General features: G+C 27.4%; 5 protein-coding genes across 14 annotated transcripts in view; 2 read left to right on the top strand and 3 right to left on the bottom strand.

The window, feature by feature from the left end:
- Positions 1–705: 705 nt before the first annotated feature.
- LOC137836575 (putative disease resistance RPP13-like protein 1) lies at positions 706–5,805 on the bottom strand. Its single transcript, XM_090301592.1, has 3 exons — positions 2,365–5,805; positions 1,708–2,114; positions 706–1,203 (listed from the first exon to the last, which is right to left on the bottom strand). Exon 1 carries the CDS (start codon positions 5,702–5,704, stop codon positions 2,432–2,434), a length of 3,273 nt encoding a protein of 1,090 aa, XP_090157718.1. The 5' UTR covers positions 5,705–5,805; the 3' UTR covers positions 706–1,203; positions 1,708–2,114; positions 2,365–2,431.
- A 1,304-nt stretch (positions 5,806–7,109) lies between these two features.
- LOC137836734 (ATPase E1-E2 type family protein / haloacid dehalogenase-like hydrolase family protein) lies at positions 7,110–15,791 on the bottom strand. 6 transcript variants are annotated; one of them, XR_016520508.1, is made up of 11 exons: positions 14,552–15,587; positions 12,447–13,807; positions 11,387–11,497; positions 11,020–11,296; positions 10,565–10,653; positions 10,372–10,480; positions 10,070–10,300; positions 9,817–9,942; positions 8,825–8,923; positions 8,155–8,207; positions 7,110–7,991 (listed from the first exon to the last, which is right to left on the bottom strand). XR_016520508.1 is itself a non-coding variant. In XM_090301583.1 (11 exons), exons 1-11 carry the CDS (start codon positions 14,945–14,947, stop codon positions 7,395–7,397), a joined length of 3,588 nt encoding a protein of 1,195 aa, XP_090157709.1. In that variant the 5' UTR covers positions 14,948–15,791; the 3' UTR covers positions 7,110–7,394. The 6 variants fall into 6 exon arrangements, 2 of the variants coding, with proteins under 2 accessions (XP_090157709.1, XP_090157710.1); XR_016520509.1 differs by having other exon boundaries at positions 8,155–8,346; positions 10,070–10,286; XM_090301583.1 differs by having other exon boundaries at positions 8,155–8,346; positions 14,552–15,791.
- A 19,892-nt stretch (positions 15,792–35,683) lies between these two features.
- Positions 35,684–48,091, top strand: LOC137836732 (Protein kinase superfamily protein). 5 transcript variants are annotated; one of them, XM_068645436.2, is made up of 22 exons: positions 35,713–36,125; positions 38,523–38,777; positions 39,080–39,684; positions 40,020–40,274; positions 40,545–40,669; positions 40,757–40,801; positions 40,927–41,008; positions 41,109–41,177; positions 41,270–41,440; positions 41,524–41,589; positions 41,802–41,870; positions 41,985–42,131; positions 42,243–42,316; positions 42,897–43,094; positions 43,469–43,560; positions 43,706–43,782; positions 44,291–44,413; positions 44,502–44,544; positions 44,624–44,670; positions 46,078–46,136; positions 46,219–46,270; positions 47,593–48,091. In XM_068645436.2, exons 3-22 carry the CDS (start codon positions 39,517–39,519, stop codon positions 47,635–47,637), a joined length of 2,007 nt encoding a protein of 668 aa, XP_068501537.2. In that variant the 5' UTR covers positions 35,713–36,125; positions 38,523–38,777; positions 39,080–39,516; the 3' UTR covers positions 47,638–48,091. The 5 variants fall into 5 exon arrangements, with proteins under 5 accessions (XP_068501536.2, XP_068501537.2, XP_090157896.1 ...); XM_090301770.1 differs by having other exon boundaries at positions 35,742–36,125; positions 38,523–38,574; XM_090301771.1 differs by having other exon boundaries at positions 35,742–36,125; positions 38,523–38,666.
- Positions 48,092–58,134: 10,043 nt separating this feature from the next.
- LOC137836731 (NAD(P)-binding Rossmann-fold superfamily protein) lies at positions 58,135–62,945 on the top strand. Its single transcript, XM_068645434.2, has 5 exons — positions 58,135–58,603; positions 61,193–61,359; positions 61,715–61,909; positions 62,072–62,225; positions 62,458–62,945. Exons 1-5 carry the CDS (start codon positions 58,354–58,356, stop codon positions 62,760–62,762), a joined length of 1,071 nt encoding a protein of 356 aa, XP_068501535.2. The 5' UTR covers positions 58,135–58,353; the 3' UTR covers positions 62,763–62,945.
- A 9,094-nt stretch (positions 62,946–72,039) lies between these two features.
- Positions 72,040–72,089, bottom strand: part of LOC137836730 (uncharacterized) — a 1,830-nt gene continuing 1,780 nt past the window's right edge. The window contains exon 2 of the mRNA XM_068645433.2: positions 72,040–72,089. This exon is cut by the window's right edge and continues 669 nt beyond it. The gene's annotated coding sequence lies outside the window, so the exon portion shown is untranslated.

The following is a 72,089-nucleotide window of genomic DNA, read 5'->3' as shown; positions in this document are numbered from 1 at the left end:
AAGTGTTCTCGTGGTAACTATGAGACATTGTTGTTACATAATTATATATTGATCTAAAATTATAAACAGAAGTATGGGAAATTATATTCAAAATGAGGTTTTGATTAAAATCATTTCATTATATTACATTGTTAGGAATATATTTTACCATATTGATAGTAGAGATATTCTGCAGAATTAGCCTCATCTCTTATTACCAAACACTCAGATATTGGATGTCAGCAATCTTTCCCCAGTCTTCAAACCTTTGTAGTGCATCTTTTTAAGATTTGGACAATCATAAATTCGTAGATAGGTGAGACTCAGATATTGCAGATAATCATTCACTCATGAATGATTCAAATTGCGGGCAATCATCAATTGTTTAAGTAATTGTTTGAGTTAATTAAGGTCACAAGACAGAAGTCATTTCTTTCTACTAAGCTTCTGCACTACATCTTCTCACCATGTTCTGATTTTTTTTTCCTTTTATAAGCATAGACTATTATCTTATCTTATTAATATTAATATGGTTTACATCATACACATTGTCATGTTTTTCATTATCATTGTTTATTCTTTGGTGTTCTTTCATGTATTATGTCATATGACAATTTTTTTCTTCTTCTAATACAAGAATCAGTATATCTTAAGGTCTTCAATGTGAGCACCTTTCACCATATTTCAGGAGTTGAAATGGATCTAGTTATACCCTATGGTAAGCATTGGAGGCTTCTATTTCTGGAGAATTATTCCTGGATCATGGGACTTCGAAAGAATATGATACAGAGGCACGATGCTTCCATGTTATCACAAGTACATATCTATGTAGAAAGCTATTGAAGACTCGGAAAATTACACGTATACCTTTTACAGTTCAATAATTACACAAGCTTTATATACCTAATCTACATGTCAGGTGACAGGCTACACCATCCTGCCTCTGCAAATTTTATAAATAAATGGAAATCTGAGCAGGAAAATGTAATGTCAGGACTCAGGAGTAAAAGCTATTTGCAATGCTCACTGCTTCAATGCCACTCTCAACACAGCATGAGCCCAAATACAACTTCAAGTTCTATGAAAGGAAGTTTAAAAGTATTTACATTTCACAACTCCCTCTGCTTCAATTTCCCTCTCTCAGGTAGGAATCACAATTTCAAACCCTTTTACTTGTTTTCTCCGAATTTCATCGTACAATGATAGAAACGGACTTTGAAAGACCTGTGGAAGAAATAGGGTTGAAACACATGCATAATTAGTAGACAGTCGTGGATACATAATACATTAGCATAAGAGATTTTGTACAGCTACATTTTTAGATCAAACAAATCTCCAATAAATTATAGTTTAATCATATTGCTTCAATCAGATTCTACAATCACATAGCTAGGATCAGCTACAATTTACTATGCTCAGTTACTAATGCATGTGATTACTTTAACAATTTTGTAACCAACAAATCCATAGTGACAATGCTATGACATTTTTACAAATTTGTTCAAAAGCAATAACAAGCAAAAAGGCAACTTCTAGAAAAATGTTTGATTTGGAAAAAAGAATTATATTATTCCCAATTAACAAATAATCAATTAAAACTCATCTGACCATCTCTAAAACATAGAGTTTCTTTTGTTTAGTAAATGCCGATTACAGAGTGAAACAGTTGCAACTTCAGAAAATTGTAATTGAAAAGGAACAGAGATATTGTGGAAAATTAATTAGCACCTGTAGAAGAGGCAGACAAACGGGAATTGCTCCACATATAATTTTGAACTTGCCTTCTGGATTCTGACAATGATGTTTGAGGAATGAACATTCTCATATTGTAAGAGAAGAGATGAATTTGGGTAGACCCTCGTCTGGTAAGCGTTGGACGTTGGAGCATTCAAGAAGTGTGAAAGAGGAGAGTTGGCTAAGACCCTTGTAGAGAATTAACATGGTGTGTGTGGCAGCAAAACTTCATTGGGAAAAGACTGCACATCAACCTTTTCAATACACAAGCTTTCAAGAGTGTGTTTACAACAAATATACTTAGATAAATGAAGATGATGCCGCCATAACTTCCAACTATATAATACTCTGTTCGGAATGGATGCCAAATGCCAGACCACCTTCACGATTTTCGTAATATTCTAAAAATAGGAAACACATTTGGTTGGAATTTAATTTCAACAGAACAATTGATATAATTTTGCACGAAAATAAGAATAAAATAAATTTAATTGATTCATGAAAAACATAGCTGAGCCATCCTCCTCTAATAAACATCATCGGTTTAAGTATAACATGTTCTTATTTGAAAAATGGCAATTATAGGATAACCGTTTGCAACAAAGAAAATTGTAATTGAAAATGTAGAAAAATATTGTGGAGAATTAGAACCTGTTGAAGTGGCAGACAAATTGAAACAGGTGCACGTCTAATTTTGAACTTGTGACTCATCTTATGATCAAATATGCCGGTCTTGGATGTGGGCAATCTTTTCCCAGTCTTCGCCATCTGGATTCTGACAACGCTCCTTCAGCAATGGACAAATACTGATTGACAGAAAAGAGATGGATTTGGGGAGACCCTCCACTGGTAAGCATTGAAGGTTGGGACAATCACGAAGTTCGAGAGAGGAGAGGTGGCAGAGACCCTTGTAGTGCATCTTTTTAAGATTTGAACAATTATACATATATAGAGAGGTGAGAGAGCGTGGCAGCAAAACTTCATCGGGAAAACACTCCACCTCCAACTTTTGAATAGCCAAGGTTTGAAGACATGTGTTGGAATCCAAGTTGTCTCTCAAGGAGGCGATAAGGTTTAAACATGAAAGAAACATATGTTTTATATTTAATGGCAAACCTCCATCTGGGAACAACTCAACTTCTGGACAATTAGTTATATGCACCGCGGTAAGTAGGTTTGTGAGATGATTATTAGCGTACTCCTGCGAAATTCTTCTTATGTTTTGGCACGTTATCAGTTCAAGAGATATGAGCATTGGAAAGAAATCTAGCCGAAAGATTGGAAGAGAGTTGCAGCCTCCATCAGTATGCAATGTGTCCATACTGTTTCCGCTAATTCTGAGCTCATCACTAACAACTACTTTCGTACCTTTCAATTTGGGACATTCATCCACACGAAGCATTTGAAGACGTGGAAAAGAAGTAGTTTTACACTCCCATTCTTCCCATTCCTTCATATTGGAGAATGTCAGACTCTTCAAGCATGCAAATGAAGAGTTGCTTCCATAAAATTCAGCACCAATGCTCACTATTCCATCAAGCCCGGTAAGTATGAGGGTTTTCAGAGATGACAAAAGTCCAAGGGGAGGCAAACATAGGCAGTATTTACAGCCCACCAACTGTAAGGACACCAGATTTGATAACGAATTATCGAATACCCAACTTGGGAATTCTGTACCATTGTAATTCATAATTAACAAATCCTCCAAGTGTTTGGAAGGTTCTAGATTCTGAAGTACTTCTTTTTCTTTCCTTGGATCATCCGGGATGTGGTCCCACTTCCATTTTAATTCTAGCTCCACAAGGTCTTTATCTTTCACATTTGCTTTTAATGCATCCAAAGGATTCAAAATATTCTGCAAGTCATTGATTGATAGCCTTTTCTGAATATTGAGTCCTCCCAATCCAGCCAGTTGCTTAGGAATTAGCTCACTATTTCTATCCACGAAAAAAGGAATTAGTACTTGCAGATTCTTCAATTCTCCAAAATGCATTGGCATCTTTGACACTCTTGTACCTTCAAATTCCAAGCAACGCAATTTGGTAAGTTTATGCAAATTTATGGGCAATTCCTTCAAATTGAAACATCTGTTCAACTTCAGTATTAGTAAGTTATAGAGCAAACATATTGAGTCAGGTAGCTTTTTTATCGCACTACACGATGAAAGATCTAATGAATGGAGATGTTTAAGATCACCTACAGAATCCGGGACCTCTTTAAGGAATGAACAACCACGGAAAGATAACATGCGTATAAACTTAATCTTGGAAAACAAATCATGTATGGAAATCTTGAAATTCCATTGTAAAGTCGTAGCTTGTGAGAACTGAAGAAATGAACGAAGTCTTTTAGCATCACTTAAACTCCCAAAACCATCAAAACTTTTGATGTCATGGAATTCAAATGAAAAATGACGGGTTGTTTTCGGTATACATTGGCCTTTATCAAATTTCAACCTGAAACAGAAATCCGCACAAACATATTTTGCCAAATCATTCAGAAGGTCATGCATGATGAAACGTCTCCGGACACCTGATTGTTGAAAGAAAGACCTTGACAGTAGATCATTGAAGTACTCTTCACCAACTTCTTCTCGATGTCTAACCTGTTGTGGACATTGCAGAAAATTTTGGGCCATCCACATCAAAATTAACTCCTTCTTCTCAAACTCATAATCTTTAGGGAATAAGGCACAATAAGCAAAGCACTTTTTAAGATGAGAAGGAAGATAGCGATAGCTCATAAATAGCGCTGGAATAATTTCATTGTTTTCTTTTGGTAACTCCCATATCTCACTTTCCAATATGTTCTTCCAATCTGAAATGGATGACTTTGTGCGTAAAAGACATCCAATTGTTTTCAAAGCTAAAGGTAATCCCTTGCACCTGTCAACTATCCTTCTACCAATCTCCTTTAACTCATCATTCAATTCATAATCACCATCTTTTAATGCGTGATTTTCAAAAACATTCCAGCATTCTTCCTCTCTTAATTGCTTTAGGCGATGCACTTTGGAGCTCATGTTAGAAGCAACTTTCTCCTCACGAGTTGTGACAAGAATTTTACTTCCTGGAGCCCCATAGCTAAGAGGAGTTCGCACAGCTTCCCATTCTTCTCGTCTTTCGTTCCAAACATCATCCAAAACAAGAAAAAATTTATTTCCTGACAATTTTTCTTTCAGCTTTTTATGAACCATTTGTAGGTTCCCACTATCATCTTTTTGATTTGTGATTTCCTCAAGAATTGTTCTTGTGACGGTCAAAACATGAAAATTATCAGAAACACAGACCCAAGCTTTGATATTAAATTTTGCATCTTCAATCTTTGGGTCATTGTACACATGCTGGGCGAGTGTGGTTTTACCCAACCCACCCATGCCCACAATGGAAAGTATTGATGGCTGGTTAGGATTGTCGGTTTCAGATGTGAGCCAATTAATGATTATATCTTTGTCAGCATCTCTCCCATAAATAACACTTTCAACCACCAAAGAAGATGATGGTACTTTACTACCTGATTCATCACCAGAATAAGTACCCTCCTTCAAACCAAGAGCACTCTTTTGGTTTGCAAGATATTCTAGTTTCTCAAGGACTTCTTTCATCTCTGATTCAATTTTCTTGTTAAATGAACTGAAAGTAGAGTTTAAGAAATTTGATACCTTGGAAGTAAAGGTTTGAGGTTGGGATTGAGCTTCGACTTGGCATCTGGTGAGTTCATAGTCTATTTCACCCAACAGATCCTCTGCATCAAAGACAGCCTCTTTGACATCAGAAAGCCATTCTTTGATGCGTGGATTTGTGAACTGCCTTAGTTCAGCATCATCAGCGAGGGCATCGATGGAGCGCAGCATGATTTTCAAATTGCGGAGGAGCTTCTCATCAAGTTTTCTTCCACGAAAGAAGTCTACAATCTGAGGAGAAGCGAGCCTGTCGAATGCAACCTGAAGAAAGGCGGAAAGAAGAGCACCACCAACAAGTTCAGCTGCCATGGTAGGAAGGAGTTGGAAATGAAGTGAAATGGATTGAGTGCAGGAATGAATGGTATAGAGATGAATGAAAAGAGTAGTTAGAAAAGACGACTTGACTTTAAGAACATGTTTTTCTTTAATGGCAACTCAACCAATATAAAATGTGAGCTGTTGGATATTCATTCAACGGTTGTGATGAATGAACGAATGGGAAGAGGGTTGTGGGCCCCAGTGAAGCAATAATTGTTGACTGCTTCTGATAAGAAAAGTGTTGATAACTGTAATCCATGAATGGATGTCTGATAATAAGATGAAACAAATGAAATTTAAGAGTATTTCGAAACCAAAATTTTAATTGCTTGGATAATCTCTGACTTCAAATAATATCTTTTATGCAACAATTATATTATATTCATGCAAATTTAAAAGATGTATGATATGGAGGAGTTTGATTTATTTATTCATATACTCTATATATAGAGTAAAATATAACAAAATGTCAAATATTAACAATATCTCAATCTGAATTTCCTAAATCTAATAATAAATTAATATATTTTTATCTTTATGTAAGAGATATTTTTAAAAAACTTAAAAGAGTTCCTAAAAAAATATTAAACAAATATTTTCAATGTTGTTTTTTCTGAAATGGTGCCTGATGTAAAGACATTATGAGTGTAAAAAATTTGGAGAGTTGATGTCACAATCTTACAAAAACATTTCCAAAGAATTATTTTAATCTACTTGTTCAGTGGATCAAGATTAAGCTGGGTAATTGAATGTCATCTTAGTTCCTGAGATTGTTAAGCAATCCATTTAAATAAGTGGTATTGATGATTTTCATGATATTTTTATTTATATATGACAAGTTATACTACAGTGAAACACAATTATCTCTTTAAGCATCATCAACTTTAAGTCCTTTTGAATAACATGCTTTCTTGTAGTTGCAACCATGTCCTTTCTTTGTAGAAATTTTTATTCTCTGTTTTAAGAGTCAGTTATCTACTTAGTTCAATCTTTGCAGATGGTCAAAATGGAGAAAATTAGTAACTGGATTCAATTTGGATTAATGCATGTTTATGTACTTTAGCCTTTTGTTTATATCACTCTTATGTAAGTGTTCATTATATTGTTGAGTTTTTTATTCATACTTCTTAGATTTCCTTTCATCTTAATTATAAAATCAACACGAGCAGGGTCCTATCTCATCTAACCAAAATACTAAACTTTCTTTCTTCCAATATGTATTTACTTTACACCAGTTTGAAAATCAAACCATCTTGATCTTAGAACATGTGAAAAAAAGACCATAATACTAATATTGAACTATTATTATAGTCTTGTAGTTGACATTAATATCATGAACTTTACTGACATACACAGGTAAGTCATGTTTCTAGTTGTTTTTGGAACTTCCATCAGATAATAAAGTATATTGTAAAATATCTATTGCTTCTTCCATTAACAAATACAAGGACCATTTTAGGTACAACAAATACTCAAGCTTTACACAGCTAATCTACATCAGGTGACTGCTACACAAATTCTCCTCTCCTAATTTTATAAACAAATGGAAGCCCAAAGAGGAAAAGATAAAAAAATTAAAAGCTATTTGCAATGCTCACTACTTGAATGCCACTTCCCAACTCAGCAAGAAATCAAATACAATTCCAAGGTCTAAGAATGTATGTTTAGAAGCATTTACATTTCACATCTCCCTTTGCTTCAATCTTTCTCTGAGGTGTATTAGTTTTCCCTGGACCTTTTTAGGTAACTCATCATCTGATAACCCAATTTCAATCCCTTCTACTTGTTCTCTCTGTATAATATCATGGTACATTGGTAGAAACCGACTTTGGAAAGACCTATAGGAGAAATAGGGTAGCAGCACACACACAACAACCAAAAGGGTTACTAGCCAATATAGACCACTGGGAGCACATGCTTCCACAAAAACCCTGTAAGCTGTTGTGGATATTGCTGGGGAGAGGTAACCATAGACCAACACAAACACATACCAGAAGGCAATGCTGCCCCATATAAAAAAATGTTGTATCCAAGTAAAGTAATTGATGGATAGTGCCATTTGGCAATTCACAGTCCAGACCACACATGTATACATTGTGACTCCAAGTATTTCAAAATCAACCACCTTACCATCTCTTCTGAAGGCTTGATTCAACACAGAATTAGTGGTTAAGAAGAAGATCACTAAAGAACTAAGTACTCCATTCAACATCCACCCAAGAATCCGGGGCCAGCTGAAGAGGGTGTCTTCTACTCCCTCTAGATATAGAACAGGATACTGTAAAACAGACAATATGGTTATTGATTAGCACAGGATCTTAACAAATAGTACATAAAGTACTCATCTTCTGAGAAGAAGAATCGTATATGTCTGTCTGCTGATTCTTAAATATTCTTTAATATATAGAGAAGCAATTTTAAAAATTATGACAACATAGTACCTTTAGACAAAGTTTGGCAGAAACATCCTGATCAAAAACACCTAGAGCGATTACTGGAAGTGAAGTGAAGAAGACATTGTAAAATGACATGTACCAATCATTGTAAGCAGCTTGACCAGAGAAAGAAGCATATGCCTCAAACCAAAAAAGGGTAAATCCAAACGCAATGTTTTTATAGAAAAAATAGCATATCTGCATAAAAACAATTCAACAAGTTATCAGCAGCAATTTTTTGGGTGGACAAAGTTGCCTATTTTTTATCTAAACAAGTATGATATGGTTTAATTCATTCCCAAACACATGTAATACTCTTACACAGCAAACAGAAAATTATAAGATCTTTTTCATCTGGATTAAACCAATCAACTCATGGAGAGGGTAAAAAAATTGAGAAAAAATGAAAAAAAAATAATAATAATATACAGCTGTCACTTTCTTATTTTAAAAGACTTCTATGTAAGAAGCAACTAAAACTTCTTGTAAGAATCAGTTTTCAGATAACCAAATGAAGTTTTGTTTTCTCTCTTTTGCTTTACTTCTTGAATTCTGTTATTCTCTCTTTTCTGTTACTTCAGAACATTGAGGAAACTAAAGTTGTACTGTGAAAGCATTCAGTAGATGAACATTAAATCTTAAAGACTGAGAGAAATAGATGAATGCATGGTATTACCATCATTGATATACGCCGATAACACCAATGGCCATGTACCAACAACAAACGCTCCAGAAACCGGAATTGAGCTATTGCAAAATCACTTGCCATTATAGCCTGTAGACAACATTTATTTACAAATATCAGAAACTGGCACCCAGTCATTCAAACATTAGCTTATCATACAAAAATTGGCATGTACATTCAGAAATGTTAATGATGTGTTTAGGACTGCTAGTGTGGAGTAGTTGTTTTGTTACTAAATCAAATGTTTTTATATACCTATTACTAATTATTTAATGATGGTTACTTTTTATTTGTTCTCCTTGCAATTGTGGTATAGTTTTAAACTTTTTTTTTATCGGCAATACAGTTACTTTTATATAAAGCTTAGAAGTGAAGTTTTTAATCCCTTTGCCTCTGCAGAAATTAAAGTTCTGGATTTCTTTCCTTATTGATTGGCATAGTCACTTTCTAACAACTCTATTAAGTACACAATAACATTACTGATAACTTATGTTGCATGCATGTTGGTTTGACAACTTGGTTCATTATGCTTAAGTGAATTTCTCCATAATTTAAAATAATCCAAATACAAAACATATTAAGACCACATGTTAAACAGCACAAAAGAGGTAAGAACATGTAGACCTGGTTAGACTAATGGCACATTCGGCTAAAAATATCTTTATTAAGCACATCTTCAATAAGTTATTATCTCATATTAGATCATTTGTCATAAATATGAACATAGAAGTAATTGGAATAGGCTAATAACAACTTATTTTTATAAGCTTGACTATGAAGCTCATTGAAATAAGCTAAAGAGGTTATAATTATAAGAACCATCAATTATTATCATAAGCTCAAATAGAGTCCCTATAAGCTCTTTAACACTCCCTAAGTTATATTAGAATCTCTTCATTTATTATGGTTTTGGAGAATATAATCTTTCTTAAGGACAGGTAGAAGAGCAGCCCAGATAAGAATAATCAAATGTATTTTTAGACCTGCATCCCTTCAGCACCACTAATGCCAACTCCAATATCAGCCTCCTGAAGCATGCCAACATCATTTGCCCCATCACCAATAGATAATGTTGTCTTCCCAGTTCCCAATTTTACCAACCTTGTAACCTGCATATTTTTTTGGCTGACATGATTATAATATTTTAACAACCCAAGCTATGATTATACACAACTACTCAAGGAAATAATATTATTTATATGACAGAAATTCAAATTGCACACCCATAGTACTCACACGAGCTTTTTGTTTGGGTGAAGATCGGCAACATATGACAGAAGCACAATTAATGGCAAGCTCAAAGAAGGACTTCTCCAAATTCTTGTTAAGAGAATAATCCAAGGACTTTCCATCGATTATCAAGCCAAACCCAGAAGACGTTCCTTTATTTGCATTAGAACTCTCTTTGGCAGAGTTAATTTGTGAGATTCCTTCTCCAATTTGCTTCTTAATGCTTTCAAGAGAAGCCTAAGAAATTTTTGTATCAAAGATGTATAATAGTGAGAGAAAATTAAATTCCGAAAAAAATATAAGTGTACCTTTGCTAGAGCCTGCTTGTCCCCTTGCTTTTCCAAGTATAAGATATCTGAGGAATCAAGAGTGATCACTATCTGTTTCATGTCTTGTCTAAGTAAACTGCAAGCATACCTGTACAAAGAAAAGGGGGAAAATAACTTCAAATTTATACAACTTTCTCATAAAAAGAATCTAGAACAAGCCTTGCTAATGTACCCTATGTTGACTGCAGTTTCCATCTTGTCTCCAGTCAATACCCATAACTTGATTTTTGCCCGTGCAAGCTTTTCAATACACTCAGGAACCTGTATTTCCATGTCAAATAAGCTTTATTAACTAATCAAGAACAAAGGTATTAATATCTGATTTTTTTTTAGTCATTTTTCCCTGTTTCAGTGGTCTATGTCTGAAGCCAAGTTCATTTTTTGTCAGAAACTTTTATTTTTTCTCACTCGATACATAATTGTTGTAAAGTTGTCTTCATTCAAGAAACCCCTAGTCCACTCTGATTTCACATCAACTAGAAATACGGCATAAGTAAAACTTAGACAAATATCACTTTACAATTTGATTTTCTGAGATTGAGTTTGACCCTTAACCCAAATTCTAAAAATAATAAATGCAAAGACTTACATAAATAAAAGTAGGAAGATTAAAAAGTTTATACTTACCCCTTTTTGCAGTCTATCCTCAACTGCAGTAGCACCAAGAAGTATCAAATCTCTTTCCATCTTGTCAGCAGCTGCATCCACCAGTGCATCTCGGTCTTCTGTTACAGAAGATTTGACCTTTGAAAACTCCTTGTCCCATAACTTATATTCTTCTTCATCAAGTTCACGGTATGTGACTACAAGGGTTCTTAAACCAGCCTCGGCGTACCTTTTGATATGATCTCTGGTTTCAACCTCAAACTGTCTTCCATGCTGTGAGAGCCTTTCAAACATTACACTGAATATATGCAAGGAAATACACAATTTGACGTTACTACATGCTATTAACAACTCCATTATTCAAAAAGCATGGGATATTAATTGAAACCTGTCTGCACCCTTGCATAGGAGCAATAATTGATTTTCCTCATTCCTCACTATCACTGACATTCTTTTGCGGGAACTGCTGAACTCTAACACATGTAGAAGCTGGTACACTCTGCTAGTCAAAAATTAACCCAATGATCAGTAAATTAAACACAAACTTAACAAAAAAAAATGAAAATGTGCCAAAATTATAATATGATATCTAAAGACTTGTTCAAAGCTTCTTAAATCACTCTCTCTGCATGGACCAAATATATCAAACAGGTTCAAACCTATTGACAGAGTTTATCAGAAATAAAGACAAAGAATACAAACTAGAAATATATACAACTCATTGGCAGTACATGAATCAAATCATTTATAAAATTTCAAGTAGAATTTTCTCTTCTTAAGAGTTAAAGATGATTCTTTTATTCATAGGAACTGAATATAGGTACTAGGAGGTTTTCAACAACTCACACACTACTCAACTAATTGAGTTAGATGGCCCCGGTAGTAAAGATGATTTTCTTGTAGTTAGTAAATTTTGTTTACATTTATTTTGCTTCTCTTTTTCAAGATATTGAATCTTACTACCTTTACTATTCTCCTTTTTCTGCCAATATTCTTCCAAACATGAAAGGCTTTAATTCTTCCCCTCAATCTTTCATCCTAAAACCAGATTTAAGAGCACGGACACTTTCTGAGAGTCTTTCCCTCTACATATGATTTTGCAGAAAGGAAAATCTCCCCATAACTATAATTTATATCATCCAAGAAATTAAAAAAATCCATAATTGAACTTTTTCTTTTATGGGTCTTATATACAATGAAACTAGTTGAATAGATATATGAAGATGTAAAAGGAAGGGCAAACCAAACCTTTGAAAATCCTATTATAATTTGTTTTAGTGAGAAGCCAGATAAAACTTTGTTGAACACAGAAGCTGAACTACTCTATTAAATAAAAATTATATAATCTCATCTGAGATGACAACTTTGGCCACCAACATTGTGGGGAACATATTAGAAAATGGGGCAGATATGTATAACTATAAACATGGTAAAAGGAGTTAGCCAACCTGTCAACCTTTTTTCCACTTTCATAATTCAATTCGTGCAATGATATGCTTGTTTGTTTCCTTTCAAAAAACTCGAAACCAAGCTCCCTTGCAGCTATGACAAAAGCTGCTTCATCTGGTGACTCGGCTTCATAGGAAATTTCTCCAGATTCTTTATCTTCATCTGGAATAGCTGTGTGACAAATAGCTAAAACTAGAAAGAATTTCTGTATGAAGTCTGAACATGGTTCATTAACCCATTGCCCATTCACTATGCGCTCATCTCTAAAATTAAAGCCCTTAATTGGATGCAGAGAGTCACTTGCCTCATTATTCTGGCCCAAGAAATCAGAGGATCCACCATCAACATCAGATTCCCCACCTTTTCCTCTCCTAGCAAGTGCTTTCTCTACTTCTGTCATACCACGACCATACGGAATGCCCCCTATTGAACATTTGACAAACTCCATTGAGTTACATGTCAAAGTACCAGTTTTGTCACTCAATATGGTATCAACCTGACCAAGTTCCTCATTCAAATTAGACGTGCGTGCATGAGCTGGCCTATCTGATTCTTCATAATACATTTCCTGGTCTTGGTTAATGAAAATGCTCTGCAGAACTTTCACAATTTCTATGGACACATAAAGTGATATCGGAATTAGATATCCATACAACATAATGGCAGTCAAAAAATGAAGAATAGCAGCAAGTGTTGCCCTTCTCGGATCATAGAACACCGTTGCATCGTCTGGACGAAGATACCATCTTTTATACCTTCCACCACTAATATCCTTTTTGGTCTCAATACCAAAAAAGACAGAACCAATAAAGGATATCAAAACCAAGGTACTGAAGAGGATGTATATTATCTTATCCATTTTCCTCTCAATTTTGCTTCTTTTGGACGGAGGATCGGTGGAATTCTGCATAACTTTCGTATCATGGCCAGTAAAGACAACAATGCCATAGATAAAATCAGTGTTTTTCAACTTAGAATCTCTTAACAGGATCTGCTGCAAGGAAAGAGGATATTCTTTACCATCATGTTGTAAAGTTCCAATAAATGAGTACAGATTTTCATTAGGATCCTCACATTTAACCACAGCCCTAAACTTTTGGAGAGACTTTTCATCATGAAGATGAGTTGTCACCTCCAAAGCATGCTTTAATTTCAGATTAGTTTCTCCATCAAGATTCATAGTCTCGACATAACAAACCCCATCACCGGGGCTTGATGAAAGCAAAAGAAGATCAGCAGGAAAGTATTCATCCTTGTACACTTTAATGATATCACCAACACGGAGTTTCTTCCATCTAGTCTCGGTAAATGTATAATTTCTACCATATACCTGAACCTTTCTGTTATTTGCCTCTATATCCTGAAGAAATACATGAACTTTAGCCAGGAAAACTTCTAGTCCGTGAATGATATGTAGGATATATCAATGGGGGGGAAAAACTTTCCAAAACACACAAAGATTTAAAAGAAATCAATCCAAAAGTGTGACTCAACAGAACACAAGAGTCAAGTACATCCTAAGCAAGTGACTAACAGAGAAAAAAAATATCCAAAAAAGGCCAAACAAGTTAAATAGGCATATAGCAGCAATTAATTACATGACATAATAATAGTATGCAACAGAATCATCTCGTAGATATGTCTTTTTTAAGAATTAAGAAAGATGAAAATTTTCAAAAACAAATTGATATGTACTAGATATGTTCAAAGAGAAAGGAGAGTTTTGCAATACCCCTTCCTTCCACTTTCCAGAAACAAAAGAGCATTCAAATGTACTTATATGTCAATAAAACCATAATAATTTTCTAATTTTAGAGCATTGTAAGATAATGAAGCTTGTGAATCCACTCCTTGATCATCAGTAGTAACTACTAAGGGCAAAATTACTCTCTTTTTTCTATTCATTCCTAACTTTTATTAAAATCACAAAACAAATGCAAGCTTACTCATAGCAGAAAAATGCCAACTGAGTATATATATAAACAAGGACCTTTATAGAAAGTACCATCAGTGGGGGAAGGGCCATTTGGGGTTTTGATAGGCCATGATAAAAAGGTATTGCATTATAAAAAAATTGAAAGAAAAAAAAAACAGAAAACAGTACCTGTTTTCTCCTCCTCCAATCTTCCACAGCTTCCTTGGCCATTGTAGCTCCAATCACAACCAGCAATGGAGCAACAATACTTAGAGCAGTGAAAGGTGCCAATGGACTAAATGAAACACACGCAACAATGAGAAAGTAGATATTTGCAACCCTTCTGAACTGCTCAAACAGAGACTTGGGGATGAAATTAAAAGCTGTATACTTGGTTGTTGAAACATAATTGCCTCCATAACTCAACTGAACTGCTTCAGGGTTATCCGGATCATTGCAGTACACAACCCTGGAGTACCCCTTCTGCCCAATTTGGGAATGACCATCTCTGAAACGAGATTTCAAACAAGAAAAACTGTACAGTTTGCTAAAATGTATCCTCCTTTTGCTGCTCCCACCAGGCATTTTCCAAATGGGGTGTATAAGAGTCTTCTCTTCACACACAAAACCCAACTATTCCTCAACTTCTCCAAGGGATCAAAGAAGCCCCCATCACTAATAACCCCCTCAAGCACCCATTTTGATCCTCAATATGAACACCCTCACCTTCTATAAGCAGAATGAAAGCACCAAAGTACAAGAAATTTAAAAAAAATAATAATAATAATGAAAATTAGGCCAACCCCTTCACCTAAAAATGGCTACACTCAATTAATATGAAAAGAACCACCCAACATGGCAAGTCAAAGATAAAAAAAAAACAAAAATAAAAAGAAACAAGCTTTGATCCCTTCAAACAAGAACACAAAGCCTCAACTGCACCACAGTCACAGCCAAAATGAGCTGCAAAAAATGTGCTTTTTGAAATTTGAAACCCCCTTAAGGTAAAGCTTTGGAATTCCTTCCTCTCAATGGAAGCTGCAGATGTCTCTTCCTTGCAAGTCCGACCAAATTGTTTGTGGAGAGAGAAACAAAGAGATAGAGAGAGAGAGAAAGGATCAAAAAGTAAGAGCTTGGTATGAGTAGCAGTTAACTTTGCCGCTTCTAAAAGCAAACAAATGAGAGAGACAGAGAAACATTGACAGAACCGACTACCGAGCTGGTCATTTCTTTTAGTTTAGTACTCTGCTAATATTACTGTCTTCTCTTCACTTCACTTCACTTCTTCACCTTTCAATTCTAGGAATAATGAAAACATAATAAAAATAAAAATAAGAAGCAGACCAAAAACAGAGAGAAAAAAGGGGTGAATACTGAATAAACAAAAATAATGACAATAATAGCAACAGTACAATAGTATAGTATACCCTTTGTTTGCATGAAGAGTAGAACTTAGATGGGAAAGTTGGTGCAATCCACAGACACTTTTTGACGTTTTTGTTTGTTGCTTTGTAACACGTGTTGTTACATTGACAACAACAAACCCTGATACAGATAGATACTGCTTCCCTTGTCCTCTGTCTCTACACTCACTTCCTCTAGTGAACATATTTTATTGCCTTCATTTTACTTTTTCTCATTTTTTTATTATTACTATTTCAACAATTTTATCTATCATCTTTTCCAAATCTACTCAAAAAACTTGTGCAATTTAATTTATTTGGTATTTAAGAAAAACTTGGATGGCACTTTATTATCATCCTCTCAGGTCAACAAATTCATTATTCTAATACAATATCTATATAACACGGATATTGATACGACAATACAGATATATACATATAATTTTTAAAATATAAGACATGAATATATAAATATGTATAATTTTTAAAATATAAAATACGAATATACAAATTTATATATTATATAACTATGAAATATATAAATTAATAATAAATATTTATATGTATAATAATAAAAATTTATGTACATAAGTATATTTTAGATTTTTTTTATCATAAAAATGTTTTTATTACAAATTTAAAAGAATTTGTTCCGTGTTTTTATAATTATAATAAAAATTTATACAATAAAATTAAATTTTTAAAAAATTAATATATTGTTTTTAAATCGTGTTAAAATTGATAAAAATTCAATAAATATTTTTTAAATTAAACACCTCGTCGATGCCTAACCTACGAATATTGTATCTAATACGTATGTCAATTTAAGAGGAATATTTAAACATCAGTGTAATAACCTTCTACATTTTTATATAAGTATTAAGGGTAAGATTATACATTAACCAAATCTTATAATCATAATAATTTGATTAGTCTCAATAAAAACATAATTTGTTGAAATCATAAGAATGCTCTATTTTTGTTTAGAGTAGAAGCATGTTGTTGATTCCAACAGTAAGAAAGAAGAAAAGGAGTCACATCATCCCAGGCATGAAGAAAAAAAACTGAAAATGGACATGCAAGGTGATAAGGTTTGGATATGAATAGAAAGTTCCAAAAGTTACCATGCAAGTTAAGAGCATGTGACCCTGCACAACCTCACAATTGTAGGGCATGTGCCCTTTCATCTTCTTCCATTAATGTGTTGGGAAATGGAGCTAAACCCATGTCAACCCATGTCATTTGCTGCTTCCTACTCCAATCTATATATATATATATATATATATATATATATATAAGAAAATATTATAAAACAAAGCAGAACTTTCAGAATTTATATTTTTTTTCTACGTAAATATTATACATGCAAAACTAACACAATGAATTTGAAGAGAAACCACTACGATCTGTTTACATGAAAAATGAACTGTGAATTTCTTGCTCTCCTCAAGTAAGAAATGAAATATGCTGATACAAAGAAAAAATAATAGACAATTTCCTTAAATCTGCTTATAAAATTTAGTTACTATATTAACTAAAATTGAATATTATTTAAAAAATATATATTTAAATTAATTTTTATTATTCATAGATAGGTTTTAAAATTAATATCTAATTAGATATCAATATTATTTTAGCTATCAATTACTTAAATTCTAGAGACTTTATATTATTTTTTCTTAATTCAAACAATTTCACCATTTATTTATTTTTTTCTTTCCATTTTTCACTCTTTAATCCAGAGAAAAGCTTACTCTGAAAATTAAAATTCTATTATGTTTTTTATTTCTTATATTAACTGTAAAAATCTTGTAATGGTCTTGCAAATTTAAAATATTTATATATATTTAGTTCATTAAATTTGAAAATTGTGATAATTTTTTAAAATTTACTCTTTAGCAACTAAAATTAATTAGTTCAATTCTTCAAATGTAGTATTTAAAAGTTAAAAATGTATTTTTTTTTTCAAATTTAAAGGACTAAAAAGCTTTAACAAAATGGAGAAAAAAAAATAGATTCATAAAAAGTATATGTTAACGATTTTTTAATTAGGGTAACACTTTTGGAATAAAATATTTTAAAAAAAGCATGACGTTAATAACACCTAGCTAGCAAATATTTTTGCTTTAACTTTTCTGTGGATTTTGTGGCAGAGCTTTTCCATATCATTATACTTTTCAAAAGTTTTTTTTTCATTTTTCACGATTAATATTTTTTTATTTTCATTTCTCTTTACTTTTTCAGACGAAGTTTCTTTTTTAATTTATTATTAGTAGTTCGATTATGACATAATTATAATATAAGCTTTTTATACGATAAAGAGATAAGGAATTTCTCTCGTGGGACCCTACCCTATAACTATAGGACAACAACACAACCCTCATAAAGTTAAGTAAGCATTGCATTCATGATCATAAAGAAAAATAGTATATGATATATGAATGGGTTCTTCTATTAATGTCGTTATTGATACACAATAATTATTAGTTTTAGTGATAATTAATTTTTACTAAGAATTTCATTCATATTTTTAGTAAGATGTTTTCTTTTCTGATTTTTTTTATACAAGATTATAAGTTGGATTTATCAAAAATAAATAAATATTATAAATAATTATAAATATAAATTTTATGACGTATTACTTTTTTATAAAAATTTTATATGTTAAACATCATTATATAACTTGATATATCACTTTAATAACAACAATCATATATAATTACATAAAAAAATTATTAAAATATATATATATATATATAAATATGAGAGAATTATAAATTTTATGACGTGTTTGATTTTAAAAAAATAATAAAATAATAAATGAAAAAAAAAGTAGAGATTATTATGTAAAAATGATAAAAAAAATGTATACAAAATAATATAAATATTCCAAGTAAAAAATAAAATAGAGGTAACAGCATTTTTGTTATTTAATTATAAAACTAAATTTTGTATTCTATTTAGGATATTTATGCGTGAAAGTTATACAATATTGTTTAACAAATTTTTTTATTAAATGACATGGTGTGGCACATGCTTAAGAGGAATTTTTTAATAAATAACATTATTTAACTGGTTCATACCAATAAAAAAAACATTTTTAGGTACAAATATAGTTAAAATCTGATTTTAGTGATTTTTTTAATAAAAATTTGTAGGTTAGTTATCACTATGCAATTTAGCATATGAGACACCTCAAACAGCGATCATCAGTCATCATATAAAAATAATATTTATTTAAAAAATAAAAAAAAATACAAAAATATAAATAAACTATACCAAAACACATACTAACAATAACCATATATTACTAAATTTTAATAATTTTAATTTTAATAATGAAGTAATTTTTTATTACAATTATTATACCTATACATAGAATATAGTAAAACTACAATTTTAACATAAAAATCCATTAAGTAATCAATCATATCTAGAATATTTTTACCAAACATGATTTGGATGGCTCGGGGATTAGTTTTATAAAGGATGAGAGTAATGGTGTTCATTAAATTATTTTTTTATAATATTGGAACATTTCTAAAATATTTTCCTTTAATTTAATTATTTTTTATCGATAAAAAACTTATTCAAACCTTTTCTAAAAAAATATTTTTCGCTTATATATCTTGTTTTTTAAACATAATTTAAATAATTAATATAGAAGTGAACAATAATTTTTAACATTTGTGATTAAACCATGATATAAAAATCTTTTAGCACTGTGCATATATCATTTTATCACTAATTACATTATTACAAATTTATTGAATAAAAATTAATTTTAAAAATAAAAATAATTAATTATTATATTGACTAAATTAGATACTAATTTTAATTTAGAGACTTAAAAAATTTATTAATATCTAAATTAATTTTTATTATTAATAAATAATTTATAAATTGGTATTTAATTAGCTACTAAATTTTTCGCTATTAATTATTTATATTCTAAAGTTGATAGTTAAAACTTTAGTAATTAATAAGATACTAGTTTAGAAACTATTTATCAATTATAAAAATTAATAGAGATACCAATAGTTTTTTTAGTCTCTAAAATAGTATATAATTTAATTAATAAATTTTATCTTTAAATTTAATTTTTATTTAATAATTTTTTTAACTTAATTTTCATATATATATATATATATATATATATATATATATATATATATATATATATATATAAGAATTGAGAAGGATATAGTAAGTAATGGTGACATGTGGTCCTCTCCTAAAATTGAGGGCAACTTGGTAGTTGGGACCTTTGAATGGAGTTAGAAAAATCCCAAACATGGCTATTCTTTTATTCTACAAAAGTAAATGTGCTTAAGGAATTTAGATACAAATGTTATTATCATTAAGTTGATTGATGTATTTTCTAATAATATTTTTTAATTTGTGATATTGATTCTGATAATAATGACTGAAATGTGATTTATTGTCAGAGCAAAAATTATAGCATAAACTATAGGTGTAATTAGGATTACTTAAAAATATAATACTCTAACAATTATAATTTAATTGTGATTTATAAAAATGTTAAAATGAATTGAAATTTGTGAGTGAATTTGATTTATCACAAAATTTAGTTAAATTATGTTGGAGAAAATATACTTATTTAAATATGAGTTAAACTAAATATGAATGAATTAATTTGTAAATTAAACAAATTTAAATTCAGTTGAAAGACAAACAAGTTCAAACTTGTTATGTTATGTTTTATTTATAGATAACAATTTTATTTTTCATCTAATTTATTATTAACAAAAAATATTAATAAATATAAATTATCTAAATATTTTTTTTATAGAGAGAGGGGTTTTGACCTAATTCTCCCTATTTGTTTGTATTTATTTTATTTTATTTTTAATAATATAGCTAAGATATAAATTTTGATAATGATACCTAACATAATAGTTTTTATATAAATAAATAGATTAACTTGTAATTTACAAATATTTAATTTAAAATATTTATATAATATATATATATTATTAAAATGATTTATATAGTGATGTTTTTTTATTAAAAGGTAGGGTTTATATAGTATTATTCATCTTTTAAGGTTACGAGACTATTGACCCATTTGCTCAAAATGATGGATATACAAGACATTTTGTCGTCTTTGGAGTATTAGAAATCAAGGACGATTTTTTCCATCATTAGAGATTTTGGTATTCTTTTATCTTTGGATGAGAATACTACGAGAAAGAACATGAGAATGTTTACTAGAGTCCTAGTGGATATTAATACGATGTCCTCTCTTCGCGATTACATATTGGTTGAACATCCAGAGTATACTTTTGTAACTGTGGAATTCATAAATCATTCAATTTATAGATAACAAGCAAACAAATATAGTAGTGACGTAGCATTTATATTTATGAGGAAAAAAAAAGTAATACAAAACATTTAGATAATATTTGTGATTATAAGGGTTAAAAATATAGAATAATTGAATGTAGTTATTTCATCTCCATAGTTTATACAAACCTTTAACACATTTTTTTATTACATAAATTAATAACTTTAATTTTGATAAGAAAACAACATTATTTAAACAACCAAAACAAAACTATATATAAGCCATATTTTCCTAAAATGATTTTATATTTATTTATAATTTCCTATTAATCAAACAATTTCAAGAAAATATTTCTATTTTGCTTAAATTTGTTCTTTTCATTTTCTCTTTTCTGAATTTCTTCTTCAAACTATAAAATGGATTGGTTGAAAGCTTGGAATTTAATAAACAATAAATATGATGAAGGTACTAATGCAGTATACAATGTGGTGATAAGAGAGCCACGTGTACATATGGCCCACTTAACATGTAGGGCCACGTCAGCATAAATTAGGGTTGTAGTAAAACATGTCAAACCCTACATCGTACAAATGACCTGTCACAGACCCTCTTTATTAATTTAATTTATTTTTCATTATTTGTGTGTCAACATTTTTATTTAATGGTAAAATCTCATTCATTATGTTAGACATCGTACGGTTACATTCAAGAATCTGTATTTAATTTTAAAAAATACGGAAAAACTTGTCAGATAAACAACAAATTATTAAAATAATATTTTTTTATAGTCTCAACTTTAAATTTTTTTGTGTGTGTTTTAATAAAAAAAATATTAAAATAGAATCATCGTAAAAAAAATTATGTAATAAACATAATTTTAATATTGTTTAAAATATTAAAATATTTCATATTAATTTGTTGAGATAAATGTTATAATATTATATTGTAATTTACTTTAAAAATTTATTTGTTACATATAAATAATATCGATAAAAATTAATTCTAATAATTTTTTCATGTATTTAGAAGATTTAAAGTTTTTATTAAAAAAAATAATAATTTAACTTTATACTAGACTAAAAACATATTTAATATTTAATGTTCATTATATCAATTTAGAAGATTAGTAAAGAAATGAAAATAATATATAGTTAAAAAAAATACATTTCTTGGTACACTTTAATGGCTGGCCATTTATTTTCTTTTTGCATAAAAATTTATGAGCATATTTATATGGTTGCTTGTTTATATTATAAAAGAGAAAGAAACAATAGAGAGGAAAATGACATTTTTTTATTACAATATGGATAGATAGAGACGTAGTATTTATCCATAATTTAATGAATAATATATATGTGGTAATAATATTGAAGAATTGTTCATTTTTAGAAGCATGAAAAGTATATATTAAATGAATATGAATGAAATTATATACAATAGAGGCTACAAAGGAACACACATTTTGATGTTTTCTATGAATCACGTTATGTAATATTCGTTTATGTGATGAAGAAGAATTTGTGTGTAGCGTGTACTCTTTGGTGTCTAAAATGTTTTGTATTCTTTGGTTGTGTAGTTAGTACAAGTTATCCCTCTCTTTGTACTTATGCTAAGGGAAAGTATATATTTCCCTCTCTATCTTTTCATTTCCATGTATAAGAAGAAAATGTTTTTTTATAGGATATTTCTTGTTGTAATTATATATGTACAAGTTATACCATTATAAAAAAAATTATTAAATAATAACTAAATTGAAAGGTAAAAAATAATTGGTCACTGTATTAACTAAATTAGATAATATTTTAGAGAAAAAAAAATTATTGGTATTTACAGTGATTTTTATTATTAATACAAATTTATAAATTGATATCTAAATTAGTTACCAAAATTTTAATTACTAGCATTTTAGATTCTAGATTACTCTGTAAAAAAATAGTAGAAAAACTAATTTAGAATTTAAAATAATTAATAGTTTTGATAGTTAAATATCAGTTTAAAAATTATTTTATATTTTTTTTATAATAGCAACTAATTTAGATACTAATAATTTTTTTTTATAAAATAGTATATAATTTAATTAATATAATAATTAATTATTTTATTTTAAAATTAATTTTTATTTAATAATTTTTTTTTATAGTGTACATTAAACATTCAAACCTATCCCAAGATTGGTTACTCAAACCATTTTATCAAATCCAATGGTTTGTCATTTTTTTCAAAACAATTTCTTTGTTATTAATGAGAATTCCATTTTTATTTCTTCCTATCTTAATTAGTATTTATTAATATTCAATTTGACCTAAGAAAATATAGAAAAATTCAAATTATTAGAAAATTAATCATATTACTATGTTTTTGAAATAAAATATTATAATTATCCTTATTACATTTGTTAATTTGTAGGGAATATGCTGTAAAATTATAGATCTTTATACTTACAGTACAAGAAAACACATGAAATACAAACTAATTTCAGAGAAAAAAAAATTAGTTGCTATAGTAACTAAATTAGATACCATTTTAAAAACTAAAAAAATGGTTTCTAAATTAGTTTATATTATTGTTAAATGGTTTCTAAATTGATATTTGATTAGCAACCAAAGTTTTAACTACCAATTATTTAGTTTCTAAATTTGGTTGCAAAAATCTTGGTTGTTAATTAGATACCAATTTAGAAATTATTTAATAATAATAGAAACTAATTTAGAAATAAAAAAAAAGTCTATAAACTGATTTCTAATTTAGTCACTATTTATTTTTTGTCACTAAAAATTAGTTTCTATTTCATGATTTTCTTGTAGTGTTAATTTTACGATATAAAATATAAAACTTTATAACAAAATTGACATAATAGTATATATTTATTTCTTTCACCCTTACAATGTATTTTTAATAAGAGACATAAGTATAATATTTTAAAAACTTAGGTACATGTATTAAAGTTGGACCTATGGAAAAGCATTTGGCTATGGTTTGGAAGTGAATGATGGTGGACTCAATGGATCAAATGTTATGAATGAGTCTAAAGTTAGGTGGTTGGATTTTTTTGTGGAGGAGAAGCATGCACATTCTATCCTTCTTTTTCAAAATCTCATTCTACTAATTATTGCATAATATCAAACACTATTAACCTTTCATACTATTATGTCCACCAAATTCTTTACTCTTCAACACACTTTTTATATTATTTTCTTAATACTATAAAAGTGTCTAAATTTGCTAATTGATAAAACTTATACTTATTTCATAGGTGGTGAGAAAAAAAAAATACTTATCTTTTTCTATATTGATTCTTTATGTTTAATAATACTATATGAAAATGATTAAATAACAAATAAACTTAAAAATAAAAATAGTTAGTACTATATTAACTAAGAGACTAAAAAATTATTCTACTAACTACTAAAGTTTTAGAATATAAAGTAGTTAGTAGCTAAAATTTTGATAGTTAATATAAAATTAGTTTATAAATTTTTATTAATAATAGAAATTACTTTAGATAAATAACTGTTTAGTTTATAAATTAATCTTTGATTTAGTTAATATAGTAATTAATTATTTCAATTTCTAAAATTAGTTTTTATTTAATAGTTTTTTGTAATATTAAAATTACTTTTATTTTTAATATATATATATATATATATATATATATATTAGAAAAAGCTATTATTTTTTTATAATATTGTTTAAAAGTTACCTTTTTATACATCTTTAAAATTATCGTTGACAAATTAAACACATCCTTAACAAAATTACATGTATTATATTTGATAATAATAATAATAATAATATAGAAAAATGTTTAAAAATTGTTTTAGATTGGGTTACATGATTTTCTTAACTAAAATGATTGTATAGTTTTTATTTGAAACTCTTATATTAAAAATGAACTTATTTTAGAATAAAGATAATTTCCATCTGACTAATTATTTTTTATCTTTAAATTTAATTATTATTTAATATTTTTTTTTATAATTTACTATGTAAAAGACTTGTGAAAAAGCAAAAGAAGTTGTTAAGTATGTTACATCTATCCAATTATTTCTTGTCAAACAAACAGTTCCTTATCAAAGCAAAGTTGACCCTAACAAATTTTTTTGAAAATAATGCAATTCATGGTCTAACTATCCACTTAATGAATTGAACATAAACACTATACAATAAAATTTGGATAAAGATCTTGAAGATTGAAAGCAACAGCCATAGTAATTACTTGAGAAAAAAGAGAAAATTCTCTTGTTGAAAGCTACTATTGATCACTCTATTGATTGTGACAAAAATGCAACTAGTTTTGGACTCATTGGTTAAAATTTTCTAAACTTATAATGCACTCCACTTGTAAATGTGGAATCTTAACTCATTTTGATGCAAAAGTCTTGAGAAGTGGCTTTCAAATAGTTCCAAGCATGGAAGCTTTGTTTGGATGATGTGGAAATTGTGACAAGATTTTCGACCAAGAACAAGATTATTGGTGTGCCTTTTCATCTAAAACGTGGATCTCACGGCTTGGTTTGTAGGGAAAGAAAAAGGGAAAAAAAGAAAAGGTTTTTTCATTATATTTATGTACTTTTGCTTTTTGAGAAAATAAAGGATTTGGAATTGTGCTTTTGGGGTTGGAGTTGCTAAAATCTTGCTTTCAACAATTGTGATTTCATGCTTTTTTTTTAGTTTCTAATCATGCAATGACTTCAAGAATTTTAGTGAATTTTTTTAGATAATTTTAGTGCATTTTTGGAATTCTTATATAAGATTAACACTGATATTTTTTTTATTAAAAAAAATTATTAAATAAAAAGTAATTTTAAAAATAAAAAATAATTAGTTGCGATTAAATTAGATACTATTTTATATATTAAAAAAATTATTAATATCTAGATTAGTTTATATTATCGATAAATAGTTTTTAAATTTGTATCTAATTAGCTATAAATGTTTGAGTTAACAATTTGAAATTTGAATAATGGATAATTAAAACTTTGGTAGCTGATTAGATATAATTTAAAAATTATTTATTGATAATATAAATTATTTTAGATATTAATAATTTTTTAAATTTTTAATATGATTTAGTGTAAAACATTTAATTATTGTTTATTTTTAAAATTACTTTTTATTTCATAATTTTGTAATAATGTTTATATAAAGATTTGTTTATATAAAGATTTATTTAATGGATTAATATTTTTAATGTATATCTTTATCAATAAATCATGTCATACTATATTGTTTGATGTGACTAAGAATTGAAAAAAATGTTTATATTATTGAAACTTGATAATATCCTTATTCCACAATTCATTACAAACCATTAACTAAAATGAATGTTTTTTTTTTTAGTTTTTCTTAATCTAAATTTTTGTCTCCATATAACACTTTTATAATACTTCATAATTAATTAGAAACTATATTTTGAATTATGTAATTTATAAAATAGTTCTGAATTATAAAATCTGAATTAGAATATATGATTTGGAATATCAAATAATAAAATCTGAAATATAATTTCAAATTTATTTTATATTACAAAATCTAATCTACATTACTTCAAATCGTATCATAAATATATTGTTTTGAAATATAGTTTTGAATTATATAATTTATAATATAATTTAAAAAAATTGTTCCGAAATACTAATTTCTAAACTATATTAAAATAATATACAAACTTATAAAATAATAAATCTATAATATATTTTTGAATAGATTGTTTCATAGTCTATCTGAAACACCACAGTATGAAAGGTCTTCAACGTATTTCAAGGAGTAAATTTTTTTTATTTAAATAATAGACAAAAGTATTTTAGTAATTACATTATAATAATTGGGATGAAAGAAAAAAAAAACATATAGAAAAAATGAAGGAAGAAAAATGTTCTCACATTTTCTTGTTAAAGACGGGCTTTTTTGGACCGACCCATTTGCGTCCAACACTTATTTGGTAGGTGCTGATTGCTTTCTGCACCACCTTAATTTAAACCTGCACCCCATAGTTTTCAAAAATATTATTTTAATCTTCTTTAAAGTGATTTCTGGATCATCTATTTTGGAATCCTTTTGAAAATATTTTATGAAAAATAATTCAGAATAAACTTTTCACCCAATTATGGGGTACAAATGAAAAATTGGGGTGCAGGAAGTATTTCCCAGTAGGTCTTAGCAACACTTTTTAAAACAAATCTGAATATAAAATATTTTTTAATGTAAAAGAAAATTAAATTTAATACTATTTTCTTCTTTTGTGCGATACACAATAATTAAATCATTTTATAATTTTATTCCTAAATTCTTCCCTGCACCATACCATTTTTAACTTACACCAAACAATACTATGTGAAATGTTTTGTGTGTCCTTAATGAATAATGTAAAATATCTATTTTATTCTTAATGAAATAAAACGTAAGTTTTCACTGTGTCAATGCATTCTCCTAAAGCAACCCTTACACGTACTTAAAGCACGACAACACCCAACACACACCACTGAGTACCTAAGACACGATGGCGGAGAGAAGGAGAAGGGTTGTCATCACAGAGGAGTTGGAGAAAAGCTCTGATTACGAGAGTTGTGTTTTTCTATTCTGGACTTGTATATCTAGAGTTGTACCGGATGCTTATGTCCGAAAGGTTATAGTACATTTTTGGCATCCGGATATGGATATTCGTAGGTGTTCTGGATGTGAAAATCCATAAGTTCAGGAATTATGGATGATTCTGAATGTTGAAATTTAGAAGTCAGTGACGTGTTTTTTTCTTTTGTTTTTTGATTGATGGAAAATATACTGACACTTCTGGATGCCAATATTCATAGGCAAATATGTGACTTCTGAATATTGACATCCGTAAGCAAATATGTGACAAGGGCAAAGTTGGGTTTAAAAATTTATGTTGGGTGCATATAGAAAATGATATGGTGCAGGAAAAAATTGCCTTTTTGGAAAAACTTGTCTTTGACTTGATTACTGGGCCTTTAGCCTTTTTGTGGGCAGAAAAGTTTGGCTAAGAACAAAAAACTAGAAAATCAATTTTTGATAGACTTTTTTTCTTTTTCAACTTCGTAAATTCTTCTTAGACCGATAATAATAAAAACAACTTTCTAAAATTCTTATGTTTTCTAAAATTTATTCGAGAAAAAAAAATTGTTTCAGAAAACTAAACAATAACTAGAAACAGAAAAAGATTTGTTTATAGAATAAGTAATCAATGATGATTTTCATTGATTGAAATAAAAACTTTTACATTGATATTTACTTTATTTTTAAATTACTACTATTGAATTTCTTACTCAGATTTTGATTTCGGTTTTGTTGAATAATATTTAATTTTTCGGGTTTTTTAAAAATTTCATTATCGTGTTTGACTTATTATTCAAATTTAAATACATTTTTCATGCTCAATTGTCATGTTTATAGATTTCAACCTTTGATGAATAACTTGAACCAATTATTCATCTCAATATAAATATTTTTTTTAATATAAAATATTTTTATTTGATCAGATTTTTAAACATAATAAGTTTTCATTTATTTTAAATTGAAAACACAAATCTTTGTTTTTCAATGTGATTTTATCAATAATATTGGTGAAGTCGGTTAAGAAAAATATTTATCTTGATTTAATTAAGTTCATAACTAATGTTTGAATAACTTGATATAGGTTTCCGAATTTTTCTTGGAATAGAATAATACAATAAGAAAAATTAACTTTAACTTTCAATATTACTAAACTAAAAAATCTAGATGTGGAGTAAACATGGTTCCAAGTCTCAATTTCTCTTGGAGGAATTATCAAAATTTCTATTGCAGGGATATTATTTCATCAAATTGTTTGATTATATGTTGTGTGAACATGTAAAAATATCACATTTTGATATAGTTTGGTAGTTAATGGTTGTTTTTTTTATGTTGAAAAGGTTTTTGAATGTTATGTGATTAAATGGTATGATGTGTGAGTGGTATCGTATGAAATTGATGTCATACATTTGGAGACAGTGCATGAGTTGTTGTTTGATGGTATATTAAATATGAAAATTCTATGTTTAACCGATATCCTATGACTTTAGCGATTATTTAAGTCATGTTGACTAAGATATCATGTGGTGAGAAGATAATGAGAGAGTTCATACACCCGCTATAAACACACGATATTGTATGTTTGAATTACCCCAATCCTTTACATGTGGATTAAATGTTAATACTTGGTAGAGACATACTTAACGAGTCTTTCATAAGACTATAAATCCATATGCAATCAATATTATTAAAATGAAATTATAGTACCGAGGATGGAAAGGAAATCAAGGTTCTATAATTGTTTGCAAATGGATGTATGTGTAGTCAGTATGATTTAAATGAGATCAAAGTACCAAGGATTGAAAGGAAATTAGGATACTATGATTGCAAATAGATTAATGTGTAGTAAATATGATTGAAAAATCAAAGTAATGTGAATTGAACGAAATTCAATGATTGTGATTGAAAATATATTCATCTATAGTCTATATAAATAATGTAATTGATATTGAAATTTTATATGACAATATTTGATATTGATTCTTTTTGTATGTTATGAAATTTCTTTTCATTAACTTATCCTTATTTCTCTTATTGTCGTGTTGCGAAATTGTGAATTGCGATAATTGTATTACATATACAACTAAATACTAATACACGTGCATAAAGACCTTAAATATTTTAGTTTTATAAATATATTTTTTATATAAATCATGTTAAACATCACTATGCAACTTGACTAAGCTGACACCCTAAATAACAACAATCATCGTCATCCCATGAAAAAAGTTGCAGAAATCGACACTTTGGAACACCAACAAAGATAAACACCCTAATTAAAAGGTAAACAACCACGATTAAAAAAAGATGTTGAATTTTGACAACAAATCTTACAGAAGTACTCATAATAAAAAAGTTACTCTTAGAATTATTAACATATTAACTCGAAAAATCACCATATATTTTAATAATATATTATGAATATTTTTTAAAAAAAATAAATTTTATAAAGGATTTGAAATTATATTCACACATTTTTGAAATATTACAAAACGGTGTGTCAATAAAATACAAATACTTAATTCATCCCATAAATAACATTTAATGTTATTCATAAATATATGCGTCACACTTTATGGAAACCTCACAACATTTAAGACAATGTTACGAACATATTTCAATACTATATTAAAAGATAAAGTTGTCATAATTATATATATATTTTATATATATATATATATATATATATATATATATATATATATATATTCAACAATAAATTAGTAGTAAGAGATAAATGAGTTTACATTAAAATTTCAAAGATAACAATTATTTTATTATATCAATTACTTGAAACGTAAGTAAAATAAATTAACCTTTAATCTTATTTTAAATTAATTAACAAAAGGTACATCTAATTCTTTATTAGAGAATCGTTAAATATTTGTAGTGTATTTATTATAATCTTCTCTCATTTTCATTAATATATGTATTTAATAAATATTTAATTATAATATTATGAAAATCTTCCTTCATGAAAAAAAATACACTTTAGACAATTTTTTTTTAAAAATATATACATTTTAATTAAATGTATTACATTAAATACTAGCACCATCAGATAACCATGCAATGTTTGATAAAGAAGTAGTAGAACACCATTTATCATTTTAAAAATTAATAAGAGTACATGTACCAACAGCCCAATAAATATGATCAAGAATGGTTTCATAAAACTGCTCCAGACCAAATAGATGATGATCTATAAACCATTCTAACATCTTTATATTTTGATTTAAGAATTTTGGCTTTTAGAATAAGAGACCAAAACTTGTCACTATAAGCAAAATTCCAAGCAAACTTAAGAAGATACACATTATTTTAAATGGTGATAATCTTCAAACCTCCATTCTGAAGAGGAGAACAAATCTTAACCCAATTAATTGTAGCTATGCCTTTTTTCAAAATATCACCCGTCCAAATAAAAATTCTACACCACTACTCGACTTGCTTAAGAATTGAAACCGAACATTTATACATATCAAAACTATAAGCTAGAAATTCAGTAATAATCATATTAACCAATTGAATTCAACCCATCATGCTCAGAGATTTCTCTTTCCAAGATGCTAACTTCAATTTAACTTTATCAGTAAAAGGTTGCAAAATTCGACACTTTAGAGCACAAACCAAAATAGGCACTCATAAATAATTAAAAGGTAAACAACCATGACTACAATAAAGAGAACGTTTCAATTTTGACAACAAATATTACAGAAGTACTCATGATAAAAAGTTATTCTAAAAATTATTAACAATATTAACTCAAAAAATATCATATATTTTAATAATATATTATAAATATTTTTTAATTTTTTTTTTTATAAAGGACTTAAAATTGTATTCACACGTTTTTAAAATATTACAAAATAGTGTATCAATAAAATACAAATACTTAATTCATCTCATAAATATCATTTATGAATAATATTATTTATAAATATACACGTCACACTTTATCGAAACTCATAACATTTTAAGACAATATTTTAATGTTAGGAACATATTTCAATACCATACTAAATATAAAGTTATCACAATTATATATACGTTTTATATATATATATATATATATATATTTTTTTTTTTTTCTTTCTATAATAATAAGAGATAACAATTATTTTATTATATCAATTACTTGAAACGTAAGTAAAATAAATTAATCTTTAATCTTATTTTAAATTAATTAACAACAGGTACATTTAATTCTTTATTAGAGAATCGTTAAATATTTTTAGTGTATTTATTATAATCTTCTCTCTCATTTTCATTAATATATGTATTTAATAAATATTTAATTATAATATTATGAAAATTTTCCTTCATGACAAAATTACACTCTAGACAAAAATTCTTTTTTTAAAAAATATATACATTTTAATTAGATATAATTACGTTAAAATTATTTTAAAATTTAATTATAATAATGTTATAATTAGATAATATTATTTACAGTAATTAAACTAAATATAAATCTCACATTTTGGTTTATCTATTACTTGAAATATACGGTTAACCTTCCTATTAAAAAAATACATTTAAAAAAAATTATATTTTACTTTATACTTTTCTTAAAACTTGTAGTTTTAATAAGTATCTAACTTTTGATTGCATCATTGTTGTTTATATTTTTTTTATTAGATTAATAACAATATCATTTTAAAAAAAATGTTAAAGAACTAACACAGTGTAGCTAAATGATTTTTAATATATGCCTTTTTCCCTTATAATTAAGTAAGAAGAAGTAAAAAAAAAAAAGTTTTGAACATTATTAAAAGTGTTTAACTAATTTGACATGCTTTATATTTGTGCAATGATACATATCTTTAACAAAGTATTAGATAAATGTTAGATTTTTTAACACTTAAATAATTTTAATTAGTTAATTTTAAATAAATACCTATAAGATTATTTATTATTGGTAAAAATACTTAAATATGAGTTAATTTTTTTATAATACAAATATTCTTTTAAATCCCCAAATATGATAAAAATAATGTTCTTTTGACATGTAATGACATTTTTTTTGTCAAACACAAAGAACTAAAATTAAATAATTTTTTTATAATTAACCAAAAGTATATTTTTCTATAAAAAAATTATTTAAGCATAGTTAAACCTCAAAATATATTTATAAAAAACATTGGTGTAGGACTTTTTCTAAGTATATGTTAACACCACAAACACTCTTTCTCCTCACAAACTTATAATAATTTCTTAGATAATGACATTATAAATCCTACCTCTATATAGGAAGCAACTTTGAAAATGACCAATGATATCATCAAGGAAAAGTCAGAATCTATAAAACCTGATACCATTGTTATCAAAATTTGTCTAATTAAGGTTGAATTTAAGGAAGAATATATTTGAAATTGGAAAGACATTTTGATAGTGAAATATTTACAAAAAAAAGTACATTTTGTGTAAAAATTCAAAAGGGTATTTATAGACATTTTTTTTTTATATATTTTCAGTCTAAAAATTAGTTTTCAAAAGGGTTAACAGAAATTCAAACATGCTAAAATATTAATATTTTAGCATTATTCAAACATACTAAAAAAAGTTAATACTACTATTATAATTATCTAAAAAATAATGAAATATTTCTTTGATATTTTTTTTTTACAAATACAAATGCTCATAATCATTTTCTTTGACATTAGAAAATTGTTGAAACAACACCACTCGGATAGGAACTAGAATTTCTTTGAGTTTAAATTTCACTAATGAAAAAACATGATTAAAAAAATTACAAAAATAAAATGAGTGTTTTTTTCATAAAGATTAATCATTCAATAAAATCAAAAAATTCTTCAATCCACTATAAATATTATGTAAAAAAAGTAAAATAGAGAAATATCTCCTCTTGGATTTTACAAATAAAGATGACTATTAACTATTTTTTTTTTTGTTAGAAAATTGTTGAAACAACACTATCTGGGTCTCTTGAACATGTGAGTGTACTTAAGTTTTTTGATTAGTTTTTGGGAGTTGTACTCTTGACCAAACAAAAAACCTAAAAACACAGTGCAGGTGAGACAGAGACATATGAATGAGTAGACATGTTTTGTTTGGCCATTACCTAATGGTTCTCCTATGTTTCATCATGCTTACTTGAATAATAGAGATCCAATAATAATGATGCCATAAATACTTAAATTTCACACTCAATACCATAGTTTATGCCACAAATTGCTAAGGTAAATAATTAATCATTGAATAGGAAAAAAATTAGCATTATTAATGATTTGTGTGAAAATCTTAAATTAAGTGTGGTATATTTAATTTTAATTTAACTATTATTTTTAAAATTTAAAGAAAACATTAACTATTAATTTGTTTCAGCTAATTTTTAACTAGTTTATATGTATTTATTGTAATGTAGAAATAGAAGAGTAAAGTATAAAATTTTATAAATGTTCTATTAAAGTTTAAGGAAATTTATTATATTTTTGATTTCTTGAGTAAATATTAAATTATATTAAAAGAAGGGAGAGAATATACATATTTACAATATTTTCTTATCGTTAACTTGTCTGAATACAACTTTTTTTAGGTATATTTTTAAAGAGCTTACTTATTACTTACCCTTAATAGAATTATTACTATTAATATAAATTAAATTATACTTTCGTTTTCATAATTTTTATTTATGATTTCTGTTATGATTTCACTCTTCAAATTCTCTAAAAAAAACCTGTAATTATATATATATATATATTATTTTTATTCGTTTTGATATAATTAATTAAAGTATAAAAAATAAACAAATAAAATGGATGAGATGATTGAATAAAAAATATGGAATTTTTAAGAGTTTAGAAACTAAAATCACAGTAACAATAAACCAAAAATCACAAATCAATGTTGTAAATGACATTGTTTCAATCATTTATTTGATTTATTTTTATTCAAATATCTTCTATGAAACACAATTATATTTGAACTTTATAAAATTATTATAAACAGTATTTTAAATTTTTTATCAAAAATTTGTTTTTAAGACTAAAATTTAATCATTTCTTCAATATTTTGTATTTAAGATTCAAATGTAATATCATTAATTCAAGAACAAAATTTAATATAATGCCATAAGTATTATTGATGAGATTTTTTATTACATTTGGATTTTGCAATTAGTAATATTAAATTTAAACTCCAAATATGATTAAAGCATTATCAATACTTACTTATAATAGTGGGTATTATTTTCCGTTCAAAAATGTGCAATTTTAGTATTTGAAATTTTTAAATGAACAATTCTTAGTTTTCAATGAATATTAATATTAATATTTTTATTTCCCCCAAAATATTTATTCACGGAATGTTTGATTTTACAACATATATATTAAAAGTTAAAATTATTTTAGTAAAATTATTTATAATCTGTCTAAAAATATAATAATTTTCCGCCAATATAAACTTTATATTCAAGACTCAAATTTAATAAAATTTAATACCACCATTATTTTAATCTTTGTATTTAAAACTAATATTTAATACTACCATTAATATTTAAACTTTGTATTTAAAGCTAATATTTAGTTTCATTAATTAAAGTGAAACAACTTTTATGCCAAGTGGATGCTATTTTTTTTTTATTGATAGAGTTTCAAAAGACACGAAAACTTGCCGATAAAATCAAAAGAGCCGATAAATTCACCTACTTCGTTTGAAATCTCGTAGTGGACCTCGCCGCAGCATTTATTTGTCTATTATCTCTCCATTTTATTTTTCATATACATTAAAATTGTTTTTTTTTATATTATAAAAAATATTTTCAGACAAAAGAATTTATAATTAAAACGAATGATTAAAAACATTAAAAATAAACATAAAAGTAATAGTATAGGCAATTTCATCTTTTTAATTTTTAAAAAATACTCGTAAATATGATTAATATTTTAAATTTGGTAAAAAACATCATTGTTTATGTTTTATGAAAAATAAAACTAATTAAAAAAAAAAGAATGAAGAATTAATTGTTGTGTAGAATGGTAGTAATTAGCATTAGTTGATTTAATCAGTGTAATTAATATAATGAAGTGTTGTGAATGAGAAAGAGTATAAAAAAGAAGAAGCAATGTGGCTGATAATTATTCCTATGGTTTTTCATTTTCATGAATTTGTTTAAATAGTGTCCCCAAAATAAGAGAGAGAGAACAGAGTGAGTAGTGAGATTGAATCGAGGTTGAAGTGTTGTGTGTGTGTTGTGTTCTGTTGTTGTGTTGTGGCACAGAAAACGAAACAAGCTCAGAAGAACACACAGTGAGAGAGAGAGAGAAAGAGTTGTGATGTGAAATTGGAGGAAAGTGAAAACCAAGCAATCTATCATCCATGGTGGTTCGTTTGGTTGATCAGAGGAGCAATTGAATTTTTGCTGAATCGGTGTCGTTTCGATTTCTCATTTGTTCTTGTGCTAATTCTGACTTGGTCAGATTCAAGTAAACGCTTATTCTTCTTCCGACGGAAACCCTAGGTTCGTCAATTCTCAACTCTAATTTCAATTCACCTTTCTTTTCTCTGCTTAATGTGCAGTTTACCACTCTTGAATGCTCCTTTTTTTTGCCGATCATTGACTAACTGGGAATTCTGTTTTCTTTGTAGCTTTTTTGTTTGTTTTGTTTATGTTCCCTTTTTTATGTGTTGGCGATGCTGTTTGTTCTTGCTTTTATCAGTGAATTTGCGTTGATCAAATGCCTGTGGGTTGTTTTTGTTTGTTGAATTTCGTAGTTGTGTTGCTGCCGGAGCGCTGACTGATGAATGTTGAAAATCTTTGAAAGATTTTTTTTGGTTTAATTTTGATAGTTGGGGATTGGATTTGGAGGTTTATTAAGCACTTTCTTAAATTTGGAATTTGCATGGCTTAATGTCATTGGGTTGTGTATCTCATTTATTGCAACAGTCGGTGTGTGTCTGCCGTCTGAGATTTGGGAACTGGGAGCGGTGGAATAGATTTTGCATCGAAATGAAGTCCGATAATAATGACAGGTCTTGCTGAAGTAAATAAATGACAAACAATGAAAGACAGTGATTTTTTTTGTGGCTCAGTTTTTTGATAGTAATCTCTGCTTGGAGTGAGGAAGAGGGTATATTTTGATGTGTTAATAGATCTGTCTAATTTTTATGGGATCTAAACAAAAAACTATGCTCTTCAAAGCTGTAGTGTTAACGGGTAAGCATGCTGAAATGTTGTTTGTATATGGAAGAAGTCTACTGTCTGTACTTTATGCTCTGATACCAATTGTTTCCTGTGGGAGGAGGATTTTGAGAGGGAGGGTATGGGGATTTGTAGTTGAATTTTATATGCTGCTTGGAAATCCATTGCAGCACTAGAGGATACACAATAAAATGAATTCCGTATCTAGTGTTTTGAGTTCAGCAGATTCTATTAGGGAAAAACTTTACTATAAATCTTATGTTGTAGGTTGGAATTGTCCATGATACTGCAATGCTGTGTTTGCAATTGGGAGTGATTAAGGAACTAGCAAATTGATGTGTGTGGTTGAAGTGGTAAAGGTTTACTTCTAGTAACTCTGACTTTACGAAGGATCAATTACACAGATTACATTTATTTATTTGTTGCCATGGAGTAATGGATGGACACAGCTGGACCATTTTAGTTTTGCTTCTTTTTGTATGCTGGCTATTTCCTGAATCTTAGAATCTATTTTTCTGGATCAATCATGGGAAATTTACTTGGTCAGAGGTTTACGATCTCTTAAGTCTTAAATTAAATTTGTGTAAGGAAATTGTTCTTTGCTCTCCTTAATAAATAGAAGGAGAACTAAGCTTTTTGAAGTACATTATTTATTGGGAAGAAGGATGTCCACACCTTGTGTCTTGAACCATTTGGATATGCATATATCAAGAGCTAATCTTCTACCCAACAGTCATCCCAAAACTGGAATCTATTACCAACCCTCAAGGAAAACATAATTTACAAAAAATATATTTGTATGGACGAAGTTAGTGTTTTGACCTTTGTGGAGCATAAAAACAACTTTAAAGTTGATTGGAAGCTAAGAGCTTTAATTTAAAATTAAAACTGCCTGTAAAACCAGTTTCTTAAAAGCTCATTATTTTAACTGTTTCTTTACTAAAAATTTAAAACTTTATATTTTTGAAATTCTTTTTGCTCCAAATTCTCCCTTTGGGAAGAGAGAAGGCCAAATTTAGCTAGATCAAATATTTCCTAAAAAGTAGAAGCTTGGATTGCTGCGTATTCACCCATTTTTATCTAAGCCATTCCTACTATATTTGTTGCTTTGATTGGCTTAGTTTTCTTTTAATATGTAACATACATGGAATTTCAATACCTACCTAACTATTGAGGATAAATGATATTTCTATCTCAGAAAATTTTCTATATGAACACACACACCTCAATCTCCCCATGTTGTTTTCCTTAAATTCCTTGTTAATTTTCTTTCTGCTTTCAAATTTGTTGACGTGTTTATTAATGAGTTTCTAGGAATGTGATCACCGAATTACTTATCAAGCTTTGAATCACTAGTTTGGAGTTCCATGATTAGGTTGGTTTTAACTCACACAAAGAAGCATAGATAATCTTCTTCCATTTACTGATTTCTAGATGTATAGATACTTGAGAATAGAGGAATGAATGTTCACGGGAATGAAGTTTGTGCATTGATAATAGCAGCCCTTGATTAGGTACATAATGACAAACATAGAAAGGTGGATTTTTTGTAGCTCAGTTTATTGCAATTATGTGGCTTGTGGAGAGGAAGAGGGTATACTTACAAGTGTTATTAGATCTATCATAGTTAATTGAATCTAAAACACTTTTCTTTTCAAGGCTTGAGTGTGTTGTATGTTGGTATTGGCCATGACATACGCATTATTGTGTTGGCAGTTGGAGATGTACTTTAGCAACTAACAAGACTAATGTGGTTGAACTGCCGAAGGTTTAAATTCTACTGACTCTGACATTACAAAGGATGCATTAAACAAATTACATTTATATGTTGCCAAAGAGGGATGGATGTACAGCTGGAAGGTTTTAACTTTTCTTCTACTTGTATGTTGAGGAGATTACCTGAATCTTAGAATCTATTTTGCTGGCTCAATCTTGGGAAATTTCTTCTAATGAAAAGTTAAATTTAACAAGGTAAGTAAGCCTGTGCATCATCTATGCTTTGAGCCAAAAGAGCTCTTGATTGAGGATGCATGATAGAGATATGTCATAAAACAATTTGTGTTTTCCCCTAGTAGCTTAAGCTTTAGATTGCTAGTTCATGATACTTGCATTGCATATATATGCATGCATATATGATCGATATCATCTTTGTGTTATTATTGCTGGATGTGTGGATCTCACTTCTAATTCTGTTCTGTAATATTTTTTAATTTGTAGGGAGAATTGTTTAATTTTCTTGAGTAGTAAATTTTTCATTGTGACCACTGATGCAGATATTGGAGATTGACGTGATTCCCTCTTCACCTACCTATCTGCATGCAGTAGTGAATGGATTCCTCTGGTTCTTATCTCGTGCTGTTTTAGTTGTGTAATATGTTATAGTTCCTATTTAATTTATTACACCTTGCTGAATAAAAAGTAGGCAGATATCTCAAAATTCAAGTTTGGCAATACTAATTAAAATTGAATGAGAGCATTTATCAGTTACAACTTACATCATTATCAGTGTTGAAAGGAGCATTTTGGTTGTGGATAAAAGAGCTTCTTTGTAAAGTTGTTGGACGCACTTTCTAGTTTGGTTTGAGAAAAGGCAAATGCTACCAACATGGAAGTATTATAACATTGATTTCACCACTTTAGTACGTGATCAACTTGTTTTGGGTGGTGCATTTAATAATAAACATATTGATGTTATGTTATAAGAAGAAAAATGGATCATGTTTTGGAAAAAAGATTCCCTCTGAATGCAGAAGATTACAAGTTATATGAAGAAGTTGGTGAAGGCGTTAGTGCCTCTGTATACAGGGCTCTTTGTGTTCCTCTCAACGAGATAGTTGCAATCAAGGTTCTCGATCTAGAGAAGTGCAATAATGATCTGGTATGTAGATATAAATTTTCGTATTTTACATCACTTGCATTAAACTTAGATTGTGCTGCTAGTTACTTCATACTGAATTCAGTGGCTTATGAAATTATGAAAGGATGATTTCAACCATCACTATTCATTACATTGTTTGGTGCTAATTTATGTTGTTCACTCTTTAAGTCTGTTGAATCACGTGGGTTGCATTATTTGCTTTAATACAAGGATAATTTCAACAATTCAATCTCTAATTCATTGTTTGATAATTATTTGTATATTCATCCATGTGACTATATTCCATATCTGTCATGTTGGATACATTCTTATTGATAGTTCTGGAAATTATGCAGGATGGCATTCGAAGAGAGGTACAGACCATGAGCTTGATTGATCATCCAAATCTTTTACAGGCACATTGCTCTTTTACTGCTGGACACAATCTATGGGTTGTAATGCCATACATGGCAGGGGGTTCTTGCCTTCATATAATGAAGTCTGCCTATCCTGAGGGGTTTGAAGAGCCTGTTATTGCTACTTTATTGCATGAAGTTCTCAAAGCTCTTGTTTATCTTCATGCCCATGGTCACATACATAGAGATGTTAAGGTGTGATGCATTAGATATCTGCCCTCTTATTTTTTAAAACCTATGCACCCTTCTGATATTGAAAATTGAGAATGTTACAGCTATATTTCTTAATCTTAAACTAAATGGTACTAATTCATTGAATCTGAGATTTTGGTTTGCTTCATTTATGGTTCTTGTAAAGCTGTAGCTGAACCCAACAACTATTTCTTGTTTTTTTCTTTCCCTTTTCTTCATGTTTGTTGGTTTTCTGTTCTTTTTCTCTATTTTTAAATATTTGTAACTATGCAGGCTGGGAATATTCTGTTAGATTCTAATGGTGCAGTCAAACTGGCTGACTTTGGAGTGTCAGCATGTATGTTTGATACTGGAGACAGGCAACGTTCAAGAAACACTTTTGTTGGAACACCTTGCTGGTATTAAACCTCGTTTATTGTAGTTCTTCATCTGGCTACCATCATATGAATGATTGTTGAAGCAGTGAATTGTCTTTATTTCCACAGGATGGCTCCCGAAGTCATGCAGCAATTACATGGATATGATTTTAAGTAAGTGTTTTCTATTTTTTTCTTCCCTTGTAGGCATGATTAATAATTTTATTATTGTCACTGTTTTGCTCCCTGATATCTTATACTTTGCTGGGTTCTCTATTTTTATTTTTTCCTATAAACAGAGCAGATATATGGTCATTTGGTATAACAGCACTTGAACTTGCTCATGGGCATGCCCCGTTTTCCAAGTATCCACCTATGAAAGTAATTTTCTTGTCTTCGAATATTTGCAATTATGTATGAGTTGCATGTCTCTTTCTGTGAGCTCATGGTTGAATTTTTTCACTTATTTTTATGGATGCAGGTTTTGCTTATGACTTTACAGAATGCCCCTCCAGGTCTTGATTATGAAAGAGATAAGAGATTTTCAAAGGTTTGTGGTGTTTACTAAAGCACTATGTAGTTTGTAGCATATATTATTTGTATTCTTATTTTACATCTAAAATTTTTGTCATCTCTTTTCAGGCTTTCAAGGAGTTGGTTGCCACCTGCTTAGTAAAAGACCCGAAAAAGCGTCCTAGTTCAGAAAAGCTATTAAAGCACCACTTCTTTAGACATGCACGTGCTAGCAAATATCTATCTCGCACCATTCTAGAGGGCCTTGCTCCTTTAGGAGATCGTTTTAGAACGCTGAAGGTTTGCTGTTCATTTGCAAATTCCTCTATTTTATGTATAAATTGTTTGGGTTTTTGTTATCATTTCTCCTGCTTGTGTACCAGGCTAAAGAGGCAGATTTATTGGTGCAGAACAAGGCTCTTTATGAGGATAAGGATCAGTTATCTCAGGTAGGTTTATTTTAAGTTCTGCATTTAAATGCTTGCTTCTGACACTGTCTATGCAAGGTGATATTTTATGAGTACAGTTTCTCATCATGTCACTTTACTGTGTTATCGTGTCTGTGTTTTGTTGTACTGTATCCATACTTCATTTAGACCTTAAGGATTAATAATTAAGAATCTAAGGATCTGCTACATTTGATCAACTATTTCATTTACAGAAAGAATATATTCGAGGAATCAGTGCCTGGAATTTTAACCTGGAAGATTTAAAAAGTCAAGCTGCTCTTGTAAGTATTTTTATCTTCTTACTTTGTGTTATTTATTTAGTTTAATTAGTTGGCAAACTTAAACAATACTGGACATTGTTATCTTCTTGTAAAACATTTTTATGTTGTCAACAGATTCAAGATGATGACATACCTAATGAAGACGAGCCACAAAAGGATAAGAAGCAAAGAGACAGATCGGATGACTTCAGGGATCCTGCAGAGAGGTTATCATCTGTAACAGCTAATCATTCAGATGGTGCACCCACTCAGAACAAGGAGGTACTGTTATTGTCCAAAAAAGATCTAATGCTTACTTTATCTTTGTTTTTTTGAACTATAGACTTTTCTTTAAGTATACTGGACTGGATTTACATCATAGCCCTATTTTAGGATGGATTCAATAATATTCAGGATTTGGAGGGATCGCTTGCTTCATTTCCTAGTAAACCTCTTCAAGCACTTAAGTATGTTTATCTTCTCCGTTCTTTCCCTTTCAACTTTTTTTTTGAATTTTGAAGTGTTAGCAATGTGTTTGAGATTTGGGTTATGATATAATATATGTTTCCAGTTATGTGGAAGCTTGTATTTCAAGCTGAAGCAGTGCTGGTTGTATATTAGAAATTAGGTTGTTCATTTTATTTTGTTTAGTAACTATTTATGGTAAAGTACTTAAAAGTTATAACGTACAAACTGAGCCTGTGTTATCACTTTATTTCTCAATATCAATTCTTCATTAAATCTTACTATATGATGTATGTAGAAGTTTATGCAATACTGTTCTTTTAGATTCAGTTCTCCATTTATTTATAGAAATATAAAATGCTATACTTGTTTATATTGCTTTTTTTTTTTGTCTATTTAAGAATTAAAGAAAAATTTTGGATGTGGCAAATGGGATGTATATTTGAATTATCGGCTCAGTTTTCTTTTGGTGTCTAATTTAAATTATTCCTAGCATGTTCTACAATTATGTTAGTGTTTAGTAAATAAAAATGCGTTTTCCATTATAGAATATTTGATTTTATTTATGTGTAAATTATGCAGAGGATGTTTTGATATGTGTGAGGATGACGTTAATAACAACAGTCCAAGAGATCTGGATCATGATTATGGAAATGAAAGTTCTGGGCCAAGTTCTTCATTACAACAAAACGCCAACAATCAGCAAAAAAGGTTTTTGAGTGGTTCTTTGCTACCTGATAATTTTCTTTTTCCCAAAAAGGTTGCTACTGATGGGGACAGGTAATTTTTCCTTTTTACATCAATCGTTTGTTGCTTCATTATTTTTCTTCCCCATTTTCTTCTGGACCTGTTACTAGAACTTCTCATTCTCAATCACTTTCTTGGAAATTAATTTTTTTAAAGGATTTGAGCAAACTGAAATATGCAAAAGTTATAGCTACGCATGCTGCGCAATGTCTCTGACTTTTTTTTGTGCTTGCCTTTATCACTTATATTTTGGATTTTTGTTCAAAAAATTGTGCAGTTGCACTGGTTGCATTAGGATTGAAAATTTATGAAAATTTTGTACTTGTTGAAAGCTTCTTACTTTACTACTGATGCTTATTTGGCTTGCAGTATTAATGTGCTATCATATGTTCTGTTTTTCTTAAAAGGGATTACCTACAAACAAAGTATTCTTCGGAGAGGAATCACAGTGGTCCATTGCAATATCGACAGAAGAGAGATACCAACAACCTTCCATTGGGTAAGTGTCTTGATAGTCTGCTTGGTATTTTGACAATCTTTATAATTTTCTTTCTCCTGTGCCAGTTTGATTTTTATTTTATCTCAAAATAAGTGCATTGGGAAATGACTTGCATATACTTTTCTTTGTTTTTTTTTGTGTGCAGTTGATGACACATCAGATGGAGCATTTGTCCAGCGTAGGGGGCGGTTTAAGGTCACATCGGCAGATCTCAGTCCAATGGTCTGTATCAAATGGCAGATCTTTTTATTTACCTACTGCTTGCTTTTATCCATAATGAAGATTTCTTTTGTAGAGATTAGCAAAGCAGTTTTATTGACACTTCATTATTGGGTGAAAGTAGTGTGGGACCCACTAAATCATTTGGGTGGTAACTTCTTAATTAACATTATTTTGTGGGACTGACATGAAATTCACCTTACATTGAAGAGTTTGTGTAAAGGAGTGTTGCATTATTGGCATTTTTCTTCTGTATATGGTAAATCTTCAAATGGTGCCATCGTATGTCTGAGTTATGCATCTTATTAATTTCTGGTTTGATCTGCTAGAATCATTATAAGCAGACTGTACTATTTACTAAAGACTGTACGTTTGCTAACTTGAGATACTATACAAATTGTGGTTGAATTTGTCTGCTTGAATGTTTGATTTCATTAATTATCAAAGATGGAACTTAGGTGAATTGTGGTTGAATACTTTGTAACCATTGCCATTTCTTTTACTCATTTAGGGTCCTTCAAACAGTGCTACTGGTCCAGTTGTTAGTCCTACCAGTCCACCAAGTCAAAATTTCATGGCTGGCACCATTCTTCCATCACTGCAGTGCATCTTGCAACAGAATGGTTTGCAGAGGGTATGCTTTTGTAGCATTTCTTTGTTTTCTATATTTTTTACACTGACAAGTATATAGCATAACCTTATTTTCCAACGGGTTTTGCCAGGAAGAGATTATAAAATTAATAAAGTATGCAGAGCAATCTTCTGGTAATGCTTCTGTGTGTGTTGCCCCTTAAAAAATCTGGCAATTCAGTTTGTTTAATTTTAATTGTTTTACTTGTTACAGGTAAGAATGCAGAATCAGTGGAGGCAGGGGCAGTTGATAGTTTGCAGGTAAATTACTCTGGTACAAACTTTTCTCGTCATACTTTTTCTTTAATGATGAGAGGCATTATACAAGGGGAATGTGCAGAAAGTATAGAAACTTGGGAAACTAAAATGCCCATAAGGAAAATTTCTATGCCCTTCGTGGCAACATCCACCCCAAAACTATCCAAATGATTAGCGCTTGTAAGGTTGTCAAATTGGAGAGTCTATGTAAATTATTAGTTTATATTATTGACTTGACTGGTTGAATCTTATAAGAGTTTACTTAATATAAAGAGGTCTTTAAAAAACTATTATGATGTATATGCATAACACCACCATTGTTAAAATTATAAGTCAGATCAAGAAATTGCACAATCTTTTGTGCCAAACAGCTTCGCATGTGGTGGATTGCTGGGATCTTGATCTTCCATGAACAACACTGTCAGGAGGTGAAAAACTGAATTGAGTTCTTTCCAAAATCCTTTCCAAAACACTGTCATGTGATGTATCCCTTCTGATTTTGCTTCATCTCTGGGTTCTCCTTTTTTTTTGCAACCGTCTGACCTTCATCATTTTGCCACAGCAGCCGTCTTGGCCTTTCGCAGGCAGGAAAATGAGATTGAAACTAGGTTTTTTTTTGTCATTTGGGTTAGAGTGGGTTTTGGGCTTGAACAAAAATTGGCGCACCCCATTCTGAACAGTCTTACGAATGGGATTTCTTTTTTCTATTATACTACTTTAACCTATAAAGATCTCTACAATATTTAAGCATATAAAGTAAATATATCCTGCTGTTGCATTTTAGGTGAGGACATAAGATCTTACAATCCTTCTTGCTATCTCTGAGTAATGAGTTTCCATCTCCTCCCTATCCTGGGTAGAATCTTGAGTTTAACAACCTTGTATAACATAATACTTATAACATGATAATGATTCAATATTTCAACTTCATAATCAAGCAAGTCACAAACCACTCTTGTAAAGTTTAATGGTACATTGGTACTAAAAATTCAAACTGCATAAATGGCCATCTTTCTTCTGTTGACTCCAGTTTTACATAAGCTTAACATATCCAACAAAAAAAAGTGTTTGACTGCTATTGTTTTCTGTTCTTCAAACCTGTTTGCATTGACAACCTATTTCCAACCTTATCCTTGTCTTTTTTCCTCTTGCTATAGCAGACCTTCTTAACCCATCATTAGACCCATAAAAAATATTGAAGGAAATTGATACATTGAATTTTGAAACCATGATTCACACAATTCGGATATGAATTTAAAAATCAAGTCAATGATTAGTCACAAAGACAACACAATTAGTCTTCTATAAAATTGGCTGAGAAGGGTGGGGTTAAGAAACATTTTGATTTTGCTTTAGTTTGCTATTTTCGTACTGTTGTGTTAAATGATTTCATATTTGTACAACTTGTAGGTACCTGCAACAACCAGGGAGAGGGATCTGCATTTTCAGGTGATTCAACTCCAACAGAGGTACATGATACAATTGAATTTTGTATTCTTTGATCTTTAAAATTAAATTCAATGTACATCTTATTTTTAACTCTTATGCCAGCATTGGAAGCCTTGTTGAGGAATTACAAAGACAAAAGATGAAAAATGTTCAGGTATTTTTTAATCTTGGTTCAATCCTACGTCTACTATTTGTTTGTCATGTTTTAGTTTCAATCTGAACTCAACAAATGTAAATGATTTTTTGAACTTTTTCTTCATTTCTCTGTCACACCACATATTTTTTTTTGTTTTTTCTTCAATATACTTTTTCAAATTCCTTACTCATTCATTGCCTTTGCAAGGTAAATTCTAAATTTACAATTTATTAACCGTAATAATCATTGTTCACTTTGAACAATTGGTTGCCTCTGTTTAAGAGCATATTGAAGTTATACTGTGCAATTCCTGACATTTGGACCTTAGAAATGTGATTGCAATTCGGATGGGGTGAAAAATTGTAATTCAAAAGGTAAATGTTTAGAAATTGAAAATTATTAGTTTTATTGATATTAGAATTCCACAGGTGGACCTTAAAATTGTAATTAAGATAAGTACCCAAGCACTCGGACAACCTAGCCATCAAAAGCTAGCTATTAAGAGGAGGAGCCAAACACATAAATACTCCACCGAACATCCCATATTACTCAATGTGGGACTTAGGCTTCCCATAATACGCAAGCCCTTATTATCATAACACCGTCCCTGAGAGGGGAGCCTCTTTTGGGACACCGTATCCAAGAACAAGAACTTGGAGAACGCATCATCAAAAGCTATTAAAGGGGAGAATCCAACACTTAAATACTTAACCAAGCATCCCATACTACATGATGGGGGACTTAGGAAAATAATATCAAAATTCAAAATCCATTTGAAGATTTCATATCGATTAGAGATATAACCAAATATGTAGTATATAACTAGAGTGCAAATCTTACCCATAAAGTCGATTTTGTGAAGTTAAATTAGATTTAAAGTCCACTTTTTAGGATGATATTAGAATTTATCTTAGCGAGATTTGTTGAACCTATTGTGTCACTTGCTATCGCACCACCCTCTATTCCCATGCTGGAAATGTTGAGTCTTTGGCGTGTGGAGGTGATTGGAACACCTACTAGGTAGGGATTAATACACGATCCATCTACTTACCTAGTGGGTTCCAAGGAAGGTAAATTTATTAAATTTTACCTACCAAGACTGCTACCTTTTTAGTGTCAAGACTTGTCCCTACAACCACATAATTCATAAATTTTGAAAGCACTAATTTATTACTAAAGCTGCATGTTACTTACCAAGATGTTTCTTAGTCTCTCAAGGATCAATCATGGATTAGCTTATTAGCTTATTCACACATTTGCTTTCTGAAAATTTGGTGTTTGGAATTCAGCACTCAAGTCATCGTGTAAGATGTCTCACTCACCTTCTGTCTGGTTTGCAGTTAGAGAAACAGTTGAGCAGTATGAATAACAAAGTGGAGAAGTGAAGAAGTGTATGGATGTTATCATGGTTTGACTGATATTAGACAACACCTGACGTTCATTGATAACAATGAAAGATGATTTGCAACGTACTTGAGGGATGGAGGAACGTCTCAATTGTATCACCATGTGTGGTGTGAACTTTTCTTTGAGGCAGACACTAATTTTGAGATGCTATTCCTTGAGTCGCCTGTAAAATGTAATTTATTGAGATATTGATATCATGTAATTTAAACTTCTCTCATTTTCTCTTATTCTACCTAAAATTTACTCATCAGAGTTCACATGAATGCATATAACTACATAGCGCAGTGATGTAGCAATCTGTCTTGTGTTTCAATAAGTTCATATCACCTGACAACCAAACACATACACAGAATGTTGGCTGAAATGGCTAGTGTTGAAGTGTAAAATTCCAATGGTTGATGGAAATTCAAATTTTATTTATATTGCTGACAATGAATTCTCCCAGTGGATTGTATTTGTTCATATAAACTGCAATTGAAATTTATGTGCATAAAGAAATACTTGTTTACTTGTTTTTGTGGTTTTTGAAATTGTGACCTAGACATTTTGTTAATTGATTGTTATTTTGAAGTTGTGATTTTTGAAATTGTGACCTTGGTTTGAACTAGTTTTAGAATAAAAAATAATTAATTGTTATATTGATTAAATTATAAAAAAAATTATTTATTTTTAAATTAATTTTCATTATTGATATATAATTTTTAAATTGATATCTAATTGATAGAATTTTGGTAGCTAATTAGATACTAATTTAAAAATTATTTATTAATAATATAAATTAATTTAAAAATTAATATCTTTTTAGTTTTTAAAGTGATTTTTAATTTAATTATTATAGTAATTAATTTTTTTCTTTTTAAAATTAAAATTAGTTTTTATTTAATGATTTTTTTTTTAATTTGTAGTGAGTTATATATTTATTATGTGGAACGAAAAGTTATGTTAAATGAGAAATCTTTGTTATATTAAAGTGAAATAGCAAGATGGCACGATTTTATAATAATAATAAATAAATTTATAAGAAATTAACTAATTATCCTCTTTCAATTTGGGTGCATAAAATATACGAGTGATAATTCACATTATCTATATTTATTATTTCTTTCACTTAAAACCAAAATAGTATGATTTCATTGTCAAATTGAGTGCAATGGTCAAATGTGTGGTGTGGAATATTTGAGTTTGAAAGTTGATGAGATAGGAGAAATGGAAAAGTCTCTCCATTTTTTGTGTGTGGAAACAAACAAATTAGATTGTGGATGTGTTTTAATAAAATTCTTCTCCAACACTTATTATAAAAGAAAAATAAAATAAAATAAATTATAAGTTAAAAGTAATTTATGTATAAAAGTATATTTGGTTATGAATAAAATGAGTTTATGTATAAGTTAAAATTCATATATGCTCATATTAAAAATAAGAATTTAAAAAAGTTATATAAAGGAGTATTTATAAATTAACTTATAAATAAGTTAATTTTAGTAGATGGATAGATTTTTGTTTTCTTATGAGAAACTTTTCCAAATATATTCTAACTTAATTTATAGAAATTCTCTTAAGTTTTTTTTTTTTTTAAAAAAAGAATTTATAGATAACTTGATTTTAGTTTTTTTCCTTCTCTCATTTATAATTCTAACAAAAAATTTATTCATATGGGTGAGCTAATGGTATGAAAATGCCAATTACCAATATTTTCAATGCTAATGATTACAAAATTAGACTAAAATTATGAATAAAAGTATTTTTTTAATCCCTCAAGTAGAATTAAACTTTCACCTTTACTTAGAATTCTCATGGAAAAAAAAACTTTATCCCTTTAAAGCATTAGTCTTTATAGGTTTTTGTGTTTATTTTAAAACAATAATTTTTTTCAATAATATTACTAAATATAATCCCTAACTATAGTTAATAGTAACTAATACAACCATTTAAATTGAAAAAGAATATAAGAGGAGTCGAAAATTTAAAGATATTTTTTACTAAAATTTTATTCATTAAATATTTATTAATTAGTGTATTATAACCTTAAAATTATTATCTAGAATAGATGGAGTAATATAAATCACTGAAATTTAATTTTAATTCTTATTCAAATGCAAATTTAGTTATTAGACATTGTCAATTAAAAATAATTAGTCAATAACTTTTGTAGGTATTACCCATAATATAATTATTATAAAAATATTTAATTTATCATAATAGATGGTGCTTTTTTTGTTATTTACTACTCCCTCCTATCTTTATTATGAACATGTGGAATTTTTGGTCTTTTCTATAAGATTTTTGTATAACTTTTATACAATTTTATATATTTTTTTCTTATTTGACAAGTCAATATAGGCTCATTCTTCATCATATAATTATCTAAATTATTCTCATTTAACTTTTACTTAGTGATGACAAGGTGTACTTGACTCCACAAATTAGACTTATCTTCATTTATAGTCTTTATCACTTCTTACCCATCACTTGTAACATCAAATAGAAAGTGTTTATCTTCATCTGTTTTGTAGAAATATGAATAAAAAAATTAGCATACTTAATGTCTTAAAAACATAAAAAAAAATAATCATTATTTTCCACACAAAATAAGTAAGAAAGTTAGAAGGAGATTATATAAAAAGAGTTAGAATTATTCATTAGTATTTTACTACTACTAAATAGAAACCAAATTTTAAATAAAAAAATAACTAGATTTTATATTAGTTAAATTAGATACTATTTTAGAGACTAAAAAAATTATTTGTATTTAAGTTAGTTTATATTATTGATAAATAGTTTCTAAATTGATATCTAATTTTAGCTACCAATTTTAGAATTTAAATAATTGGAAACTAAAATCTTAGTAGTTAATTAGTTATCAATAATAGAAACTAAATTAGATATTAATATTTTTTTGTCTTTAAAATATTATCTAATTTAATCAATATAACAAATAATTATATTTTATCTTTAAAATTAGTTTCTAGTTAATGATTTTGTTTTAATGACCAAATATCAAACATTTATTCATTAACATTATGCAATAATGTATTTATAATAAGAGTCCCCTTAAATTAAGTGATGAATTAAAATGTAATATATATTTCATAAAACTTTTAAATAAGCATTCTCTTAGATAAAAAAAAGATAATTTGAGAAATATTTTTTTTTATATAATTAAAGAAAATTATCTACTGAATTCTTTTGCTTGAATGCTATTCTTTGGTACTTTTGGCTTGAGTATAATAAATGAGGAGTTGTTGATTGAAAGATATTTTCTTAATAAAAATCCTAATTTTCTCTGCCAATTTTTCACTTGATCAAGAAATCCTTTGGTTATGTAATATTTTATAGAAGCTTATAACTTAAAAATTTGGCAAAAGTACTGAATTTTCATACTTCATTTTATCTCAAATATATAAAGAATACAACAATGGTGTATGATCTAGATAAAATTTGCATAAGATAATAAAATATATCTCCACTTAACAATATAATATAAGGTAGTAAAACCACTCTAAATTCATCTTCAAATTTCATTAGTTAAAATATAGTATTAAAGTACCTTACTAACCAAAGTATCTCTCATCAAAATCAATATCTTAAATTTAAAAATTAGAATAAGGTTAATTTTTCTTACCTCACGAAATGGACTTTAAGCCTAACTCAACCCCATAAAACCGGCTCATAGGGTTGAGGTTTGCACCCACTTATATACAATGAAAGGCTCTAATCTCTAGTCGATGTGGGATCTCCAACATTATACATCCCACCATCAAGAAACTATTTTCCCTCCAATAGCCTTAACTTATGTGCACTTTCTAGAAAAATAAAGGAAGAAGAAGAAAGTTTACCACACACTACACTCCAAGTTAAAGTTGCACATTTTTTAAAATTTTTAATTGTATCCTCTGACATTCTAAACTCACTTCTCATCTTAAAACTATTTTAGTTATATTCATGAGCATAATTTTAGTTACACTTAGAACTATTAATCATAGTCTTCTTAGACTGCAATTACAAAAAAATTCATTGTTTTAAAAAGAATTCATCTAATTGAGTTTAATGTGAACGTCTTAGACTAGACGGCATGAAGGAAACGTCTATTACTATAGGTGAGCCTAATTAATCAAAGTCCAAGTTGATTCTCTGAATCAAAACAAGAATCGAAATATGAGTAAAAGAATTAGATAATAAAATCTATAATATCTCAGAAACATAACTGAAAGCAAATAATTTGAAAAAAATAAGAAGAGACATAATCTACAACAAACTAGTTAACGAAATCCAAAAGATTCATAAAGTTGGAAATGAGAATTTGAAATATATGAAACAAAGAAACCTATAAAAAGATATAAATTTCAAGGAGTTGGAAACACATTCAAAAATAGAGTTTCATAATCTTTTTAGTTTTCATATTGTTCTTTTCTTTAATTCTTTTACTTTTTTCTTCACGAAAACTAAATTTTTTTCAACTTATTCTTTTATAATTTCATAATGAATTCTAAGTTTACGTGAAATTAAAATTTTATTCTATAATATCTGTGAGAGATTGTACTAGACGATCAAGTCTTTTTGAGTTCTAATTCTTTTTATTGAAATTGTTTTTAAACACATGTTAATTATTCAACTCTATTATTTAATTGAAATTCTTGTTAAATTTATATTATTTTAAATAATCTCTTATTTTCTTAAGTCAAGAAGTAAAAGACTAATTACAATAATTCATAAAAATAACCTAAATATGAGTAAAACAAATTTGAGTATTTATACATTAAAAAAACCGACTCTTATCAAGATACTTTGACAATAAAAAAAATAAAAAATTATCACACAAAAGAAAATTTCAACATCAAGAATTTGTAGAGCACAAAAGTCTCAAACTTCAATGTCGCCTTTGCATTATAAACTTAGATTTTTTTTTTATGATATTATTGTTCTTTAGTCTACCATAGAATTTTCCTTTATCATCATCAACAACAAAAATTTCCATTCCCACTTGCTAATCCACTTTTCATTCATTTTCACTTTTTTAGTCACTTTGGATGAGTTAATAGTATATTTCTTTGTCATTATCTACAATGTCAATTATCAACTATTTGGTTTTAATGGAAAAAAATGCACACACACATGCACTTCTATTTAGTGTTGCTCTAATTCTTTTTTTAATAACATTGTAAACTTTTCATTCATGTTATAATATTCTTATTGAACATGGATTTTGATGCTTCATTTTGTAATATATGTTTAATTAAGTATGTTTTGGTCTACTAAAAATCATTTAAAGACTAAAATAACTTTTTTTATAACTATTTTTAGTTCCTATGAAATGAAATAATTTTAAAAGAAAATCATTAAATAGAAATCAATTTTAGAGACAAAAAATAATTAGTTGTTATAATGACTAAATTATATACTAATTTAGAGATTAAAAAAATTATTGATATTTAATTTATATTATTAATAAATAATTTTTAAATTAGTATCTAATCAGCTACTTATGATTTTTAAAGTTGGTACCAATGTTTTAGAGAATTAAAATTAGAAAAATAGAGAGAAGATAGAGAAAAAAAGAATAGAGTTTTAAAAAATTATAGTTTATTAAAATAAAATCTAAATAAATAAAATTTATATTTATATATTATTTTTATTTTAATAATAAAATATTTAAGTGTCATTAGTGTTCACATTCTAAAAATATTTTTTAGGTATTTACGCTAATAATCACAACTTTAATTAGAAAACTAAAATTTTAAAAATAAAATAAAAAAACCTCAATTTATACATGTCATAACTACTCATTTTAAAATATATTAATAAATAATATTTACTCTTACTTATTCTTTCTTAATTTGATTTTCTACGTAAGGAAACAAATTCGATATTAAATAAAGTTTAACAAAATTATCATTAACAATGACCAGTTAGGTTCTTATCCAAAATTGAAAAAGTCAAAATATAAAGTATTTAAGTAAGAGATAGTTTCTACATTTTAAAAAAAGAATAGTTTTATGAAATAAAGACATGTCCAAAACAAAACAAAATAAGAATAATTAAGTAAGCTTTAATTTTCACTGGCAGTGTGGTAGCTTTGCACGTGATTTGATTCCTTTCCTATTCATTCTCAACCAACTATCATAATAATTTATAAAAACCCATAAATTCATTTTTTAACTTTTAATAACCTTCTATTCAATTAAACACTAACCACTCAACTAATATTTGTATGGTTCGAGTACGTAAATATGTTCTCACATAAAATCGTATCGGACTATCGAAGTTCGGGTCAAATAACATTTAAAACATAATAAAAATGTAATAAATAAGCAATCACAATTGAACTTGCATGAATCAATGACACGTTTTGAAATATGCAGGTAAATCTATCAAAGTAACAATAACTCAAAAGATACACTCCCATGATTTCAGGAAACCACTACATGAACCGATTATCCAGCCCACACAGGGACCTATAAGTTAACCTATAAATAAAACTTCTGAAGGGGGTAAAGATAAGTTTTTCATATTCTACTACAACACCCACAAATACTAGCATTGACTTGAGCGTCAAAATACAATCGCAGGTACCCGATCGGACCGGTGGAGCATACGCAACGAGAGGAAGAACTTCAAATAACTAGAATACCACATACACGTCAGCAAATTGTATACCCAGTGAACAAGTATTATCTTAGCCCCATCATCCGCACAGGTACAGTAACGAAACATCGATCTTCAAAGTAGACAATTGACTAATATCTCCTAATTTTATTTCAATTATAATTTTATTTACGTAACTAAACTTATCACTGCTAGAAAATCATTAAAAAAATATTAATTTTAAAAACAAAAAATAATTAATTTTTATATAAATTAAATTAGATATTATTTTAAAGACTACAAAAATTATTAGTATCTAAATTAGTTTCTATTATTGATAAATAGTTTCTAAATTAGTATTTAATATTATTATTTAATTTAAATTATTAGTATTTAAATTAGTTAATACGACAATTAATTATATTTTATTTTTAGAATTAATTTTTATTTAATAATTTTTTTAGTGTATATTATTCTTTACATATAAGTTTTAACACAAAATTCATTCTTGAGATTAATATATATGATTATTGTACCTACTTTTGTAAAGTTGTTCTAACAAAGTTGAAAGCAAAAGGGATTTTTTACTCACAAAAGGTTGAAACACATGGCCCCATTTTTCATGTTCCATGTCCATAACATGGCATCTTCAATTTGTTTAAATATAATAAAATATTATTATCTTTGCTTTTGGAGATTCTTTAGTTGAATCCACAACCAAAAGTAAAAGCCCAGTTTACCATACACACCCCCAAAGACAAATCTGAAGTTAAAAAATGGTTTAGTATTTCAGGGTTTAAAAAAAAATCATATATTAAAAAAACAATATATAAATAATCTATACCTATTAATAATAATTGTAATTTTATTATTATTATTATTATCTCTATTTTAATAGGATTTTCTCAAATATAAAATTTGATGTGAAGAAGTATTTGATCTCATCAACACTGAAACTTGTTAAATATTATTAAAATATTATATTTTGACTAAGATGTTTTGTTATATCTCATTATAAAAAAGAGAACGTGATTGACATTATTTAGGAGATTGACCGTCAAAGGATTCCACTGTTGCAATAAGTAAATAAATATTAAAAGTTTAACAAAGTCATTGTTTTCTTTTTATAAAAACTCTTATATTAAATTTTACTATCAAACTTGACAATTCAAATAAAATATTTATAAATTAAAAAAATTATAATTAGAAAATAAATAATTCATTTTGTAAAAAATCACTATCTCTTTAAAATAATTTTCTAGATCTATGACTGAACAACTCATTCTTTTCAAAATCTAAATCTGTCACAGTGAAGCCAATAAAGATATATACTGTTTAAACATTATTTTGAATTACTGAAAATTTTGTGTAAAAAGTTTTGAATCATAACATTTCAATTTAGCAAAATATACAGTTTTTTTTTTATTATTATTATTATGATTGTGGTGATGGTGATGTAAAATATTCACATAAAATTTAACGTTATTATATCGGGAAACTTTTCAAATTTTAATTCTAATAAAACTCTTTGATTAGTTTCTTTACAAAATTTAATTTTTTTTTAATAAAATTACATATAAAATTAAAATAATAAAAGATTTTGGAATAGTTTAAATCTTAAATATCTGTTATAAAGTAAACTTTAAGCCTAACTCAACCCCATAAAACCAGCTCATAAGATTGAGGTTTGCATCCACTTATATACAATGAAAGACTCTAATCTCTAGTCGATGTGGGATCTCCAACAATATTAATTTTTAAAAACTGTTTATCTATAATAAAAATTAATTTAAATATTAATAATTTTTTAGTCTGTAAAATAATATTATAATAATTAATTATTTTTAATATATAGAAATAGTTTTTATTTAATAATTTTTTAATAGTGATATAAATTATTTTAATTTTTTTTATGTATATATATATATAAATTTAAAGAGTTATTGTTGGTGCAGTGGTACATTGGTGTGGGTAGGTATAAACTCTGCACGTGATTTCATCACTTTCCATACTCATCCTTCAATCTGTTTACCAGAATTATTAAGAAGATGAAAATGAAAGAAAGAGACATATTTAACCAATTTCTTCTTTTTCTTCTTCTTCTTTTCTTTCTTTGCAAAACCCAAAACACTTCATAATAAAATATATTAGGGTTAGGATCCAAACATATGAAAATAGATTATTTTAGTTTATAAAATAATATTTAATTGAATTAATATATAATTAATAAAGTAATTCATTATTTTAGTTTTTTAAAATTATTTTTTATTTAATAATTTTTTTTAGTCGGTTAATATGTTAATGGCAAAGTTTAACAACAAATTTTAGAACTATTATGTCAACAATTTGATAACTGGACTAGAATAACAATTTAAAAAATATATACATTAACATTTTTATAAAGATGAAAACTACATTTGTATAAACAAAAAAAGAAAAAGTAACTTTAAACCTAATAATATTATAAGCAAGCACTCCCTATTAGCTCTATATGATCCTCACCTATCTATACAAATTTGATGCTAATGCTACATGATTAGGACAAATTATAACCTATTTTTTTACATTATCTACATGTTTTAGTTTCACTAGGTTTGTGTTTTGTTTTCATAATTTAATACACTAAAAAAATTATTAAATAAAAACTAAACTAAAAATAATTAGTCACTATTAACTAAATTAGATACTATTTTATATATTAAAAAATTATCAGTTTCTACTATTAATAAATAATTTATGAATTGATATTTAATTAATTACCAAATTTTTTTTATCAAATTTATAATTTAAATAATTTAAAATCTGCTTGAAATAGATGCAATTTATAATTTTTTTTTATATTTCCTTTCACTTTACAACAACAAAAATGAGGTAAGATGTTACCCTTAAAAAAAAAATCACTAAATGACCTAAAATATTATACTGTTTTTTTTTTCTTTCACTTTCTTTATTTTTTTCCATTTTTTCCCCCAAAGGAAGCATATACTAAAAAAGAAATAAATGTGTATTGACTAAAAAAAACTTTCACTTTTCCATAGTCTTTGTTAACTGGTTTTCTACTTTTTTCTTAGTGTTTGGTTTATAATATTAATTATTGAAAAAAATGGAGGATGATGTGTTATAGTCTTTACCTAAAGGCTCATTAATATATATATATATATATATATAAGAATATTTTAATTATATACTTATAATGATTAAAATTTAATGAAAGAAATATAAATAATCAAAAGTCGCTAACTACACCAATAAATATTATAATAAGCGTTAAAAATGCCCTAATACACTTTTAGTTGAAAAATATTAAAAAAAGAAAGTCTTCTTTGTGCACTAAAATGGAAAAGTAAAGTAACAAAATCCAATAAAAACACGAGGGCTTATGTGTGATCTTCCTCGTTTCTTCTTTTTAGTTTCTCAATTTCTTCTTCCTTTCCTTTGAATCTATCAACTTTCACAACTTTTACTTTTAATCTTTTTATATTATTATTCTTATTTATTATTCACTAAAACAAAACTATTAAATAAAAATTAATTTTAAAAATAAAAAATAATTAATTACTATATTATGGGTGATCTGATAGCGGCCCGATAACGGGTGGCCTGATAAACCCAACAAATACTCGTTTGGATAAATTCGAAATGGTTCTAATAACATGTTAAAAAGTGGGTTTTAAGCCTAACTCAACCTTATAAAATTGACTCATGAAGTTGAGGTTTGCACCTATTTATATACAAAGAAAGACTTTAATATCTAGTCGACGTGGGATCTACTTAAATAACAATTAATTATTTTTAATCGCTAAAATTTATTTTTATTTTATAATTTTTTTATTGGTGATTATTATTATTATTATCATTATTTTATTTGATGGATACCCACCTAGTTGGACTTTGACGGTAAAGTAGCACAACCAAGCCTCTCACTTGACCCTTTTGGACTAAACCATCTATAAATTCTCATTTCATTTCCACCATTTTCACTTCCATCAACCACCATAACCCTAAAACCATCTTCATCTTCAACAAATTCCTTTCACTTTTTTCGTCTTAGATTTCACATTAACCCCTACAACCTTATATTATATTTCATCATACACTTTGGTATAAACATAATGGGAGTTATGTGCACATGGGAGAGCAAGAAGATGGAGATGGAGGCCTTCTGCCGGAAGTTGGTGGCGGCTGCCGGAAAAGCCGATGAAGGTGGAAGAAACCACCACTTTGTTTGTTCCCATGATGAAGATGTTGATGAAAAAGGGTCATTGTTATGTGTGACAAGTGGTGTTTCTTATGTTGGACTTGCTTTGGTCAACCATCTCTTGCAATTAGGTTACTCTCTTAGGATCACAGTTGACAACCCAGGTAAATTTTTCATCAACTTTCATTTCCTTTTCTGTGAAAACTTTGATTCAACCATGAACTCTTGTTCAATCCAATCAAAAATTCAGAAAAAAATGCTTCTTTTCTCTTATGAAGGTTAATGGAATAAGCTAAAAAAAAGAACAAGCTTATGATAAGATCATGATTAGGTGTATATGTGTTGGTTCTTTCTTAAATTATTATTTTTTTAATAATTATCTGTCATTATTATTAAAAAGTTTTAATTTTTACATTAAATTTAAATTTTGAAACTGAAATTTTTAACTGGGTAGTTGTGATAGGATCAGGGGAAGGAGAAGAGATTCAGAAAATATAATCTTTGTAAAAAAATTCAGCACATAATTTGTATTTATCAAACTTTTGGTAGGAAAAACTTTTTATTTATTGATTATTCTCTGTTCAATTAACTCTAAATAGATAGTTTCCTAAGTCTGTTTTTTTTCCTTAATTATTTGTTTTTTTTTATTAAATTTGAGTTATTCAAACTTGTTGCGTGGAAAATGATTTAATGTGTTTGTTTCCGTACAAATTTGTGAGATAGAAAAGTGTGCATAGTTGCCAATTTGATGTCCACACATCATTCAATGATAAGATGAAGAAATATTCAAATTTTTCTATGATTGTGAAATACGTTTTCTATTAAAATTTTAATGTAAAAAGTTGTTTAAAATTTTGATTTGCTTGTATATAATTTTTTTTATTAAATATAAAGAAAAAAAATTGTATTTGGGTATCAAATGTTATAACGAATTTATGTATAAATTATTTATATATTTTTTAAATACAAAACATATTGGTTAGTGTATTCATTTTGAAAGAACAAATTCAATATTTAATAATAAACAAAGTTTTCAAGAGTAGTTGCTATATAATTTTATTTTATATATTGAAAATGTCAACTTTTTTTTTTTATATGTTTATGATTGTTCGTAATATGGCCACGTTGATTAGTCTAGTGTGCAAATTTTGAATAAGGAATAAGTCATATATGCCAAAAGACCACACTCAATATAATAATAATAGTAATAATAATATTATTATTATTATTGAACTTAGATTTTTGTTTTAAGCTATAATAAAAAAAATTGACCGATTTTAATCTCATTTTTTTGTTAACAGTTTTTTATATTTTTTATCATTAATAGTGCTTTCATTATGAGTTTGACAAGATAATTATGTGTAATTATTTATAAATTTTATTTTTAATCCATTATTAACTAATGTGAAGTCATCAACTAGTTTAAATAAATTAAAAACTAATTTATAAAAAGTTTAAATAGAATTGGTCCATCATATTTCCATATAATAAGACAAATCGCTGACTTTTTTTTTTCTATTGCTATCATATAATTAATTTTAACCAGAAAATGAAAAAAAATGAAAATATTTAAAAACTAGTAATATATTTAAATTTGTTTGCTTGAATTTTTTTTTCTACTATGTTGGTTTATTTTAATTATTATATGGATTCAATGTCTTTATATTGGTATTTTATTTATTGTGGCGTAATAAAAGATATCGTGTATGCTCACAAACCAAAGAGTGCTGCAAGAAGTTATGAAACAAAATAACACGTTCTTTTTCCTTCATTAATTTATGGGGAAAGTTATATTTATATAATTGGAGTTTAATTAAAAAAATGGTCCTACTAATAAATAATTTTCTGTACTATGTAACCTTTATTAAATTATACAATAATATAATTTGGTATACGTCATATCTAAATTAATCATGAAGAAGATTACAGAGTAAAGAAATGAATTAATCATGAAGTTGGAGAAGGAAAAAAAATCAAAATAACATTTTAAAGGAAAAGAAAAGACAATTTAAATACTAAATAAAAACAATTTTTTTAATTCAAACTCAATTATTAATTCAACATTAGGTTTAGATTTGTCCTGTAATAAATGATTTGCCTCTTACTATGAAGTTCAGACACTTCTCTTAAATAACGTGTCGGTGTCGGATACTCATATCGGACACATACACTCGCGTGATACTTGTAAGACAAGTATTTATGAAATGTCTAATTCAAAAAGTATTAGTTGAATTTTTGAAATTCTAGTACGATTCTAACATAATTTTAAAAAGGAAAAATACATTAATTTTCTAAAGACTCAAAACTTATTGTATAAATTTTTATTATGATTATAAAAATAAAAAACAAATCCTTTTGAACCAGTCATGAAAAATATTTTTCTACTCTAAAAATAATCTGGAACATACTTGTGCACATAAATATTTATAATTTATAATTATATAATATATAGATTTGTATTCCCGTGTCTTACATTTTAGAGATTATATGCATTTTTGTGTCCATATCCTACATTTTAGAGATTATACCATTTTCGTGTCTATAGTATTAGGGTCCGAATACATAAACCTCATATTAAGTCATATTAAGTAGAAAACAGCAAAAACAACCAAGATTACAATAAAATTAATTGCAACATTAATTAGCATTAATAATGATAGAGAAAGGGAGTGAGATAGAATTGAGATTTATTCTGTTGTTAAGTGAATGGTGAAGATGAAGGTGGTAGTTATGATGGGTGGTTGAATTTGCAGAGGAAATGGAGAAAGTGAAGGAAATTGAGAAAAGTGGAGAAGGAAAGTTAGAAGCAATAATGGCAAAGCTAACTGACATTGATGGGTTGCAGAAAGCATTTGAGGGCTGTCGTGGAGTCTTTCACACCTCTGCATTCACAGATCCTGCAGGTCTTTCTGGATACACAGTAAGAACACTTTTTCTATACTAATGTTTCTACATTTATCTTAATTAGTAGGGTTCATTAGTGTAGCAAAAGATGATTTTTTTTATATATATATTTTGATTAATTAAATTATCTCTAATTTCTTTCCCTTCTGAGTGGGACACCTGACCTACCTGGAATGGCCATAAACCTGTCTCAATGACAGATAACTGGATGAACAACTTAGTGGAGAAAAGTGTTGCAACACTAATTTGAAATGACATTGTATTTATATATTGAAGCAACATTCAGAAAAGTTTGTGAATCACAATAAGCTACATTGATTATTAACAATTGTTGTGTAGTATCTAAGCAACTGTTTGTGTCTGATTTCTAGAAATCCATGGCTGAGATTGAAGTCAGGGTTGCTGAGAATGTGATGGAAGCATGTGCAAGAACTGCTTCAATAAAAAAATGTGTGTTCACTTCCTCACTAGCAGCTTGTGTGTGGCAAGACAATGCAGAATCAGACCTCACCCCAGTTATTAATCATACCTCTTGGAGCAGTGAATCATTCTGCATAGAAAAGAAGGTAAACTTTGCACAATTTTTTTTATATAAAACTTACAATTTGACATCTTATTTAGACTAAAACCTCAAATAACAAATCATCTGTAAAAAGTATTGTTAAAAAAAACAATGATTGCACCTTATTAGTGTTGTTTTCTTAGTTTTTTCTGAATATGTATGGCAGCTTTGGTATGCACTGGGAAAGATGAGAGCAGAGAAGGCAGCTTGGAGAATAGCTAATGAGAAGGGTTTAAAGCTCACTACCATTTGCCCAGCTTTGATCACAGGTCCTCAGTTTTGTCACAGGAATCCAACAGCAACAATTGCTTACCTCAAAGGTGCTACTATTGACTAAAATAAGTGATCCTGTTTCTTGCACAATTTGCTATTAGTATACAAGGGAAAACTGTGTTTTGTTGGTGCTTATATTGTTAAACTGATTGAGAAAAACTGAATTTTATCAAATTGAAAATGCAGAAACCATGAGCAGAATAACAATAACATAACATGTTCAAAAGTTCATCGTGGTTTGCAAAATAGAATCTAAATACTTTACAATTGCTAATGCAGGTGGTCAAGAAATGTACTCTCTTGGTCTGCTAGCAACAGTGGATGTAAAAAAATTGGCTGAAGCTCATGCAAGTGTGTTGAAGGCAATGAACAACAATGCTTCTGGTAGATACATTTGCTTTGATAAAGTGATAGATTCCCAAATTGGGGCAGAGAATTTGGCCAAAGAGATTGGAGTGCCCAAGGAAAAGATTTGTGGTGAAGCATCAAAAAGTTCTGTACAAAGATTTGAACTATCTAATGAGAAGTTATGCAGACTCATGTCAAGGCCACTGAGGTGTTACAGTGAATATCAGATGAAATAGTTGTGATTATGTTTGCTGGAAAAGTTTGTTGGTTTATTTATTTGTTTATGGTGTTCCTTAGGCATATATAATTAGATGAGAAAATAGATGAGGCATGTTACATAGTGTAATCAGTAATTAGCAATGTTTGTATTCATTTATGGTTTGATTATAATATATAATATATAATTCTATTCAACTGTATACCAAATCATGCAAATTTTCTGACTTTTAACCATAATAATAACATTTGAAAACTGTTAATAATGCTTTGATGAATAGTTAATAATATTAGTTTCCAATCTGAAGTAACTAACATCTTCATACAAGTAACTAAAATCAACATGCTGAGGTAAGTTTGAAGTGTCAGCTAAAACATAACATGTTAGAAGTGAAAGGTTACAACAGTTGAATTGTTAGCAGTTTCAAAGGTAAGGTAGGATTTATGTTTTTCTCAAGACTTTGAGGTTGGTAGGTCCTATATTGCACCAGAAAAGAAAAATGATGGATTATGAAGATGAAAATTAGGTATACAACATATCTAAATTGATTGCAATACACTTCCAAAGTCAATATATATATATATATATATATATATATATATATATATATATATATATATATATATATCATTTGCTTCACTACAATATAAATGGTGAATGTAGTGCCTTAATTGTGATTTGCTAATACTTTAGTTTCTAAAAACAATGAAATTAAAGAATAAAAATGAAGGGTTAATCTAGATTAATCAAATTACAATTTTATAAAATCTTTTGTGAAATTGTGTTAAATCTTTTACTAAATAGAAAATAAATCAAAAAAATTATGTTGTCACATAACAATCACATAAACATACATACAATAGTAAATTAATTTAAATCAAAACATTTAACACATGATATATAATATATTCAGTATCATTCAAATTATGTTGTCATATTTGTTGAAAAGATGAAAGTATCTCTCAACAACATTTTCAATTAACAACAACTAAAACATTGTCAGCATGACTTTAGAATCCTCAATACATAGTGTAGTTATAGAGCCCTTTTAGAAGACACATTTGTGTTAAGGGTGTCTTACCTAATATTAACATCTGTCATAGACCATATGTAATTGCCCTTTTGGAAGACACATTTGTATTAAGGGTGTCTTACCAAATATTAACATCCGTCATAAACCATAGATAGTTCGCACACTTACTTATCTAAGCATATTGCATACACTTCCTTCAATTTCTCACCATTTGATGCATTAACATATATTATGAAATCATCAATAAAGTCATGAAATCTCCTTTACTTAATGAGTTAACGTGTTTAATACATAGGCACGCAAGTCAAGCCAATACATATCGGTAATGATCTCACATTTATCATGCATATCATACATTAATAATGTATCTTAACAAATTGAACACGTTTATAAACTCAAAAATATATTAAAGGAGGTGATAAATAAAATCATTGACAAAAAACAATAAGCATTTGTGGAAGGAAGGAATATGATGAATGAAGTTTTAATGGCAAATGACATAAATTTTTATGTTTTTGTATCCTATTTTTTAATAATTTCCAAACAAAACAAGACAATGTTTTGCACTAAAGTTTACATTGAGATATTTTGCACTAAAATTTACATTGCCTTGTGTTGTTGAAGACGGTTAAAAAGTAGGATACAAATACAATTTTTTTTGAAGATAAACATAAAACTTACAATATATTATATATTGTAAACTCTTTAGTACAGATGACGTTAGTAGTTGGATGGTTTGAATTACTTCTTACCAATTCAAACACTCTGGTTTGAATCCGTAGACAAAAAACCTAGTTAAAAAATTATAAAGAGGTATTTTAAAATACCTTCTTATTTAGTGTTCTTAAAATTTTAAATTTTAATATTATATATATAATTGAGAATAAAAAAATAATTTATATAGTGTAATTCGAGATCTCTATAAGTGAGTTCAAAAATTAAAAAAAACATATTTTTAAATAGCTCATAGTAATATTGAAAATATATTTTTAAGACACTTAATTTGTGAAATATAGTTTGGTCATATATATATATTTATATTAATTTAGTATATAAGATAAAATCATTTTAAGTAATGTAAATTTCTTACTACATATTTCAGTAATGTATATAAAAGTAAGAGTGTTAAGAAGATAATGAAGTATTTTAAAATATTAAATTATATTATGATAACATATATTATCACATGACTCAAGTATATTAATTAGTTAAATATATGTTTTAAAAAAATATTTAAGAGATTACTGTAAAAATGTATTTTAAAATACCTCATTATATTTTTTTAACTCATCTTTTTTCATTCTAGGTTGTTCAAGAAGTTTATAATACAAAATGATTTTATCTTAATTTATATATATGATTCTTCAATATCTATGCTTAATAAATTTTATAATCCTATAGAAAATTAAGACATGTTGTCAAAAAAGTGATATTATTCATACACTAAGGTAAAGACCATATTATAGCAAATCATACCAATTTCTAATAAATTTTGATTCTTTTTTCTTTGAGAAAGTGAGTATATTGAAGAGAATGTATGGTACTCTCCTTATGAAACACACCAAATATTTATTCAACTATAGAAGATATTCAAATATTATGAGAACATACATAACAAGTGTGACTCACATTTTAAGACTAGGTGACATAATGAACATGTTGATTGTTATGTTGTAATTGTATGTTTCTATTCATCAAATTTTCTTTTGTCTGTATCCTATTTTTTAACAATTTCCAACAAAATAAGACAATGTTTTGCACTAAAGTTTACATTGGCTTGTGTTGTTGGAAACTATTAAAGAGTAAGATATAGATAGAGACAAATTTGAAGATAAACATATAACTTACAATATGTGTTTCTTTTGTCACCTAGTCTTAAAATGAGAGTTACACTTGTTCTCCAAATATACTTTAATATATGAAAAGAATAGGATAAAATAATTATATATATATATATATATATATTGTATATTCCTTAGTATGGATCACCTTAGTAGTTTGATGGTTTGAATTACTTCTTACCAATTCAAACACTCGGGTTCGATTCGTATCAAATCAAGGATAAACTACCAAAAGAAAAATGAGGTATTTAAAAATACCTTTTTTACTTAGTGTTTTAAAATTTTAAGTTTTTAATATTATATATAATTAAGAGTAAGAAAATAATTTATCTAGTGTACTTTTTATTACAGGTCACCTGAGTAGTTTAATGATTTGGATTACTCCTTATCAATTTAAGAACTTACATTCGAGATCTCTATAAGTGAGTTCAAAAAAATTAACCTATGCAGTATAGTTTAGTCATTTAATAATATAATTCTATTAATTTGGTATATAAGATAAGGTCATTTTAAGTATTATAAACTCCTAACTACAAATTTCAAAAATGTGATAAGAGGAAGAGATTTAAGAAGACAAAGAAGTATTTTAAAATATCAAATTATATTTTGATATATATTATCACATGACTCAAATATATTGATTAGCTAAATAAATGTTTAAAAAAAATATTTAAGAGATTATTGTAAAAATGTATTTTAAAATATCTCTTATATTTTTTTAACTCATCTTCTTTCGTTCAAATATTATGAGAACATACATAACAAATGTGACTCACATTTTAAGACTAGGTGACATAATGAACACGTTGATTGTTATGTTGTAAATTGTATGTTTCTATTCATCAAATTTTCTTGTGTCTATATCCTATTTTTTAACAATTTCCAACAAAATAAGACAATGTTTTGCACTAAAGTTTACATTGGCTTGTGTTGTTGGAAACTATTAAAAAGTAAGATACGAATAAAGACAAATTTGAAGATAAACATATAACTTACAATATGTGTTTCTTTTGTCACCTAGTCTTAAAATGAGAGTTACACTTGTTCTCCAGATATACCGTAATATATAAAAAGAATAGGATAAAATAATTATATATATTGTAAATTCATTAGTACGAATCACCTTAGTAGTTTGATGGTTTGATTTACTTCTTACCAATTCAAACACTCGGGTTCGATTCGTAATCAAATCAAGGATAAACTACCAAAAGAAAAATGAGGTATTTAAAAATACCTTTTTTATTTAGTGTTTTAAAATTTTAAGTTTTTAATATTATATATAATTAAGAGCAAGAAAATAAACCTTTTTATTTAGTGTTCTTAAAATTTTAAGTTTTTAATATTATATATAATTAAGAGTAAGAAAATAATTTATCTAGTGTAGACTTCTTATTACAGGTCACCTAAGTAGTTTAATGGTTTGGATTACTCCTTATCAATTTAAGAACTTAGGGTTCGAGATCTTTATAAGTGAGTTCAAAAATATTTAAAAAACTTTATAATAATATAAAAAAATATTTTTTTAAGACACACTTAACCTGTGTAGTGGAGTTTCGTCATTTAATAATATAATTCTATTCAACTGTATGCCAAATCATGCAAATTTTCAGACTTTTAATCATAATAGTAACATTTGAAAACTGTTAATAGAATCTAAATAATTTGTAGTTAAAACCTTGGTAGCTAATTACATACCAATTTAAAAATTATTTATCAGTAATAAAACTAATTTAGAAACCAATAATTTTTTTAAGTATTTAAAATAGTATATAAATTAATCATTATATCAACTAATTATTTTTTTGTCTCTAAAATTGGTTTCTATTAAATGATTTTCTAGTAGTGAATGGTAAACTAATATAAATCAAAACATTTAACACAAGTTATATGATATATTCAATATCATACAAATTATTGTCACATTGTCAAAAAGAAAAGATGAAAGTATCCCTCAACAACATTTCCAATTAACAACAACTAAAACATTGTCAGAGACTTTAGAATCCTCAATACATAATGCAATTGCACAGGTCTTTTGGAAGACACAACTGTATTAAGCGTATCTTACCAAATATTAACATCGGTCATAGACCATAGGTAGTTCATGCACTTACTTATCTAAGCATATTGCATAAACTTCCTTTAATTTCTCATCATTTGATGCATTAAAATATATTATGAAATCATCAATAAAGTCATGAAGTCTCCTTTATTCAATGAGCTAACATGTTTAGTATATAGACACACAAACCAATACATATCAGTAATGATCTCACCTTTATCATGCATATCATACATTAATTATGTATCTCAACAAATTGAACAAATTTATAAACTCAACAATATATTAAAGGAGGTGATAAATAAAATTATTGACAAAAAGCAATAAGCATTTGTGGAAGGAAGGAATATGATGGATGAAGTTTTAATGGCAAATGACATAGTATTAGAAGCAAAATATAAGAACAAATTTTCATGTTGTTGTATCCTATTTTTTAATAATTTCCAACAAAACAAGAGAATGTTTTGCACTAAAATTTACATTAAGATATTTTGCACTAAAATTTACATTGTCTTGTGTTGTTGGAGACGGTTAAAAATTAAGATACAAATAAATAAAAAAATGAAGATAAACATAAAACTTACAATATATGTTTCAGATATAATTTTATATATTGTAAACTCTTTAGTACGGATGACCTTAGTAGTTGGATGGTTTGAATTACTTCTTACCAATTCCAGCACTCTGGTTTGAACCCGTAGACAAGAAGTCTAGTTCAAAAAATTATAAAGAGGTGTTCTTAAAATTTTAAATTTTAATATTATATATATATATATAATTAAGAGTAAGAAAATAATTTATACAGTGTAATTCGAGATCTCTAAAAAAGTGAGTTAAAAAATTAAAAAAAATTATTTTTAAATAGCTTATAGTAATATTGAAAATATATTTTTTAAGACACTTAATTTGTGCAATATAGTTTGATCATTTAATCACATATTTATATTAATTTAATATATAAGATAAAATCATTTTAAATTTTGTAAATTTCTTACTACATACTCCAATAATGTACATAAGAGTAAGAGTGTTAAAGAAGATAATGAAATATTTTAAAATATAAAATTATATTATGATAACAAATACTATCACATGACTCAAGAATATTGATTAGATAAATATATATTTTAAAAAAATATTTAAGAGATTACTGTAAAAATATATTTTAAAATACCTCATTAAATTTTTTTTTAACTCATCTTATTTCATTCTAAGTGCTTCAAGAAGTTTATAATACAAAATGATTTTATCTTTTATATATATATATATATAATTCTAAGTGATTCAAGATCTATGCTTAATAAATTTTATAATTCTATAGAAAATTAAAACATGTTGTCAAAAAGTGATATTATTTATACACTAAGGTAAAGACGATATTATAGCAAATCATACTAATTTCCAATAAATTTTTTATTCTTTTTTCTTTGAGAAAATGGGTATATTGAAGAGAATGTATGGTACTCTCCTTATGAAACACACCAAATATTTATTCAACTATAGAAGACATTCAAATATTATGAGAACATACATAACAAGTGTGACTCAAATTTTAAGACTAGGTGACATAATGAACATGTTGATTGTTATGTTGTAAATTGTATGTTTCTATTCATCAAATTTTCTTTTGTCTGTATCCTATTTTTTAACAATTTCCAACAAAATAAGACAATTTTTTGCACTAAAGTTTACATTGGTTTGTGTTGTTGGAAACTATTAAAGAGTAAGATACAAATAGAGACAAATTTGAAGATAAACATATAACTTACAATATGTGTTTCTTTTGTCACCTAGTCTTAAAATGAGAGTTACATTTGTTCTCCAAATATACTGTAATATACGGAAAGAATAGGATAAAATAATTATATATATTGTATATTCCTTAGTACGGATCACCTTAGTAGTTTGATGGTTTGAATTACTTCTTACCAATTCAAACACTCGGGTTCAATTCGTATCAAATCAAGGATAAATTACCAAAAGGAAAAGGAGGTATTTAAAAATACCTTTTTTATTTAGTGTTTTAAAATTTTAAGTTTTTAATATTATATATAATTAAGAGTAACAAAATAAACCTTTTTATTTAGTGTTCTTAAAATTTTAAGTTTTTAATATTATATATAATTAAGAGTAAGAAAATAATTTATCTAGTGTACTTTTTATTACAGATCACCTGAATAGTTTAATGGTTTGGATTACTCCTTATCAATTTAAGAACTTACAATCGAGATCTCTATAAGTGAGTTCATAAAAATTAAAAAAATATACTTTTAAATACTTTATAGTAATATAAAAAAATATTTTTTTAAGATACACTTAACCTGTGCAGTATAGTTTAGTCATTTAATAATATAATTCTATTAATTTGATATATAAGATAAGGTCATTTTAAGTATTATAAACTCCTAACAACAAATTTCAAAAATGTAATAAGAGGAAGAGATTTAAGAAGACAAAGAACTATTTTAAAATATCAAATTATATTTTGATATATATTATCACATTACTCAAATATATTGATTAGCTAAATAAATGTTTAAAAAAATATTTAAGAGATTATTGTAAAAATGTATTTTAAAATATCTCTTATATTTTTTTAACTCATCTTCTTTTCTTCAAATATTATGAGAACATATATAACAAGTGTGACTCACATTTTAAGACTAGGTGACATAATGAACACGTTGATTGTTATGTTGTAAATTGTATGTTTCTGTTCATCAAATTTTCTTGTGTCTATATCCTATTTTTTAACAATTTCCAACAAAATAAGATAATGTTTTGCACTAAAGTTTACATTGGCTTGTGTTGTTGGAAACTATTAAAAAGTAAGATACGAATAGAGAAAAATTTGAAGATAAATATAACTTACAATATGTGTTTCTTTTGTCACCAAGTCTTAAAATGAGAGTTACACTTGTTCTCCAGATATACTGTAATATATAGAAAGAATAAGATAAAATAATTATATATATTGTAAATTCCTTAGTACGGATCACCTTAGTAGTTTGATGGTTTGAATTACTTCTTACCAACTCAAATACTCGGGTTCGATTCGTATCAAATCAAGGATAAAGTACCAAGAGAAAAATGAGGTATTTAAAAATACCTTTTTTTTAGTGTTTTAAAATTTTAAACTTTTAATATTATATATAATTAAGGGTAAGAAAATAAACCTTTTTATTTAGTGTTCTTAAAATTTAAGTTTTTAATATTATATATAATTAAGAGTAAGAAAATAATTTATCTAGCGTAGACTTCTTATTACATGTCACCATGTCACCAAAGTAGTTTAATGGTTTAGATTACTCCATATCAATTTAAGAACTTAGGGTTTGATATCTCTAGTGAGTTCAAAAAATTTTAAAAAATATATTTTTAAATACTTTTTAATAATATCAAAAAAATATTTTTTGTAAGACACGCTTGTGCAGTATAGTTTAGTTATTTAATAATATAATTCTATTAACCTATGCAGTATAGTTTAATTATTTAATAATATAATTCTATTAATTTGATATATAAGATAAGGTCATTTTAAGTATTGTAAACTCCTACCTACAAATTCCAATAATGTACATAAGAGGAAGAGATTTAAGAAGACAAAGAAGTATTTGAAAATATCAAATTATATTTTGATTTATATATTAATTAAATATGTACTTTTAAAACAAATATTTACAAATTACTATAAAAAATTATATTTTGAAATATCTCATTATAATTTTTTTCAACTCATTTTCTCTCTTTCTAGATGCTTCAAGAAGTTTATAATATAAAATGATTTTATCTTAGTTTTAATTTATATATATATATATATATATATATATATATATATATATGATTAAAAACTGATACTTTCAATAATATTTAATATTTAATAAAAGGTATTTTGAAATACCTCATTATGTACATAATTTAGAACTCACTTTGTCTCTTAAGTATTTTAAATTGATAAGGATTAATCCAATCCACTAAACTACTTAGATAACTTATAATAAAAGAAGTTTACAATTTTGACTTGGAATGTAGTAATATTATTATTATTTTAACAACTTTTTACTTTAACCATGTCATTCTAATGATTTTCTTTTTCAAATTTCACTATAATACAAAGATTATATTGATAAGCTGAAACATTTTAAAGATTGAAAAACATTCTTGAAATCTGGTGAGGTTGTCTGAGAAAAAATCAATGGGTGAAGGGTATTCAATATGAACACAAGAAAACCATAGTTTACTCTGAATATAAAGAAAATAAAGGTGAAAAACCATTCTAAGGAAGGAAGAAAGAAAATTGATATACCATAAGCATCCAAGCCAAGAAAGATCAACCATTTTTACTTTCAAAATGAGATGCTTTGTAAGTGTAGAAGGGTAATGATGATGCCTAATTATCAATAATAACCA

The sequence above is a fragment of the Phaseolus vulgaris genome, chromosome 4, assembly GCF_051622355.1.
Source record: "Phaseolus vulgaris cultivar YP4 chromosome 4, ASM5162235v1, whole genome shotgun sequence".
Taxonomy (NCBI): domain Eukaryota; kingdom Viridiplantae; phylum Streptophyta; class Magnoliopsida; order Fabales; family Fabaceae; genus Phaseolus; species Phaseolus vulgaris.
Note: the sequence above shows the minus strand (reverse complement) of the source record. Positions and strands in the feature narration are given on the sequence as shown.

Coding starts and splice junctions, on each gene's coding strand:
- LOC137836575 (XM_090301592.1), bottom strand. CDS start 5,704: ATGGCAGCTGAACTTGTTGGTGGTGCTCTTCTTTCCGCCTTTCTTCAG.
- LOC137836734 (XM_090301583.1), bottom strand. CDS start 14,947: ATGCCTGGTGGGAGCAGCAAAAGGAGGATACATTTTAGCAAACTGTAC. Junction 10,481..10,564: donor GAAACTGCAGTCAACATAGG/GTACATTAGCAA, acceptor TTCTTTGTACAG/GTATGCTTGCAGTTTACTTA. Junction 10,301..10,371: donor ACAAGCAGGCTCTAGCAAAG/GTACACTTATAT, acceptor AAAATTTCTTAG/GCTTCTCTTGAAAGCATTAA.
- LOC137836732 (XM_068645435.2), top strand. CDS start 39,517: ATGGATCATGTTTTGGAAAAAAGATTCCCTCTGAATGCAGAAGATTAC. Junction 40,275..40,544: donor ACATACATAGAGATGTTAAG/GTGTGATGCATT, acceptor GTAACTATGCAG/GCTGGGAATATTCTGTTAGA. Junction 42,132..42,242: donor CACCCACTCAGAACAAGGAG/GTACTGTTATTG, acceptor GCCCTATTTTAG/GATGGATTCAATAATATTCA.
- LOC137836731 (XM_068645434.2), top strand. CDS start 58,354: ATGGGAGTTATGTGCACATGGGAGAGCAAGAAGATGGAGATGGAGGCC. Junction 58,604..61,192: donor GATCACAGTTGACAACCCAG/GTAAATTTTTCA, acceptor TTGAATTTGCAG/AGGAAATGGAGAAAGTGAAG. Junction 61,360..61,714: donor CAGGTCTTTCTGGATACACA/GTAAGAACACTT, acceptor TCTGATTTCTAG/AAATCCATGGCTGAGATTGA.